Source organism: Manihot esculenta, chromosome 17 (genome assembly GCF_001659605.2).
Source record: "Manihot esculenta cultivar AM560-2 chromosome 17, M.esculenta_v8, whole genome shotgun sequence".
Taxonomy (NCBI): domain Eukaryota; kingdom Viridiplantae; phylum Streptophyta; class Magnoliopsida; order Malpighiales; family Euphorbiaceae; genus Manihot; species Manihot esculenta.
In genome coordinates, this window is record NC_035177.2 from 11,227,183 (window position 1) to 11,299,271 (window position 72,089).

The 72,089-nt window shown below is 35.1% G+C and overlaps 1 protein-coding gene across 3 annotated transcripts; it reads right to left on the minus strand.

Moving 5' to 3' along the window:
• Window positions 1–6,401: 6,401 nt before the first annotated feature.
• Window positions 6,402–51,631, minus strand: LOC110604465. 3 transcript variants are annotated; one of them, XM_021742636.2, is made up of 23 exons: window positions 51,419–51,631; window positions 49,062–50,088; window positions 46,830–46,945; window positions 46,094–46,302; window positions 44,808–44,927; window positions 43,070–43,198; window positions 42,831–42,956; window positions 37,323–37,378; window positions 37,120–37,219; window positions 31,200–31,317; window positions 30,817–31,026; window positions 30,291–30,615; window positions 29,753–29,846; window positions 28,857–28,965; window positions 28,513–28,778; window positions 28,266–28,390; window positions 27,433–27,667; window positions 10,605–10,793; window positions 10,249–10,535; window positions 9,200–9,407; window positions 8,878–9,117; window positions 8,334–8,419; window positions 6,402–6,822 (listed from the first exon to the last, which is right to left on the minus strand). In XM_021742636.2, exons 2-23 carry the CDS (start codon window positions 49,901–49,903, stop codon window positions 6,666–6,668), a joined length of 4,347 nt encoding a protein of 1,448 aa, XP_021598328.1. In that variant the 5' UTR covers window positions 49,904–50,088; window positions 51,419–51,631; the 3' UTR covers window positions 6,402–6,665. The 3 variants fall into 3 exon arrangements, with proteins under 3 accessions (XP_021598328.1, XP_021598329.1, XP_021598330.1); XM_021742637.2 differs by lacking the exon at window positions 51,419–51,631 and adding an exon at window positions 51,211–51,407; XM_021742638.2 differs by lacking the exon at window positions 8,334–8,419 and having other exon boundaries at window positions 6,658–6,822.
• Window positions 51,632–72,089: the final 20,458 nt, after the last annotated feature.

Sequence of the window (72,089 nt, forward strand, 5' to 3'; positions counted from 1 at the left end):
ACTTGCAACCATTTTTTTTATTGTTATATGAATTGAACTTCTTGTTTTTCTTATTCTTTGTAAAGAATAAAATTTAGAAGGATGAAGGTATATCAAAGGAAAAAAGTAAAGAAAAAGAATAATTACAGTTTACATAAAACTTGAAAGGATTTGTATAAAAGGTTTGATATTTGCTTGATTTTCTACTTTTCCTTGAATTTTTTTATGATTACTCTTAGTTAGGATTTGGATTTGAATGCTAAAAATATTTTTTGAATGTGTAGAAGTATTATATATGTGTTGGAATGATGATTAAGAGGTTAAGTGATGTTATGAGGCTTGGAGTTGTAAAATTGTGTTTGGCATATTGAAAAACCTACTTGAGTAGCTTGTGTTTGTTGACCTGTATCTTGATGTGTAATTGTCCAAATGAGATATAATGTGAACCAAATGAAAGATATAACATAATGCTAAAACTTTTATGAAGTGATCAAATTATGATTCTGAATATAAGTTAGTGTAAAATTTGTGTAAAATTAAAAGTGGAACAGAACAAGTGCAAAGCACCTTATAATGACTATGCCATAACTAATTATATGAAATGAGGTAAGACTAGTGACAAATTAACCATAAAAAATAAGGTTAAAACTTTATAGTAGGATTCAAATTCAATTCTATATGCATTTGTATGCACAATCAAATTTTGAAAGGTTTAAAAATTGAAAACCTAAAATGGACTAGTAGCAGCACTCTTAAGCAGCTTGCAAAGAGAAACTTATAATTTGAGATAGGATTATTAAAATTGTATGAATTATACCTTATTGGAAAGATAAGATATAAATGTACAATTTTTTATGAAAAAACCTAAATCTAATTTTGTTCATAAAGTGCTTGAATATTTGATGAAAATTTAAGAAACATGTTGTCAATAGTTGAAATTAGCTTGCTTTAATTCACATGCTTGTTTAAATGGTGGGACCTATGTGCATGCTTTCTTAGTGTGCTTGCCATGTGTTGGTGGGACCTATGTGCATGCTTTCTTGGTGTGCTTGCCATGTATTAGCTTACTAACTAAAATTTTTATGAATTAATAGATAAATAAAACTTACCATTCTATACTTATTAATGATATAAAATGTAAAAGCTGAATTTATTTAATATTTTATTTAGTATACTAAGCCGACGAAATTATACACTATTTGTTAAGAATTTCAAATATGGCTATCACAGTTTTGATACTTGTATTTGGGAAAATGACTTAAGATAGTTTTAAATCACATTTATAATTACTTGAAATAACTTGATATATTAAATTAAGTATACTTGATCATGGTAAACTCAATAAGAGTCAAGATTAACATAAGAGTATAATATTGCTATACACAGTACTGCTACTGTTATATAATTTAGGAAAAATTACTTTTTAGTCCCTGAGATTTAACGTAATTAACACTTCTGTCTCTCTATTTTGGCGACCCAACACTTAAGTCCCTCGCTTTCTCTTCCGTCCAAATTCGTAGTCCTTCCATCCATTTAAACCGTTTGGTCAAAGAGTCAAAAGTGAGATATGATAATTTTTTTCAAAAATACCCTTCTCTCTTTCATGTTTTCTCCAGTTGCAGAAAGGGTAGGAAGAAGAAGAAGAAGAAGAAGAAGAAGTTGTAGAAAGGGTAGGAAGAAGAAAAAGAAGAAAAAGAAGAAAAAGAAGAAGAAGAAGAAGAAGTTGCAGAAAGGGTAAGAAGAAGAAGAAGAAGAAGAAGAAGAAGAAGAAGAAGTTGCAGAAAGGGTAGAAAGAAGAAGAAGAAGAAGAAGAAGAAGAAGAAGAAGAAGAAGAAAAAGAAGAAGAAGAAGAAGAAGAAGAAGAAGAAGAAGAAGAAGAAGAAGAAGAAGAAGAAGAAGAAGAAGAAGAAAGAAGAAGAAGAAGAAGAAGAAGTTGCAGAAAGGGTAGAAAGAAGAAGAAGAAGAAGAAGAAGAAGAAGAGACATTTGAGTTTGGGTTTAGTGAGGGTTAATTTTGTCAATTCACGTGTCCCAAACGGTTATTTTGGACGGAAGGACTACGAATTTGGACAGAAAATAAAGTGAGGGACTTAAGTGTTGGATCGCCAAAATAAAGGGACAGAAGTGTTAATTACGTTAAACCTCAGGGACTAAAAAATAATTTTCCCTATAATTTATATGTGAAGTTATATAACAGTACTTTTTAGAAACAATCACCAAGCCTGTTACCACAACTTTAGCATTTGAATCTATCATTTGACACATTGTGTCTATTTACCTTATCTATCAAATTGACCTGCTATGTATTTATAGGGGTTGAGGAACTAATTAAGACTTATTAATTTTAAGTTAATAAACTCTTTCAGAATATGTTGACACATTCATACTAATGCATACTTGGGCTTATGATTCTTTTATTGTCGATATGAAATGTGCAAACATGATAGATGATAATTAGGTATTAATTTTAAAGAAATCTTTATATGCATGAATGTAAATACTTGCACCCCAACTAAAACCACAAGCTTACATAGTATGCAATGCACAATGCTAAATTCATCTTATATACTTATAATAATTTTGCTAAGTTGTGTATAACTGAATATGTCTATTTTAGATTATATTTTATATATTACTACTCGTTTGCAAATACCCACTAAGCATAAACTCAGCGTATTGACTTTTACCTTGCACTGCTAATAGATAAAGTACTTTGTAGAGTTGACTAGAGATTATCATCAAACATAGAGGCCATCATCATAGCAGGTTGTTTAGAGTCTCTGAGTCTTTGTATAGTTGTATTTTTGCATGTAAATATTAGATAGAGTCGACTATAAAAATTTTATAAGTTAAAGAACTAGAGTCATACATGCATTCAGAATAACTAAACCTATACATATGATATTAAATATGTAGGAGTGAGAAATATTAATATTTTGATATACTTGAACATATAGTGGAACACATAATAACAAATGATAGAAGATAATAACTTTTCATATGTGTTCATCATATATTTCACAAGTTGGGATGTCATTAAATTAGAAAAAACTCTGCTGAATTTTTTATTCAAAATTAATCTCATATACTATGAACATGTTTGATAATTTAAATGTAACATACAATGTCTTGTTAAACAATTGTGTTAAATACATGACACAACTTAAAAGGTTACAAGTATAACTTGTATCGTTCCTTGCTCTTTTTATATCTAGACAGGATAATGGGTGTTATATATGAATTGTGGAATGATGGAAATATTATATAGAAATTCTTCCTATAGCACATTAAGCCCAAGAATGAGGCATTTTATCACACACACATCCCAAATAAGTTCCAAACTCCTGTTAACTACTTCAGTTTGGCCATCAAGGATGATAGGCTATATAACATGCTTAGAGGTAACTTTGTAATTTGAACAGCTCCTGCCAGAAGTACTAGTAAAACAACCTTTTTATTGCACTGGTGATTGACTCATGTAGACTATGTAATTTGAAGACATTATCAAAGACAGCCTTAACTGCATCTTTTGCATTATAAAGATGACTCAATACTATGAAACCAGTATATAATACCACAATTTCCATTGCGACTTGGCAACCCTTCTATAAAGTCTATGGAAATATTTATGAAAGATCCCATAGGAACTAGCAGGGGTTTATACTAGTTTTATTGATAAACCCTATGTTTCCTAATGTACTGCCTGATGAATTTTCATATGCCCTTCTAATACATGATAGTTGCTACCTTTTTTCCAATTGTAGTAACTCCTAAGTGACCTTTGGAATGTGAATCATGGTAAATTTCCATGATTTTATTTTCTAATTCATTAGTATTTCCTATCATTAGCTTCTCATTTCTTTTAAGCTGACCATTCCTTCAACTAAATTTAGGATGTAAATTTATATTCATCTGCAAATTTATTATAATCTTAGCAAGAGTCTCATCCAACTGCCAACTATCTTTGATTATTGCCATAAGTTGGTCATCGACTAACTGAGTTGTAATAGCAGCACGATGAATTCTAGAAATGGCATTTGTAGCGTAGTTCTCAGTACTCATCTTATTCTGTATCTCATAGTTAAAAGGTTGTACTTTAGCCACACCTATTGAGCAGTAGTTGTCAACCTCTTTTCCGGTAAATGCTTTAGGCTTTTATGATGAAGTGCTTGGGCAAGAGACAATGTTCCCACTGCTTGATGGCAAATACATCTCTTTTTCATATATTAACAAACTCATACTTTTAAAAGAAAGAAACTTGCTAACGTTGGGTTCCCCTCATGCATGAGGACAACTCCATTCCATCTCCTAAGGAATCAGTTTCTATAAACAAAAGTATTAGAAAAGTCTAGCAAGCAAGAATTGGTTCACTAATACAATTTGCTTCAATAGTTGGAAGGCTTGTTGGGCTGTATCAATCCAAGAGAAGTTCTCTGTTTTCAATAGATGCATAAGTGACCTAGCAATTGATCCATATCCCTTAACAAACCTCCTATAGCTAGTGAACCCAAGAAACTTCTAAGCTGCTTCACAATTTGGGGAACATGCCTCTCTGATACTGCCAACACCCTTTTTAGGTGAGTACGCACATCTTCCTTCGTAATAACATGGCCAAAATACTCTACTAAATCTTCACCAAACTAGCACTTGCTCATTTTAACATAGAATCAATTCCCAGATCAGGACAATAAGAATTTATCTATGATTTATAACCCAGCAGATAATACAGAGAAAAGAAAGAATAAAGTAGAAAAATGGGAATCCATATCTTTGTAGAGACGAAGGCTATTTATTGTGGAAAACTTGACCGCTATATATGGTTATAAAAATTTTGAAATAAAATCATAACGGTCATATATAATATTATATTTAAATCTCATAAATAAATTATTTAATGACTATAAAATCTTTAATTACCATAAAATATTCAACGACCATAAAATTTCTAATTATCATGAAATCTCAACGACCATAAAACGACCTTCTAATCCTTCACTATCAAAGCTAGGGAAACTCAAGCTTAGCGGTGCTTCCCGAGGGATCGCTTCCACAGTTTTCAAGTCACTCACCATCTCCTGTAATCTGGATTCTAACATGGCATTTTGCCTCTTTTCATATTCCAGAACCAAGCCAGTAAGCTCTAATTCCCATTTTTGTGAGCGAGTGTTTTCTGCCATTGCCAAGGATTGAGAGCTCTAATATCAAATGATGCAAAATAAAGAATAAAAGAAATAATAATGAAATGAAATACAAGCTCAGGGCCAATCTCTCTCAAAGTGTAATTATATTGATCAGGAAGGGAGAATGAATAAAAAAGATTACAACCATGAATAGATACATATATATAGCTATCTTCTACTAACAGAATTCTAGAATCTTGTGTACATTGAAAAGGGCCCTGTAACTACTCTGTCAAGCTGGAATGAAGGTTATGCTATTTCTGGAAATGAGAGACTAGTAGAGAATGAGAGAGGCTGCTACTCTAAATTTTATTAACTCCAACGCCACGCTTTCATCGTATGTGCTGCACTCCGTTTCAATTTTCCTACACACCGTGTTACTTATTCTTCATGCGCATTATATCACTGATTATGTAAAGTGGGAGAGAGGGAAAGAAAGGAAAAAAAATTTCCCATTCCCGATTTGTCGCTTTCATGGTTAGAAGTTTGTTTTGCAATTTGCCGCAGAAAAAATATTCACAATTATTCGTCGCCAATAGTGTATTCGTTGGATCATTACTAAATTGGATAGAAATTCTCATCACAACTTCTTCCTTAATATTTTGATTTTGCAGTTGAATCATTGTTTAGATCAAAAAGTGACTCGGATGAGGAGGTTTGCAAAATGAGAAATGAGAAGTTAACTTTAATATCTATTTTGAATTAATTAATAATTAGTCTTAATTAAATAAGGTAGATTCATCTTTTTATCTAAATTATTAGCATTAGACGGAGGAACCAAATAGTAACAAGTAATAAATCCAGAAACAAAATTGTAAATCCCCTTAGAGAGAAATAGAACTGCAATATCGCAAGCATCTCATATCGCACAAAAAATACTGTCACAATTATCGATTCCAATTCAAATATCACTGTAGCAACTACTCATAGTCTAAGCAATTAACATGGAGAAATATTTCACTTGTTAGAACTTTTTGGAGAAAAAAATAAAAAGAAGATTAAGGTAGTCATAAAGATAGTTATAATGTTATGGAAACTACTTGTATATATGTCCATTTATTATTACCTTGCATACATTCACGTAGGGTCTCCTAAAATGGATCAAAGGCGAAGCCCGTAAATTCTCCTTAAAAGCAACACTTCATATCCAAGGCATTGCCAATAAATTCTCCTTGAAGATCGTTCATATCCGAGGCATTGACAGCAATGGAATACTTAATAAAGTTCATTGCACCACTCAGAGTAACAAAGACGAACGCCAAAATTTTTTTTCTTAAATAATATCAACCCAGTGTAGTTTCTATAGACAATGAAATGAGAAATTTGCTATGACCAACTCTACCATACTTTACAGGAGGAGAAAAGCTGAACAAGCTATAACCAATGCTTTACACAAAGTGAGAACAAATTTACACAGCAAAGCAATCACACCTGGGATGAAGCAGAAGATAAAAGCCACTTCTTTTTAACATTGACTAGTCCAGATAACAGTCGTTGAACATTGAAATCAAGTGGATTCATGGGCCCAAAAAGCATCTGGATCTGGGCAGAACAAAGAGAAGTCTTGCATTTCTAGATTAGCAATGTGCCAATCGACAAAACGAGCTTGAATTGATTTCAATAGCAAAAGGATTGTTGGCAACAGCCACCATTTATCGTCCTCTCTGTTGGTAAACGTGGTTATAAGTCTTTTAAGTTTGTGCAAGGATAAATTAGTCAAACTTCTAAAGGAAATGAACAATAAAGGCTAAATTTCCCTAATCAGCATGCATAAAATTGAACTATATGACACCCACATGCTTGGGCAATAATAAGGGGATTCAATTAAAACTTATTCACCATATTTATGGAAACAGATTGTGAAATACTATGTTGCCACGTTAGTTCACTTCCTGCACCTAATGAACCGGGTGGGAAGGGAAGATCAAATTTGCTAATAAACTGATTTCTACTGTTTCTGGTTTCAATGATGAAAAACAAAGGGAAATTATTTTCTATCTGTAGAATATTGAAAATTGTTGATTTCCTTTTGACTTATAATACTGTAGGATTGCTTAGATAATGAAATTTTCAAATTTTTTACTATTTCATTGTTGAATATAAGAAGAAAAAGTACCTAAAAAATATAAATTGTTGCAGCCACCACCTGCTGTCAATGACCTGTGGTGGCTATCAGTGGTCAAGGGTGACCTATATTCTGGGATTTAACACATTTTCAAGTGGAGTCCTATATTTTAATTTATAACAAAAAGGATCTTGTACCTTTACGCCGTTAGCAAAGTGAGGTTTTTCCTAACACTGTTAACTATCACTGATAAATAATTTACTCCCTGATATTTAAAAGTTACATTTTAATCTCTGTAGTTTTTAATTTAATTCATTAAATTTTGTTTGATTAATAAAATAATTCCTTAATTTAAACTTTATATTTTTAATTGAAATTAATCCCTATATTTTTATAATTTGGTCCCTAAAAATTATAATTACTATAAGTCCTTCTATTTACAAATCAATCTCTCTATTTATTAAATTTTAATATCTTACATATGAAGAACAATAAAATAAAAATAAGATAAAAAAATTTTGATATCTCATTTTTTCGTCCTAATTCATATAAAAAAAAATTATTGAGAAGGGAAAAGTTAGACAAGAAAGAACTCTTTGGACTTAAATTTAGATGCATATTGTGTCAAGATTCTAGATTTAATTTTTATTTTATTAATATATTTCTAAACATAAAATATTAAATTTAATAAACATGTGAGATTAATTTGAAAAAAATATATAAGTACTTATTTGTAAATAATTATAATATTTAGGGACCAAGTTGTAAGAAGATAGGGATGAATTATAACTAGAGGAACTATATCATTTATAAAATAAAACTTTATAACTAAATTTATAAATTTCTAAACTAAATTATATGTTTTATAAAATTTTAAAAATTAAAATGTAATTTATCCTAATTAAAAATTACTTTTAATTAATATTTAAGTGCCATGTTTGCATTTATTAATGGTGTTAAATAGAAAAGTTTCACTTTGCTAACGGAGTGAAACCACGTGACTCTTTTATTGCAAATTAAATTGCAAGACTCTACTTGAAAAAGGCACCAAACCATAAGATAGTTTTTTGTAATTATATGTTTCAAGCTAACTAAATTATAACATCTCACCTTCTAATGTTCCATTTGTTTTCCTTATCAGGTGGCTGGAAAGAAGAAAATCCACTATGAACTATGCCACAGATGAAGGCCACAGCCTGCAAAAAGCAACTCAAGGGTCACTGCTTATTAAGTCAACTAAATAAAGTAACTTATGAAACAAGGACCCTGGCATTTGCAGCCAGATTTTGGGGGCTTCCATAGCTCAACGTGGCTTCCATATTCAATTTTATTAAATGAGTAATGTGCTCTTTATTTTTGACTTGGGCAATCCTTCCTCTTGGACTAACTTTTGGAGTGAGTTAAGCATGATATCAAATCCTCCCGTAATTTTTTTCATGCTCTAAGCGTTTGGTCATGGGCATGAAAGGTGTATCAAATTACCATATTAGTTTGGGAATGATAATGTGCTCCTTACAAAGCCAAGCTATGAGTTAGAACCAATCCATTTTTTCTTAAAAGAAATTTTTGAGAATGTGATAAATGCCTCGCCAAATGTATATTGAGATTAGACAAACTTAATTGGAAAACATACTGCACAATTAATATAACTTACAATGTTGGACAGAGATGTGGCATTCCACAATGCATATATACGAGAAAGTGAAGCTCTTCTAGGTTCTCTGCTGAATAAGGCATTCAAGCCAGCTGGAAATGGCGAAAGCAAAGATAGAGGAAGAATGAGGAGGACAGCAAGGAAAGCACCAAGAGAAATCCAATAGAACTGAAGTAAAGCAAGAAGGGTAACAGAAAGATCTGCCAAAAGGATGATAGTTATGAAAAGCTGAAGCGTGTCCTGAAACAAAAACAATCAGGCATTAGATGATAAAAATTAACAAGATAATCAACCTGCTAAGGAGACCTAAGTATATAAGTACCTGTCTTCCAACAGGTCTTGTATTGTGCAGTAAGAGAGAAAATGGAAAGAGAAAGTCCCTTCTAAACTCCAAAGATTTCAAAGTTGCATCATTTATGAGACCACCATTGATTCCTCCAGTCATCTTTTTACGAGACAAAACTTGACTCATGTACGGACGATCCTGCTGTAGTTGCTTTAAACTTTTGCTCGTACACAAGGCATTCTTCCTAGAAAATGGTCAATATAAGTTCAGAATAAGTTCAAACAACTTAACTCAAGAAGAAAAGCCCATAATTTTGTTGAAGTTTGTTACAAGACCATAATTCTATGAAGAAGCCTAAACTGATATCTCTATAATCAGAGCTATTATTATATTAACACATTTGCAACAATATTTATGAAATACATCTGATATTGTGCCTCGAAAGTTTCCTTATCTGAATCATCTCTAATGAAGACTAAAGTTGGGCTATTCAATAACTGATCAACCAAACTAACTCAACTTTGTTAGGTAAAGTTGTGCTCAAAATGTAGTTGCTTGGTTTTGGTACTTGATCTTGGGACCATCTCTTAATGTATGACAAATTTTGAAGGCTCAATATATACTTACACCCCTTTACTAGTTGAGATTAGCTCATTGAACGCCTTAACTAAAATCGTAACCTATTTAACACTTGAACTCATAAAAATCATAATAATTAAACACAAATTAGCCATATTATCAATGATTTATCTGAAAAAAAGTTAAAATTAATCAAACATGTTATTAGTTATACTCTAAATTTTGTTGATTGTACTTTGAATTTTAATAAATTGAAAAAGTTGGGCGAGAATAATTTTATCATTTTATGAAAATTTGACCGTGAGAAGAGGTAATACCAACAAAAGGAGCACAGGAAAATTGTGGACAAAATGAATGGATAATTCCAGTCACAATTTGAGTTCAAGAATAATCCCACTAAAAAATAAAAAATTCATGACAGGTTGTATCCATATTTCCAAAAGCTCCAAATTAAACATAAATAGATGATCCAGTTAAAAATAATCTAATAGATGCCAGTTATTTACCTTATGCATTCATCATTGCTTCTATCTAACAAATCAGACTGGTTCATACTGTAAAAAGAATGTTCACCAACCATTACCAAGATACCCAACTGATAGTAACCAGATGCAGTAGCTTGGAACCATCCAAGATCTATCTTAACCCCATGGAAGTCAAGTTGGGGATTTGCATGACTACTGATCCAATCAATGACTGGGAGCAATGCAGAACGGATAGAGCCATGCCTCACAGTCCTCAACTGAGCATTTAAACCAGCCACCAAACGATTCCAGACAGAAGCTGGGACATGCTGGAAATGACATATTTCTGCTTATCAGATGAATTTTAGAAAGAGTTATGAAGTTATGTCAAGTCATACCTGTCCAAGAAGATTAGTCAGCAATGTGTCACTATGAAGACTATAAGGGGACATATAGCTCCCATCCCCACCAAAAATTATGCACATGGGGAATCTCTTTTGTATTATAGATACAATATCTAAGCGTTTCTCATCCCCACCAAGGAAAAAATCTATGTATGCAACCATCAAATCTGGTGTTGCTCCAACCTGCATCAATTGCCACTCATGTAAAGACGATGAGAATTCCAGAGAAAGAATAGAAAAGGAAATCAATGAAAAATCCTTCCAAAACAAAGAAAGTCCAATAGCAAATTCCATAGGTGAAATATATGTTGATAAGATAAGACAAGACCATGCAAGAATTTACAGAAGAAATGCTAGCTGCCTAGTTCTAACAGATGCTGGACGCTCTTGAACTTGTGAGTTTGAAGGAAAAAAAAAAAAGTAGTTGCTTTTCAATTTGACAGTTGTACAAACCGCTAATCTAGCAAAAATGACAAGAAGAAAAAATCGTTTCAAAACAATATGATTCACTAGGAAACTACAAAATCAAAAGCCTACATTGAGTTAGTGCAGGAAAAACAAACAGGGATAAATACTTATAAACACCTTCACAATATATACATATATATATAGTCATCTAAATCTAGTTCATGCTAAAACACCCAAACTTTTAAATTCCATCTGACACCACCAAGTAATATTGCAGAAAATTAATAATCCTTGAAAAATTATATACACTTGTAGTAGATAAACAGCTATTTGACACAAATAATAATAACAACTAAGTTTTAATCTCAAAATAGTTGGGGTTGGCTATGGATCTTTTGATGCCATTTAGATTTGTAGACACTATGTCAACATTAACATTCAAGATCTATAAATCCTATACTCCTTCCATCCACGTCATCTTAGGTCTATCCTTACACTTCCATACTAGGGCATTTGGCACTCCATGTTGGACAAGATCAAATCATCTTAAATGACCTCCCTCATTGATGCAAACATGATTCAAAATATGCCAAGAGTTGAAAGTGCAAAAACAGTAAAGAGTTGGATATTCTTCTATGAAGAATTTTTTAAAAATCAGATTAATGGCAAGGAGAATTTATTTTCAGGTATTGTAATAAGACAAGGAACAATTGAGCAATTTTTGTGTATCTTCTCTATTGAAATATCTGTGTTTATACTTTATATACAGATTACAAGGCTTGCTAGAATTTTCTATCAATCAATAGTACCAATTAGAATCAATAGTATCAATTAGCCTATAATTATATAATCTCCTTTAATTATGTACAAATTATGTTCACTCCAACACTTCCCTCAAATTAAAACATAGACATTTATCATGCCCAACTTGTTATAAAGATATTCTATTCGAGGTCCATTTAAAGTTTTATTGAATAGATCATCCAATTGTTCTCCTATCTTCACATAACCGGTGGAAATTAACTTTTCTTGAATTTTCTCACGGATGAAATGGCAATCAATTTCAATATGTTTAGTTCGTTCATGGTATACTGAGTTGGAAGCAATGTGAAAAGCAGTTTAATTATAAGCCCAAAGTTTCGCATGTGAAGCAACATCCAAACCAACTTCTTCCAGCAAATGATTTATCACAAAATCTCACAAGTGGATCGAGCCATGACACTATTCTGACTCGGCACTGGATTTGGATACCACATTTTTCTTTTTACTTTTCTAAGACACTAGATTTCCTCCAATAAAAACACAGTATCTGAAAAACACTCGACTGTAGTGTGCCCACGATCGAGTATACCGAGTCCAGAGATCCTTTTTAAATAACATAGAATTTGTTCTAGAGCAGCCCTATATTTCATTGTAGGTGTAGACATAAACTAGCTTACAATGCTTTCTGCAAAAGTAATATCTGAACGAGTCATCACCATAAAATAGTTTAATTTTCCAACCACCTTCCTGTAACTCTCTGGGTCACCATAGGATGGCCATTATCTTTTCTAAGACATATATTATGAATCATTAGTGTGGTACAGGGTTTAGCTCCCAACTTGTCAGTTTCTACAAGTAAGTCAAGGACATACTTCCTTTGAAATTGAAAAGTTTCGTTTTTACTCCTCAAGGCTTCGACTCCCAAGAAACACTTAAGCTGACCTAAGTCTTTGGTATGAAAACTCGCATGGAAGAAGGATTTGAGAGAATAGATCCCTACACTATCATTCCCTGAAATGACAATATCATCAACATACACAACAAGGAGGATAATACCAGTATTTGAATTTCTATAAAAGACTGAGTGGTTACACTTGCTTTTTTTTTTTGACCCAAATTATTGAACAACTTCACTCAACTTGCCAAACCATGCATGGGGACTTTGCTTTAATCCATACAAAGATTTTTTCAAACTACAAACTTTTTCATACTCCCTTGATCAACAAACTCAGATGGTTGCTCCATATGCATCTTTTGGAGATCACCATGTAAAAATACAATTTTGATATCTAAATAGTGTAAAGGCCAATGATGAGAAGCAGCCAAGGAGATGAACAAGCGAACTGAGGTCATTTTAGCCACATGAGAAAAAGTGTTAGAATAGTCAATGCCATAGGTTTGGGCGTAGCCTTTTGAAACGAGACGGACGTTAAGCCTCGCTACAAAACCATCTGGATTGACTTTGACAGCAAAACCCATTTATAGCCTATAGCCTTCTTGCCAGGGGTAAATCAATAGATGAGTCACTCATTGTCCTCCACTCCACTAGTAGAGTTCTGTACAGCAGCAAAAAAATGAATTTGCTCAGAAAAGGTTACATCTGTTGAGACCAGATATTTGTTAAGCTCTAGAGAATAACACCGATACTCCCTTCTGAAAGCAAAAATATCCCAAAAAAACACACTTCAAAGTCTTAGAATCAAGTTTAGTCACATGCATGGTTTTAAATCGCGGTCGCGGCCACGTTCGAGGCCGTGGTCGTGGATAACGGAAACAGACCTATAACGGCCGTAACGTAACGGTAACGGCCTGGCGCTACGCAAATTTTTTTAAAAAACTTGCAAAGTTCATAAATATATAGTTTAAAATAAGAAAAATCAACATAATCTTTATAGATCGAGTAAACTAATAGCTCAAATTATAATTTTAACTCAAAACTAACACTTTAATCCACAAAAACTTACAAAAAAAGGAAAAAAACAACAATTAAAAACTAAAATAGATAAAATTTAACTAACTTTTTAGAAGAAATAAGCTTGGAAATAGAGTAGTTTATAATGGATCTAAGTTTATATGAGAAATATGCAAGGAAGACTGAAATTTGAAAGAGAAAGGGAAGAGAAAACTTAAAAAATATAGTCTTTGAAGCTGCTGAAGAGTGTAGAAACTAATGAAAATGAGAATAGGGAGAAAAAATAAAAGAAATAAAAGAATTTTAATTATTGGTAACGGCCGTTACCGTTACGTAACGGTCGGTAATGGCCGTTACTGTTACGTAATGGCCGTAACGGCCGTTACGCATGCAAATCAGGAGGGCCATTATATAACGGGATAACGGGTAACGGCCCCCCCATAACGGCCGTTACATAACGGCCGTTACATAACGTAACGGCAGTTATTTAAAACCATGGTCACATGAGGTCTGACATCCAAACATAACAAGTGCTGCTACTTCTTAGGAAATAGGACATTATAGGGGGTATCACCATTTAGTACTAGAGAGGGCATGCGATTAACGAGAAAGCATGCAATAGAGACAGTATCAGTCTAGAATGGCTTAGAAACTTGCATTTCAAATAGCAGAGCTCGAGTAGCTTCAAAGAGATGTCGAATCTTCCTTTCAGCTACCCCATTTTGAGCGGGTGTATCAACACGTGACGATCGGTGAAAAATACCATTTTGAATCATGTAAGCCTGGAATGATTCTGACATATATTCTTTAGCATTATTGCTTAGCAAAATTTGCATAGAAACATTAAATTGATTTGATTTCAGTACAAAAGGTAGAAAAATGAGAAAACACTTCCGAACAATGATTCAGAAATTAAATCCAAGTCAATCTAGAAAAAATCATCCACAAAGTTGATAAAATATTTGAATTCAAGCTTAGACCCAATCGGACATGGTCACCAAACATCCGAATAAACTAATTCAAAATCAAACTTAGCTTGTTTATTGGCTTTAGGACTTGAAGATTTTTGGAAGAATATTGAGTATTCTTGTATTTCACTCTTGATTTGTACAATATGTCTACATGGCTATTTATACACAAAGAATCATATTTAAACAGGAAGCAAATAATCAAATAATAATTACAGAGATAATTAAGGATCCTAATCAAATCAAATCAAATCCCTAGAATCAATTAGGATTAGCAAATAAGTCAACACTCCCCCTCAAGTTGGTGCAAAGATGTCACACATGCCCAACTTGCAAATCAGATTATGATAGATCTTGTTGTTAAGCCCTTTAGTAAACACATCCGCAAGTTGCTCAGTAGAAGTCACATGAACTAGGCTCAAGACACCGTCTGTTAATTTTTCTTTAATGAAGTGCCGATCAATTTCAATGTGCTTCGTTCGGTCATGTTGGACTGGGTTTTGTGCTATACTTATAGCAGCTTTATTGTCACAATACAAGGTTATCTTGTCTCTCTCGGACAATCTCAACTCTTCCAATAACTTCTGCAACCATAAGAGTTCACACACTCCTTGGGCCATTGCTCTGTATTCTGCTTCCGCACTTGACCGAGCAACAACACTTTGTTTTTTGCTCCTCCAAGTGACAAGGTTTCCTCCCACAACTGTGCAGTAGCCAGATGTGGATCTCCTGTCATCGAGAGATCCTGCCCAATCTGCATCTGTAAAACTTTCAATTCGGAGATGACCATGTTTGGAATAAAGAAGCCCTTTCCCTGGCGCAGACTTTAGGTATCTCAAGATGCGAAGTACAGCTTGCATATGAGTCTCGCGAGGGTCATGCATGAATTGGCTGACTAAGCTAACAGCATAGGCTATATCCGGTCGAGTGTGTGAGAGATAAATCAACCTTCCTACCAATCTCTGATATCTTCCAATATCCACGGACTCACCAGTTCCTGCTTTCAGCTTGTGGTTACTTTCAATGGGAGATTCTGCTGGCTTACACCCCATCATACCAGTTTCTTTCAAAAGATCCAGAATGTACTTTCTTTGAGAGATGAAAATTCCTTTTTCTGATCTGGCCACCTCGATACCTAGAAAATATTGCAGTTTTCCCAGATCTTTGATTTCAAATTCCTGAGCTAACAACCTCTTTAGTTGAGCCATTTCCTCTTTGTCATCACCTGTCACCACTATATCATCAACATACACAATAAGAAGGGTGATCTTACCCTTATGATGTTTGATAAACAGAGTGTGATCAGCATTGCTTTGTTGGTAACCGAAGGACATCATGGCTCTGCTAAACCTGTCAAACCAAGCTCTGGGAGATTGTTTTAGCCCATACAAAGCCTTTTTTAACTTGCACACCTTTCCTTGTGTCTTCTCATCAGCGAACCCAGGAGGAATTTCCATGAATACTTCTTCCTCTAAATCTCCATGGAGGAAAGCATTCTTCACATCAAACTGTTGCAAGTCCCAGTCCAAGTTGGCCGCGCAAGATAACAGAACTCTGATTGAATTCATTTTTGCAACTGGGGCAAATGTCTCTTGATAATCCACTCCATAGGTTTGGGTGAAACCTTTAGCAACCAATCTGGCCTTAAATCGTTCAATTGTGCCATCAGCTTTATGTTTCACTGTGAATACCCATTTACAGCCAACGAGTTTCTTCTCAGGTGGAAGAGTGACAAGCTCCCAAGTTTCATTTTTAGCCAATGCTTTCATCTCTTCAATCATTGCTTTCTTCCATTTAGGATCTGCAAGAGCTTTCTTCCAATCCTGTGGAATAGACACAGAGGAAATAGACAAGGCAAAGGCTCTATAGGAAGGTGATAAAGATTCATAAGAAACAAAGTTAGAAATAGGGTGTTTAGTGCAAGATCTGACCCCTTTTCTTTGTGCAATAGGTTTATCTAAGTCATTGAAACATTCAAGAGTTGTGGGTAACTCACCAGAAGAAAGAGTTGTGGGTAACTCACCAGAAGAAGATTCATGACTAGGTAACTCACCAGGAGAAGATTCTTGACTCTGAGTAGACTGCATAATGGCTTCTTCTGCCTTGTCTCTCCTTGAATACCTTCTCAAATCTGGCTTGTCCAAACGACCAGTTCTCTCTCCCTGATTGGACATCTCCCCCTGTCTACTAGAACTCAAACTTTCTGGTTGAACCATATCACTCAAAATCACAGAATTCGGGATCACCTCTTCTTGCTCATTATTCTCCCCCTGAAGAGGTGAGGGGTTGGTACTGAAGTAGGGTTCAGTTTCTCGGAAGGTAACATCCATACTAACGAAGTATTTCCTAGAGGGAGGATGATAACACTTGTATCCTTTCTGTGTTGGAGAATATCCAACAAACACACATTTAAGGGCCTTGGGATCCAGTTTTCCTGCCGTCCTAGTATGGACAAAGCAAACACACCCAAATACTTTTGGTGGAACAACGTATGAATTCTTCCCTTGTAAAACCGCCAAAGGACTCATAAAGTCAAGGTTCTTGAGAGGCATTCTATTGATAAGATAAGCAGATGCAAGAATTGCATCTCCCCAATATGCTTTGGGTAGATTCATGGTGAACATAAGAGATCGAGCTACCTCCAATAGATGCCTATTTTTCCTCTCAGCAACGCCATTTTGAGCACTAGTATAAGGACAACTAGTCTGGTGTATTATTCCATTATTCTCCAAATAAGCAGAAAAGCTACTATCCATGTATTCTCTTCCATTGTCAGTTCTCAAAATTTTCACCTTAGTATTAAATTGAGTACAAACCATCTTATGAAAGGATTGAAAACAAGAAAAGACATCACTTTTAGCTTTAATCAAATAGACCCAAGTCATTCGAGTACAACAATCAATAAAGGTGACAAACCATCGATTACCAGACAATGAGACAGTTTGAGTAGGCCCCCAAACATCAGAATGAATAGTCGCAAAAGGAATTTGACTTTTATTATGACTCAAAGGATAGGATGTTCTAGTGTGTTTAGCATACTCACAAGCATCACAAAATAGAGAATCAAACTGAGTTCTAGCAAACAAATTAGGATAAAGTTTTTCTAAGGCAAAGAATGATGGATGTCCTAACCGTCTGTGCCACTGTATTATTTCCTGATTGACATCTTTATTTTCTCCAAAACAGGCTTGAGATATCGAAGAACCTGGATCACCCTCCAACATATATAAGCCATCATGCAGTCTACCATTGCCAATCCTCTTTCCTGTGCGAAGATCCTGAATAACACAATGATCAGGAAAGAATTCAATTTTACAATTAAGGGCATTGGTGATAGCACTAACAGATAAAAGGTTGACAGGAAAGTGGGGAACATGGAGGACAGATGATATTTTAATATTCGGTGTGCAAATAACAGAACCTGTTCCGGATATGGGAGTAAAAGAGCCATCAGCAATTTTGACACTATCTTTGGTTAGGGAAGGAAAATAATTGAGAAGGCCTTTAGACGAACCTGTCATGTGTCTATTCGCACCAGAATCGATAATCCATGGAATATTATGGAGAGATGAAGTATTACCTGACTTTACAACGTCAGATGTGGCACTAAAGAATGAGGAATCAGAGTTAGGAATCGAGATTCTTGTACCTTCTGCTATCGACACCCTTTTACCTTCTGTCATGGTAAAGGTTTATAAACGGTGACAGAATAGGAGGTATTCAAGGGTGTACACACAAGAGAGCCCAATCGATTCACCAAAAGGACCGGGTAGCAGCACGGGAAGGCCGGAAAGATGATCGGAATCGTCGCCGGAGTGATCGGAGCAGCAAAGCAGTGGCAGATGATGGGTCACGCGCCGGGAAGCGCCGGGTCACGCGCCGGGAAGAGGTGGCGCGTGAGCCTCACGCGCAAGCTTTTCCGGCGTCGGGGCTGGTCGATCGGCCGGCGGCAGTCCGGCGGTTCTTCTGGTGCCGGCGGTGAGAGAGTGAAGGGCTCCTAAATGGGTTAGTACCAAAAAAGTAAATTTAGGGTTTTGAAACCCTGAAGAGGAAAAATTGAATTTGACCCAAAAAATCAGGAAAAAGGCTCTGATACCATGAAGATTTTTGGAAGAATATTGAGTATTCTTGTATTTCACTCTTGATTTGTACAATATGTCTACATGGCTATTTATACACAAAGAATCATATTTAAACAGGAAGCAAATAATCAAATAATAATTACAGAGATAATTAAGGATCCTAATCAAATCAAATCAAATCCCTAGAATCAATTAGGATTAGCAAATAAGTCAACAGGACTTAAAGAGCTTCGATGATATTTTGCAAGACGGCACAACTCACACTCTAGTGAAGATACCTTATGAAATTAAGGGCATAGCTTCTTCAAAACCGATAAAGAAGGATGTCCCAACCGACAATGTGCTTCGAACAGAGACAATACTGGAACAAACAGACCAAAGCACCCATGCATCCAAAATGTTGAAACCACCAGATACATGTCGTTTACCAATAATCTACTTCGTCAAGATCCTGAATGAGATAATGATCAAGAAAAAATGAGACAACAATTTAGGTTTTTAGTAAGTTTACTCACAGAGATTAAATTAAAAGCAAGATTAGTAAACTTAGTACAGATGATAGGGTAATAGAAAAAGTGGGTTTAACGGTCTCAGCAATAGTAGTAGCGACTGGAGATAAGGCAAGTTTTACCTATCTCAACAATAGCAGCTACTGGAGTAGACCCTTTCAACCAATTGTTTTTAATTTTGGTAGGCGTTGAGATAATTTCAGTAATATGGATTTGACTATCAGAAGCCATTTCAACCAAAATGTAGCACAGAACACCAATTCACTTCACACAATGTTTCAAGACATGAAATCAGGCCTTAAAACACAAAATCCAACTTAAAAAAAGCTTAAACACAAATTAGGAATGGAGGATCTAGAACTTGCTTAGTCACAATAAAGGAGAAACCCAACTACAGCAGCGTCCCATGACAGATCCACCGCTGGAGATTGGATGAAAACCATGGGGCAACCTCGTAACAGGAACCGAAGGCTCGCCACGCTCCTCAACGCATCGGCGAATGACAGATTGAGCCGACCTTCAAATGGTGCGTGAGATCCACTCGCCGACAAGACGACCGCCGAGCTTCAAGGAATGGCCAGAAACACGCCTACGCGCTTGGGAAGCCGAAGGTGAGACCAAACGAGCACTGGATTCTGGTGATCCAACCAAACAATTTCTCTTTATCGAGATACTAAAAAAAAACAGAGGACCTTTAAATCTCAATGCTCTGATACCATGTAACAAGACAAGAAACAATTGAGCAATTTCAGTGCATCTCTCTATTGAAATAACTATGTTATATACAGATTACAAGACCTTACTAAGACAACTACTAAGAATCCTCTATCAATCAATAGTATCAATAAGTTTATGATTATCTAATCTCCTCTAATTATGTACAGATTATATTCACTCTAATAAGTATAACCGTATAAGGGAAAAAGAGGTGCTTAGGAACTTCTTCACCAGTGTCTTAAGTATACTCCCCACACAGAAAAGAAAGAATGTAAGAAGTGAAGTTTTCAGTATTAATGAAAGATGTTTAAAAAAGAAATTCTCATTGATGCAAACATGATTCAAAAATCATAATATGCCATGAGTCGAAAGTGCAAAAACAATGAAGGGCTTTAGGGGTGCGCAGAGTTCGTTCCAAACCGAAATAACCGACCGAATCAAATTGAATTAAAAATTGGGTTCGATTTATTAAAAAATTCGATTCGGTTTGGTTTTATTTTTAAAAAAATCGAGTTGACAGGTTTGGTTCGGTTTTAAAAATTGAAAACTCAATGTAACTGAACCGAACCGTATAAGGATGATTTGAACCCTATTATTTACATTTGTGACGCTTGTGGTACAGTGGCAGACAATTGCTTTTCAATTTCAATGACCTTGGGTTTGATCCTAGGGCCTGTTTTTTATTTATTTTTAATTTTTAATTTAATATCAATCTAATCCTATCCATCCATTTTAGTTTTATGAAATATGAGCCATTGAAAAATTACTATAAATTTATAACTGAAGAATTTTGAAAAAATTTAGAGAATTCTTGTATTTCACTCTTAATATTTACAATTGGTTTATATGACTATTTATACACAAAGAATTATATCTAAACAGGAAGCAAATAATCAAATAATAATTACATAGATAATTAAGAATCTTAATCAAATCAAATCAAATCATATCCCTAGAATCAATTAGAATTAGCAAATAAGTCAACACTCCCCCTCAAGTTGGTGCAAAGATGTCGCACATGCCCAACTTGCATATCAGATTATGGTAGATTTTGTTGTTGAGCCCTTTAGTAAATACATCCGCAAGTTGCCCAGTAGAAGTCACATGAACTAGGCTCAAGACACCGTCTGTTAATTTTTCTTTAATGAAGTGCCGATCGATTTCAATGTGCTTCGTCCGGTCATGTTGGACTGGATTTTGTGCTATACTTATAGCAGCTTTATTGTCACAATATAAAGTTATCTTGTCTTTCTCGAGCAACCTCAACTCCTCCAATAACTTCTGTAACCATAAGAATTCACACACACCTTGGGTCATTACTCTGTATTCTGCTTCAGCACTTGACCGAGCAACAACACTTTGTTTTTTGCTCCTCCAGGTGACAAGGTTCCCTCCCACAACTGTGCAGTAGCCAGAGGTGGATCTCCTGTCATCGAGAGATCCTGCCCAATCTGCATCTTTAAAAGCTTCAACTCGGAGGTGACCATGTTTGGAGTAAAGAAGCGCTTTCCCTGGCGCACACTTTAGGTATCTTAAGATGCGAAGTACAGCTTGCATATAAGTCTCGCGAGGGTCATGCATGAATTGGCTGACTAAGCTAACAGCATAGGCTATATTCGGTCGAGTGTGTGAGAGATAAATCAACCTTCCTACCAATCTCTAGCATCTTCCAATATCCACAGACTCACCAGTTCCTGCTTCCAGCTTTTGATTACTTTCAATGGGAGATTTTGCTGGTTTACACCCCATCATACCAGTTTCTAACAGATCCAGAATGTACTTTCATTGGGAGATGAAAATTCCTTTTTCTGATCTAGCCACCTCGATACCTAGGAAATATTGCAGTTTTTCTAGACCTTTGATTTCAAATTCCTGAGCTAACAACCTCTTTAGTTGAGTCATTTCCTCTTTGTCATTGCCTGTCATCACTATATCATCAACATAAACAATAAGAAGGGTGATCTTACCCTTGTGATGTTTGATAAACAGAGTGTGATCAGCATTGCTTTGTTGGTAACCAAAGGACATCATGGCTCTGCTAAACCTGTCAAACCAAGCTCTAGGAGATTGTTTTAGCCCATACAAAGCCTTTTTTAACCTGCACACCTTTCCTTGTGTCTTCTCATCAGCAAACCCATGAGGAATTTCCATGAACATTTTTCCCTTAAATCTCCATGGAGGAAAGCATTCTTCACATCAAACTGTTGCAAGTCCCAGTCCAAGTTGGCTGCGCAGGATAACAAAACTCTGATTGAGTTCATTTTTGCAACTGGGGCAAATGTCTCTTGGTAATCCACTCCATAGGTTTGGGTGAATCCTTTAGCAATATAAGTCTCGTGAGGGTCATGCATGAATTGGCTGACTAAGCTAACAGCATAGGCTATATCCGGTCGAGTGTGTGAGAGATAAATCAACCTTCCTACCAATCTCTAGTATCTTCCAATATCCACAGACTCACCAGTTCCTGCTTCCAGCTTGTGATTACTTTCAATGGGAAATTCTGCTGGTTTACACCCCATCATACCAATTTCTAACAGATCCAGAATGTACTTTCATTGGGAGATGAAAATTCCTTTTTCTGATCTAGCCACCTCGATACCTAGGAAATATTGCAGTTTTTCTAGATCTTTGATTTCAAATTCCTGAGCTAACAACCTCTTTAGTTGAGTCATTTCCTCTTTGTCATTGCCTGTCATCACTATATCATCAACATAAACAATAAGAAGGGTGATCTTACCCTTGTAATGTTTGATAAACAAAGTGTGATCAGCATTGCTTTGTTGGTAACCAAAGGACATCATGGCTCTGCTAAACCTGTCAAACCAAGCTCTAGGAGATTGTTTTAGCCCATACAAAGCCTTTTTTAACCTGCACACCTTTCCTTGTGTCTTCTCATCAGCGAACCCATGAGGAATTTCCATGAACATTTTTCCCTTAAATCTCCATGGAGGAAAGCATTCTTCACATCAAACTGTTGCAAGTCCCAGTCCAAGTTGGCTGTGCAGGATAACAAAACTCTGATTGAGTTCATTTTTGCAACTGGGGCAAATGTCTCTTGGTAATCCACTCCATAGGTTTGGGTGAATCCTTTAGCAATCAATCTGGCCTTAAACTGTTTAATTGTGCCATCAGCTTTGTGTTTCACTGTGAACACCCATTTACAGCCAACGAGTTTCTTTCCAAGTGGGAGAGTGACAAGCTCCCAAGTCTCATTTTTAGCCAATGCTTTCATCTCTTCAATCATTGCTTTCTTCCATTTAGAAACTGCAAGAGCTTTCTTCTAATCCTGTGGAATAGACACAGAGGAAATAGACAAAGCAAAGGCTCTGTAGGAAGGAGATAAAGATTCATAAGAAACAAAGTTAGAAATAGGGTGTTTAGTACAAAATCTGACCCCTTTTCTTTGTGCAATAAGTTTATCTAAGTCATTGAAACATTCAAGAGTTGTGGGTAACTCACCAGAAGAAGCTTCATGACTGCATAACTCACCAGGAGAAGATTTTCGACTCTGAGTAGACTGCATAATGGCTTCTTCTGCCTTGTCTCTCCTCGAATACCTTCTCAAATATAGCTTGTCCAAACGACCAATTCTCTCTCCCTGATTGGACATCTCTCCCTGTCTACTAGAACTCAAACTTTCTAGTTGAACCATATCAATCAGAATCACAGAATTCAGGATCATCTCTTCTTGCTCATTATTCTCCCCCTGAAGAGGTGAGTGGGTGGTACTGAAGTAGGGTTCAGTTTCTCGGAAGGTAACATCCATACTAAGTATTTCCTAGAGGGAGGATGATAACACTTGTATCCCTTCTGTATTGGAGAATACCCAACAAGCCTTGGGATCCAATTTTTCTGTCGTCCTAGTATGGACAAAGCAAACACACCCAAATACTTTTGGTGGAACAACGTATGAATTTTTCCCTTGTAGAACCGCCAAAGGACTCATAAAGTCAAGGGTCTTGAGAGGCATTCTATTGATAAGATAAGCAGATGCAAGAATTGCATCTCCCTAATATGCTTTGGGTAGATTCATGGTGAACATGAGAGATTGAGCTACCTCCAATAGATGCCTATTTTTCCTCTCAGCAACGCCATTTTGAGCACTAGTATAAGGACAACTAGTCTAGTGTACTATCCCATTACTCTCCAAATAAGCAGAAAAGCTACTATCCATGTATTCTCTTCCATTGTCGGTTTTCAAAATTTTCACCTTAGTATCAAATTGAGTACAAACCATCTTATGAAAGGATTGAAAACAAGAAAAGACATCACTTTTAGCTTTAATCAAATAGACCCAAGTCATTCGAGTGCAACAATCAATAAAGGTGACAAACCATCGATTACCAGACAAGGAGACAGTTTGAGTAGGCCCCAAACATCAGAATGAATAGTCGCAAAAGGAATTTGACTTTTATTATGACTCAAAGGATAGGATGTTCTAGTGTGTTTAGCATACTTACAAGCATCACAAAATAGAGAATTAAACTGAGTTCTAGCAAACAAATTAGGATAAAGTTTTTCTAAGGCAAAAAATGATGGATGCCCTAACCGTCTGTGCCGCTGTATTATTTCCTGATTGATATCCTTATTTTCTCCAAAACAGGCTTGAGATATCAAAGAACCTGGATCACCCTCCAACATATATAAGCCATCATGTAGCCTGCCATAGCCAATCCTCTTTCCTGTGTGAAGATCCTGAATAACACAATGATCAGGAAAGAATTCAATTTTACAATTAAGGGCATTGGTAATAGCACTGACAGATAAAAGGTTGACAAGAAAGTGGGGAACATGAAGGACAGATGATAATTTAATGTTGGATGTGCAAATAACAGAACCTATTCTGGATATGGGAGTAAAAGAGCCATCAGCAATTCTAACACTATCTTTGGTTAGAGAAGGAAAATAATTGAGAAAGCCTTTAGAAGAGCCTGTCATGTGTCTATTCGCACCAGAATCGATAATCCATGGAACATTATTAAGAGAGGAAGCATTACCTGACTTTACAAAGTTAGATGTGGCACCAGAGGACGAGGAATCAGAGTTAGGAATCAAGACCCTTTTACCTTCTACCATGGTAAAGATTTGTGAACCGTGAAATAATAGGAGGTACCCAAGGTTGTACACACAAGAGAGCCCAATCAATTCACCAAAAGACCGGGTAGCGGGACAGGAAGGCCGGAAAGATGGTCGGAATAGTCGCTGAAGTGATCAGAGCCGCAAAGCAGCGTCAGGCGATTGGTCACGCACCGGGAAAGGGAGGCGCGTGAGCCTCACGTGCGGGCTTTTTCGGCATCGGAGCTGGCAATCGACCGACGACAGTCTTGGTGCCGGCGGTGAGAAGAGGAAAGGCTCTTAAATACCAAAAAAAGATAGATCTAGGGTTTTGAAACCCTAAAGAGGAAAAAATTAAATTTAAACCCTAAAATCAGGAAAAGGCTCTGATACCATGAAGAATTTTGAGAAAATTTAGAGAATTCTTGTATTTCACTCTTAATCTTTACAATTGATTTATATGACTATTTATACACAAAGAAATATATCTAAACAGGAAGCAAATAATTAAATAATAATTACAGAGATAATTAAGGATCCTAATCAAATCAAATCAAATCATATCCCTAGAATCAATTAGGATTAGCAAATAAGTCAACAATAACTTTAAGCTCAAACCCTAGCTTCCTCCTCATTCTTTTGTCTCGGTCGATTGTTTTCTTCTATCACCTCTCTTGACTGTCGATTGCCTTATCCTTGCCAATATCGTTGTTGCCTCTCTCTTACTCACGCTCATGCTCGCAGTTGCCCTTGCCTTCGCTCTCACTCTCACGCTCGATCAAATGTTCTCTCTCGCCGTCACTCACATGGTTTTAAATAACGTAACGGCCATTATTTATAGGTTTTTGAACCAGCCGTGGCCGTTAAAGCCTGTAAATAACGGCTGGAAAATTTTGTTGTTGTAATGGCCGTTATGGCCATTACGCAAAGGTAATGGCCATTATCGGCCGTGATGTAACGGCCATAACGGCCGCTACTTTCCTTACCAGTAGTCCAACACCAGCCTTTGTATACATTATTGAAGGGGGAAAAAAACTGATTTCTCTACTTCTCTTTGGCCTTTACTCTTTCTTTACTCTACTACTTTGTGTCTTTGCCACAACCAGCAAGCCAAGCAGTCCTCCATCCAGCACTCTCTCCACTTCTCCAGAGTCCAGACTCTGGCTCTAGACTCTAGCGTTCTTCCATTCTTCCATACTTATTTCCAGCCTCCATTTCAACTTTTCAAGCTAAAAACTGTCATATTTCTCTTAAATTTTTTGATAGCAGCTTATATACTTAAATTTCTACTCAAAAACCTACCCTAAACGATCATTCTGATAGTAATAATTGAGGTAAGCTACTATATGTAATGTTTAAAATTTATGTATTTTATGTTTATTTGATATATTTGTACTTATTATTAAGTTGTATAACTTAATTTTCATTATATCTTTCAATATATTTTAATTTCATGAACTTTACAAATTTTTCCAAAAAATTTGCGTTGCAACAGGCTGTTACCGTTATGTTATGACCGTTACAGACATGTTTCTGTTACATGCGACTGCGACTGCGAACGCGGCCGCGATTGCGATTTGAAACTATGGTCACTCATGCTCTCATTGGTTTCATCATTGGTTGTCATCGGAAGCTGTGAAGTTAGTCGATGGTGTATTCTGTCATCTACAGTCTCACTGGTCTGTATTCTACAATATCCACGGGAGATTTGTGGATTTCAATATGACTTGTCACATTTGTGGACCTGGGGTTTTATGGTCTTAAGTTCTTATTTTGTGGTTTGTGTTCTATGATATACAAGGCAAATTTATGGATTTGGGTGTAATTTCTGGATTTGTATTAAACTTTTTGAGTTGTGATTGGAAATTTAATAACGTTATTAGGCTTTGCGATACTGTTTGTAGATTTTGCAATTCTGCATTTGCATTGTTGATAATGAGACGAATTTATATATATATATATATATAAATTTGTTAAACCAATCGTGGATGGGTTTGCTGCTAATTAAATTTTACTGCAAATGATGCTTTTGTTCAGTTGATGAAAAGCAAGAAACCGAATATCTGAACTGAATCAAACCGATTTTTTCAGTTCGATATAATTCAGTTATCCTCTTTAATCGGTTCGGTTCAATTTTATAATTTTAAGAAATTCGGTTTTCAGTTTTTCCGGTTCAGTTCTGTTTTGAACCGAACCGACTGAATGCTCACCCCTAATGTTCTTCTATGAAGAATTTTTAAAATATTGGATTAATGGTAAGGAGAATTCTATTTTCAGGTATTAAGGGGACAAAAATTTCATAGTGTTCTAAGTGTACTCGCTACCCAGAAAAGAAAGACATGTAAGAAGTGAAGTTTTAAGTATTAATGAAATTGCTGCTAAAAGGTAAGAAAGCATAGGAAGTCAAACCTTCATCCCTTTATAAAGAGCTCGTGATCGGCAAGAGCGGAGACAAGAATGGTCATACTCAGATTTGACATATTCCTGAAGTCGGTGAATTTTATTCCTCCGACGCCACTGTTTCCAAGACCAGGCACAAGGATAGGCAAGCACAGAAAGTATGCTGTGGACTGAACCTTCCCACCAATCATATGCAGCAACAGAGTTTATCTCATCAATAAATCTGTTAAAAGCATCTTCATACCTGCAGATCAAGAAGGCTAGCCATTATTAAAAATTGCATGAAACAGTTATCTGCTACGCTCGTTTGTGCTTCTAATCTTACTCTAAACTTCAAATCGAAGTCTTCATAGACTTCATAGTGTACTCGTAGCCATTAGGCTCATAGATGGCTTAATGTTAAAACAATATCAGAACAAGAATGGGAAAAAACTAAAGATAAAAAAAATAATTAAAAAAAGTAAACTGAAGATCAAGGCTTTAAATTGTGATTGCATTACAAGCAGTTACATCCAACAGTGTAATGGTTGTGGTCAATACTACTGCAAAACTTTTCAGAAGGTACCTTGCTAAAATAAGGGACAAATCCATAAATCGGGTAATGTGCATAAAAGAAGCAATGAAATGATAAACCAAAAAAGTGCAATGTAAATATGTCACATATTTAAACCATATTTTAGATAGTATCAGCAAGTCATTGAGTTTAATAGGGTCAAGGATTTTTTAGTAAAATGTGATGTTTCAACTGACGCCACTTGACAGGGAAACATTAGATGTCAGAATAAGACATTAATTTATGATACTATGCCCTGATGTTCTTCATGACATTAAAGTTCACTTACACAATCTCAATAATTGCATTAGGAGGAGAGTAAGGAAGATGCCAGGGTTCCCTAAAAGCATTTGGACCCATAAAGTACATTCTGTAGACGTGGCTCTGAGTTTCTTCAGCTCTAGCTCCTCGCACCTGAGGTTGAAAAGAAGCATGCATAAAAAATTGCAGTTGCTGCTTGTTTGTCCCCATTATAGCCACAGACAACATAAGTTGACAAAAAATAGTAATAATAATAATTGTTATTGATACCATACCTCTGATAGGGAAAGGAGATGTGGAAAATGGTGATGACTTTGGTGCTCAATTGAGTGTGCACCATAAGAAGATCCTGATCCAACCAATTTTATTCTCAGAGTACTCAATAACAGAGCTAGAAGCACCAAGAGGCAGGACAGAAAAAGGGAAAACGGCCAAGGACCTCCAAATGTATATATCAGTTCCTCAAGAGGAGTATAACAATTTGGCATCCTGTATTTGTCAGATATGCATCTATAGGGACAAGGTGGCTGACTAACTCCTCCTGCAATGAGTTCAAATTCAGACAACGTATGTAAAATTGAAGAGAGAGAAAACTAAATCTAAGTAGCAGACACTACACCTCGGACATATATGAAATTCGCACGATTAGGGAGACGCTCGAAAGAGCAAGGAATGCAAAGACTTTCATCAGAGCCTTCAACTTCTTTATAAGTGCCAACAGGGCATTCCTATGGATAAGTGCACAAATACATTTGCACGGGACAATAAACATAGTTAGTAATGTATACAATGAATTAAGGAAGGGGAGGTAATGATTGATAACTCAAAACTTCACAATCTAAAGAATATGTAATTCTTTCACATCATATATCGCGAAAGCAGTTGCAGCATGCTTGTAATATATTGAACAGAGCACACAGATGAAGTTTGTAGAGGGGAAATGTGAGTTAGCCTTATATAAATAAAACAGGCATTGTTAAGTTATATTGAATATGTAAAACATTACAAGAAGAAAAACATACTCCCTCTGATGCACAAAAATAGGCTTATTTCTATTTAATGTGGATTAAGAAAATGTAGCTAATATAACTAAAACAATAAATTTTATTTAGTCTTCTCCTAATATGATCATATTGCTCCATTAAAAATTAAATAACTCGGATTAATAAATTACTATTGGAACTAATAAATTTTACTTTTTTAATGCAATAATTTAGAATCCAATAAATAAACTACCATTTCAAGAAGAAAAGGGGCATATAATTTGAAACGGATAAAAATGCTAAGTAAGCCTATCTTTGTGGAATGGATGGAGTATTTAGGTATTTATGGAGATTATCAGACTCTTCCTTTCCTAACTCGGTGATTGTAGACTCAATTAACCATCAAAACATTATAAAAGAACAAATTAATAGAAGAATTGCATATCTAACCCTGCTTACATGATAGCCCATAACCAACTAATGTTAACAACAAAGGCAGATAATGAGGCAGCGGAAAAAACAGAGCAGGTACCTTACAGAATGTACCATAGAGACCTTTTGGGCATGTTTTTCCAGTAACAGTGCCGCCTTCTCCAAAAAGGCCCCCATTATTGCCAGCGCCTCCACTGTTCAATAAGATCAAGTAAAGTGCTAAAATGGGGCAATTTCTTGATTGTGATATACAACCATTAATTGTAAGGCGCTTATTCAGATGATGCATAGAAGATAGAAAAAGCTGAAAGCATTGTGATCATGCAAGGAAGTTCACATACATTAGTTGCTGGAATGCACCATGAGATCTCATATTAGATAATATGTGGTGCCAGTGTACAGATGCATTATTATTGGGTGAAGAGTAATACAATTCAAGAACCAGTCCTACACAAATTTAAAACAAAATTCATAGAAGATTAGGTGTGGAAAGAGGTCTATCATTCATACAAGTTCCTGACATATTGAAGTCAATTGTGTCAGAAATTAAAACTTAATATTGTTCTTGAAGGTCCTTCTAAAACTATAGCTGTGCTGTATTCAGAAATTCAAATCATTCATATTTCAGAAAGACATACCTACTGTTGATTGAACCACCTATACTTGCAACTGGAAAATATTCATCCCCGCTTTCTATCTTAGACCAATGAAAATGAACTCTCCCGCCCCCACCTCCACCACCACCAAGAGGACCTCCACTTCCTCCAAGGACAGATAAACATGAATTATCTGCAAGCACAAGCTCCTGGAGGAAAAGAAGAATTGTCCCGCCCGAACCTCCGCCAAGCCCACCAACCAAAGAACGATTACTATTTATTGATGCTTTATCAAAGCTTTGACCATCAGCCTTCATAGATCCGTGAAGGTCAAGCCTTAGAAGTGGCCATTGGATGGAACCCATTACTACCAATCATGAAAAGCATTAGCAAGCGTCATCCAGCAATAGTTTCATACATTATGCTATTTGGAGAAAATGCTTGAATCAAAAAGAAAAAGGTGAAAAACATTTTTAAGAGATGTCAGCTAACATAGTTGTTAAAGGAGAACAATATAATGAGGGCTTTTTTTTTTTGCAATGAAACATCACATCGATGGAAATATTACCAATCATTCCCCCTCCAACCACATTTCCATAGGACTGATCAGGACCCTCAGTTCCACTTCCCAACTCACAGGGAAGATCAGCATCACCATATTTATTACCACCATCACTCACAATCCCATTAAAATATCCTGAACCCCCTCGTCCTCCATGACCAGCTCCACTGCCAGCTCCATTAGAATAATTTCCTTTTCCAACACCTTCACTGCAACCTGAGAAGGAGACCTCTTAATGTTTAGAAGCATAAAAATGAAACATCAATTTCCACCAAGTTGTTAGCATAAACACCTTGAAGCAATTCAATAATAGAAAAGAGGGAAACAAAAAAACAAAAAAAAAAGAGGGAGAGAAGAGAGAGACAGTAATGCTAGGAAAAACTCCCTACCTAATCCAGATGAAGTAATCAAGCCACTAGTATCAACAATGATGGTTCTTGCCCTGTGGATGTGAATAATACTCCCCTTGACAATGCCACTCACAAGGAGGTCCTCCACACGACAAATCTGCCAAAAATGTGCGATTATATTTTAACAATACTAGAAGTATACGCAGCAGACTAAAAACTTCAAGCAGTGGGCCTGTGGAAAAGCTACACCCAGAGGGTGGTTTGAAGTAGAAATATACCAGCACAACATTACATAGAAACAAATCAGGATTAAAATTCAAAGCTGACCCATAAACAAAGAGAAAACAAAAACCCTGTATTATAATATGACTAATGTTTGTCACATGGTCAAAAAATATCAAAAAACACTCATAATGGTTTAAGTTGCTCAGACATGGTGGAAAATCTCCTCAAGTTTCTCAAAATAACACTGATTTGAAGAACTATACTTGTCTCTGAACATGCTCTAAACACACTAATTGAGCACAAGTCCAATATACGTCAACATAAAGAGTGAAATTTGATGTGTTCCCCAGAAAATGCAGCAGTTTAGATCAACTTCATGTTTGAGCAAGCAATTCCTGAAAGCATTAAAAATTTGTGGCTCTAGTGATTAAATTCAAAGTAATATTTCCTTTTGGCCCTTTCAACAAATTTACCCTTATATATGGAATAGGTTTTGTTGTTTGTACTCCTAATATTAAGCTATCTTCCGTACTTCATGTTCCTCTTTTTCCTATCAATCTTCTATCTGTCAATGCTATCACCAAAACTTTTAACTATAAAATTGACTTTTTTTTCCTTACCATTGTGTTTTTCAAGACCTTTAATCAACAAAAAGGATTAGCAATGATAGATTGCATGATGACTTATATTTGTTGCAAGGGAATTCTAGTTTTGCCTGTTTCAAGCTTTGAGAAGTAATAAAGATGTCTATCACGAAATAATATGGTGGCATAAGCGATTAGAGCATCTATCCTTTTTTATCCTGAAAAAATTTATCCTAGTTTCTTTTCAAGACTCGATTTGACTCATCGTTTTGTGATGCATGTGAATATGCTAAACATATCAGGAACTCTTAACTTTTGTATACTAATAAAAAATGCAATTCCTTTTATGATTATTCATTCTAATATTTAGGAATCGACTATGATGTTGGGGGATTCACTCAGACTGTCTCTTTGTCTGGTGGTCGATGGTTTCTCACTTTTATTGACTGTTTTTCTGTAACGACTTGGGTTAATGTGATAAAATCAAAGAGTGATGTTTTCAATTATTTCACAAAATGGTTTGTACTCAATTTGATACTAATATGAAATTTTTGAAAACTGACAATGGTACAGCATATATGGATAGTAGGTTATCTACTTATTTGGGGTCTCATACAATTGTCCTTACACCAATGCTCAAAATGGTGTAGCTAAGAGAAAAAATAGCCACCTATTAGAAGTTTCTAGGTCCCCTATCCTAGCGGGAATGCAATCGTAGTGGTTGCTTATCTTATTAAAAGAATGCCTCTCAAAACTTCGAATTTTAAGTCCTTTAGAAGTCTTACAAGGACATAATGCTTAGGTGTTTGGGTACGTTTATTTTCTTCATACTAGGACTGTTGGAAAACTAGATCTAAGAGCTCTTAAATGTGTTTGTTGGGTATTCTCCTACACTATCTAGGAAATATTTTGTCAGTGTGGATGTCACTTTCAGAGAGATCGAACCTTATTTCACTCCATCTCAAACACCTCTTTAGGGGGAGAGTAACGAGATGATGCCTAATTCTGTGACATTAGATAATCTCATTTAGGGGGAGAAAAATGGTACTAATGTTCAAGGGAGAACAATGGTATTGATGGGCAAGAAGAGAGTTTTGTTCCAAGAGAACAGCTAGGGCTTGGACTCAGGTGTTTCAATAAACCAGATTTAAAGAGATTCTATGAGAGAGATGGGATAGAAGAAGTCATTGTGCAATCCACTCACTGTCCAGAATCTTCCTTTTCTTTAACCCTTGATTCCACTCAGGATTTAGATAAACCTGTTCTCCAAAGAAAATATATCAAGACCTGCACTAGACATCCTATCTCTATATTTTGTTTCTTATGATGCCTTCTCACCCTTCTTAGAGCCTTTTCCTTATTTATTTCTTTTGTGTTTAGAAGGAAGCTTACAAAGGTCTTAAGTGGAAAGGAGTAATGATTAAAGAAATGAAGGCTTTGGCAAAAATGAAACTTGGGAGTTGGTCACTTCCCCATCCGGAAAGAAACTAGTTGGCCGCAAATGGGTTTTCATTTTCAAGCACAAAGTTGATTGCTCAATTGAAAGGTTCAAGACTAGATTGGTTGCAAAGGGGGTCCACTCAGACCATGGAATGAACGTCTCATGTCCTTATTGCAAAAATGAATACAATCAAAATCTTACTATCCTTTGCAGCTAACTTTGAGTGGGACTTTTAAAATTTAATTTGAAAATTGCATTCCTCCATAGGGATTTAGAGGAGGCATAGGCGTATATGGAAATTCCTCATAAATTTGCTAATAAAAAAACTCATGGAAAGGCATGTAGGCTTAAAAAGGCCTTATACGGAATAAAGCAATATTTTAGAGTGTGGTTTGATAGATTTAACAAAGCCATGATCTCTTTTGGTTATCGAGTCCAGTGTTATCAAGGCAAGAGATGACGCTAAGGCGACATAGTCTCCTATCGCCTTAGGCGAGAGGCAAAGCACGCTTTTTTGAAAAAGGCGACAGAAGCTAAAATTTTTACATATTTTAGATATATGTATATAAATACATACTAATTTATAATTAACAAACAATAAGTCATTTTTCACAAATAAAAGAGCTACAAATCACAAATCAACAACACCTATTCTAATTTCTAAATAAATAAAAATTCTCACAAATAAATGAACAATAAATCACAAATCAACAACACCCATTCTAATTTCTAAATAAACATTAACCTTCACGATTCATCACAATTCACAAATTAAGCATACCCATTTGCAATAAATAAGTAGAGAAATCAATATTTAATTTCTAAAATTCATTAACCGAATGATAAACAATTAAACATTAAAACCAAGCAAGTAAAAGTTAAAAAGAATGAAAAAGAAAAAAAAAAAACCTGCTGGTGGTGAGGACAATAGGACAACAAGAACTCAAGAAGGGAGAGAAGAGGAGGATATGGGAAATGGAAAAAGAAAAAAAAAAATTGTTCAGCTCAACTTTAGTGTTTAGATCGGCCGAAGACAGTGATGTGGAGAGGAGAATAAGATGAGGGAAAGAAGAGAGGAGAAGAAGGAGAAGGTTGGATCGGGTATGGAGTACATACCTGTTCTTAGTGCTTTTGTCGACTGGCTACTGTTTTGAATGGAGAAGGAATCAGGAGCTGGTCTAAGAGTTTTAATTTAAAACCCTTTAAAATAATTAAAAAAAAGGGTTTAGCACCAGGCGACGGCTCTCGCGCCTGGCACCTCACCAACTGAGGCGAGCGCCTCAATGGGAGGCGCCAGGCAGCGCCTTTAACAATACTGTTATCAACAGATGCTAATCATACTTTGTTCAATATGTTATTAAATAAATATTATAATATCAATTATAATGTTTTTATTGTAATTAATACTTCATATGTTTTATAAATAATTACTGGAATAAGTTTAGTTAACTTTTAGTTAAATTTTAAGATCTAAAAAATAATTCTAAATAATAATATTCAATAGAGAAAATTTTAAAATAAAATTTTATAATAAAAACAGAAAATAACTATTAATTATTAAAATTATATATTAGAACAAATACAAATTTTATGGATTTTTTATTTTGTAAAAGAAATAATAAATTAGAAATATGCAATACAAAATTTTAATTAACAAAATAAATTATGAATATTTTAATTATTTAAATTGATTTTCTTTTTCAATTTTTTCTTTACAATGGTTACTTATATCATTGTGTCCATATATGTTTAAATGGTGGAAATATAGCAGTATTGAGTGCAGTTCGTGTGGTAAAAGCTCAATGAAGGATTAAAGCAGTACTCAGGTTCCAAACTTGTAGCCATCAATAGTAATTTTTTTTAGGTTAAAGGTGAGTGATTCGATTCAAAAAATCCGACTCAACCCGTCCAATTTGCTCATTATCTGGCCTGTTCCCACCAGTTTAAACCGATTCTCTTAAATTAAGGGTTTTTAGCTCAACCAAACAGAGCCAAGATCTGGTTAAACCGGTCTTGTCAGATTTTGACAAGAATGGATGGATTTCCAGATGATAGGAGGTCAACATCATGGAGGAAATCTCGATACTTAAAGGGCAAGAAGCAACGCGTCATCAATATAGCTTAGAACTCAATACAACATAATAAAATGACATTAATTTTGTACTGTGACAATAAAGCTGCCATCAATATAGGTTATAACTCAATACAACATAATAAAATGAAGCACATACTGAACTAACTTCAGAAGAACTACTAGCTGATGTGATCATTAAAGGCCTTAACTATAGACCCATCATAACTTGGGTATATATGATACCTATATACCTATTTGAGGGGGAGTGTTGACAGTGTTGACAGATTTGGTAGTTGTATTTTTGCCCATAATTATGTGGAGACCTTAGCTTTAATTGTAGGGATTTATTGGAGAAATTATTTGTTGCTTTTATTGTAAATCTTTGGATGAGTTTTAACGTAATTAACAGTATTTCTAAAATCGAACACTTAAATCCTTACATAATCAATCCGTCCAAATTGGAGGTCCTTCCATCCATAATTCCGTTAGTCAACCAGACAAAAGAAGAATAAATATTTCAAATATCTAAAATACCATCATAAACACTTAAACCATTTCCAATATAGGTAAAAAATTTTATATTGAGTAAACTACACTTTGGTTCCTAAGTTTTAGCATAATTAACGGATCAATTCTTATATTTTTAAAACTCAATCCTTAAATCTCTTTATATTTAATCTGTCTAAAGTTACAATTCTTTCATCAATTATAGACATTAGTTCAAACCTAGTGGATGGTCAAACTTCTTCTGAAAGTACAATTTCTTCCTAAAATATTCTTTATAAAAATTTACAATCTACTTAAAGATTACTTAGTACAACTTAAAAATAGCTGAAGTTATAAGTATTTTCTAAAAGTTTTGAAATTATAAGTATTGAAGTATTTTAGTGAATGAAAATTGAAGAACAAAAAATGTTAAAAGTTAGTTAAATGAGATATTATAAACAAAAGTTAATGTGGAAATTAAGTGTTCTTTCAAATAAAAAGCGAAGGATCAAAATATTTAAATTATAATAGATAAGTACGGACTGATTATAGAGGAATTTAAGTATGCAATTTAAAAAATACATAGATTGATCCATTAGTTATGTTAAAACACAGGGACTTGAGTGTAGTTTATTCATTTAAAAAGGGTAATAAAGACATTTCTGCACTTTTAACGGCAAAAATGAATGGAGGGACCTCTAATTTGAATGGACTAATTATAAAGAGATTTAAGTATTCGGTTTTAAAAATACAGGGACCGATCCATTAATTATGCTAAAATTTAGGGACTAAAGTGTAATTTACCCTAAATTTTCTAGTTAGACTTGATTACTCTTCTATAATAGGGATGTAATTAGCTTGTAAATTGTAATATATATCAGAAATACAATTTAGAAATTCCAAAAATCTTCAGAACCAATGCTACAAATATATATCATTTTATCTAACAATTTAGGAATATAGTCCCTGAGATTGAGCTTCAGTTTAGGAATACATATATACAATTAGTTAGTTTCCTTAACAACTAAAAGTGCTTACATATATTATTGGCTATAAGCAAGGTTAGCATCCCACATAAGGTTGCCATTGTATTCGTCAAAACAAAAACATATATTAGAATCAGAAATACACTTTAAATGCAACTCTTACTTGTAGTGAAAAGGAAAGCGTATAATTAACATGGCAGTCATCTGGAGGCGTGATCAAATCTATTGGGCATGTCTGACTATGACAAAGTGATTGTGTAACCCTACATCATAAGAAACAAATAAAAGATAAACAGGGAATGTCATAATCATTTACTTAAAGAGCACAAAATATCCTTGAGCCCTGAAAAAAGTAGTCCTACTCACACATCTCTGCTAGCATCATCACCCAATGGAGCCTGTAGTATTGAACCTAGTCCAACCTGTGATGCATAGTAAGTTGTAATTAATGATTTGTTAAAAGAGAGAGAGAGAATGAGAGAGAGAGACTTGGAAGGCAAGAATGTAATGCCATAATTGGCATTGCAGTAAAAGAAGAATAGTAAAAAGGGGAAATTAGGCTTAAAGCAACCTGTTGGATAAATATCATGATCTTACTACAGGTCAACTATATAAACTATGTCTTTGTTATTTGCAAATATGCAAAAACTACATTACTAGGACTACCTCTCTTACACTATATATATACATTCCATTTGAAATCCATAACTTACTAATATACCTTTTATCAAAAGAAAAGTAATAAATTCTTCACATATTTTAACTCCAATAAAGCCAGAGTGCTATTCCAAATATCATATGAAGTCCAGTGTAATGATATACAGAACCTGTAAATGAGTATATTTCCATGTACAGGTAGCATAGTTATAGGCTAATTGTAGGAAACTAATTATAGAGATTGATACTAATTCAGTGTTATCAAAGCGTGAGGCTACACTAAGGCAAGAGGCGAGAGCAAGGCGGCACCTTTTTGAAAAAGGTGACAAAGTAAAACGTTTTTTTTATTATATTTAAATATACATGTATATATACATAAAATGTATCATCAACTATAGTTAGATTAAAATACATAAAATATAGTTGGTAATAAATTATATTTATATAATGTATAGAAGATTAATATTAATTTCTTAATATATGTTAATAAATTAATATATAAATACAAATTATAATTATTATAATTTAATTAGTATAAGTATAAATAATATATAATTAATATATAAATAATTAAATAATAATATTAACTAATAATGAAATATATAAATTTCTAAATTATGTAAATTATATACACTATATGATAGAATAATATAAGAGAATAATTTACATAATAAGTTTGATGTAAAATATAAATATAGAATATAATTGTAATATAGAATGTAGAATAATAATATAATATACATAATAAAAAATAAAATAAAAACAAAATATATAAATATAACTAAAGAAATTAATATTAATTTTCTATAAATAAACATTATTTACAAATAAATAAATATTATTTGTTATATATTACTAATATCAATATTAATATTTTATTTTCATATTACTGATATCAAGATAATTTATTACATTGCTGCTAATACTAAGGAAAAAGCTACAAAGGTGAAGAAAAATAAAAAAATTCCATGTCTTTTCTTCTTCCAAGGAGAAAAAGTGACATTTAAATATTATTAAAAGTTAAGACCACTTTCTCTTCCATGTTTAAATGTGACCAACTTCTTCTCCTCCTCCTCCTCCTCCTCAGCTTGTTCCATTTTTTTTTATATATACCATTTAAAACATAAACATTAAAAAAAAAGTAACTACCTGTTATTGGTGAGGGGCATGCCTCGCCCGCCCGTCGCCTTCCTCCCCTGAGGCGCTACTCGCCTGAGCCAGCGAGGCAAGGAAGGGTCGACTTGACTCGCCTCGCCTGGCGCCATTTTGACGCCTTAGCAACATTAGGTGATTAATTTTGGTTTTCATACAATGATCTTATAACCTGTACAAGTACCTATATATTTTCAGAGAATAGTACACAACTACTATTTCTTACAAATCTGCTCCCTTACATGGTATCAGACCCTTAGGCTCATTTTGAAGTTTCTAGGTTTCTTCTCCAAAGAACCTGTTCTCCTCTTATTATCACCATTTTGGTGATTGGGCTGCCTCACCGGCCCCCTAAGAAGATGCACAACATTGTTTTCGGCAATTCCCTGAAGGTGTCATGTGTCACTTCTGTGTTTCCGCTCCAACTTCGTGTGCCAGCATGTACAAGCATGTGGCATGTCCAACAATCCTTCTGTCAACCTTTTTGGCCACTTCCCAATGTTACTTTTGTCACTTGACTTTGCCAGTATAGAGTTTCTCTCATACCTAGTTTTGCATATTGTTAAAGGTGTGATCTCTCCTCTGGATTAAAGCACCTTCTCTTATGACCATAGTTGATGGATCAACATATAATATTTTGGCCTCTTTGGCTGTTAAGCCTACTTCTTCTACTATTTTATCATTTGTACTAAGTTTACCAACCTTGACATATATTGATGGTCTCTACATGGAATGTATGGATGCCTCCATCAATTGCCTATTCTAGTGTCCTTCTCCATTAAGCACATTGTTGATCTTTGTTTATCTATTTCTTAAAGAAACTATTCCCTCTATTTCTATTCCAATGGAGTGTGAGCATTGTCATTTTGCAAAACAACATTGAAGCTCGCTAGGATAGATCAATGAACGAGCTGAATTTGCTTTTAAATTAGTTAATTCATATGTTTGGAGACCATATCATTTTGGGTCTAAAATTGAGTTCAGATACTTTATCACTTTTGTATCATTTTGAGCTGTTTTCTCATTTTTCTTCCTGCTTTGTTGAAATTACGACTCAGTTTAATGTTTTTGTGCATATTTTGAAGGGTGATAATACTAAAGAATATATATTATTTCAAGTTTATACGATGCAACATAATATTCTTTGTCAATTTTTTTGTGTTGATACACTCTCTCAAAATGGGGTAACTGAGAGGAAGAATAGGCATCTTCTTGGAGTTGCTTGTGCTCTGCAGTTCCACATGAAAGTCCCTAACCAGTTTTGGGCTAATGTTGTTTTTACAGCATACTTTCTCATTAATCACATGCCACTTGCAACTTAGTGGTGATATTCCACACAATGCTCTCTTTTCTAATGAGCCAATGTTTTCATTGGAATTCATGATATAAAGCTTCATGCTACTAAGTTGGATCCCAAACTTTCAAGCATGTCTTTTTGGGATATTCTTATTTTCAAAAGGGGTACCGGTGTTTCTCCGGATCTCAATAAATATCTCCTCTCAACAGATATGGTATTTTAAGAGAAAATATCATTCTTCTCTACAACATGGACTTCTATGGGTCAAGTGAAGCGGATGAGTGGCTCATCTATAAAGTCACATCAAATAGTGGGATCTCCTCTAGTGCCCCTTCTCATACACAATATGATGGTGGTATTCCTCCTTGTGTTCAGCCTTCTGCATTGAGTAAACTACCGATTGTTTAAGTTTATTCCAAAAGACAAGCAACTGATGATATATATCTTGCACCAGTATTTTCTTTGTCATTGCATCCACTACCAAGTAATCTTAATCTCCCTACTTCGTAAATGTAAATACCAGTGTAAATCGCCTTACTATATTATTAATTTTATTTCTTATGATCACTTATCTCCCTCTTCTAACTCCTTAATTGCCTCTTTAGACTCTTATCTCCACACCTAAGAATGTCAAAGGGGCATTGTCTCATTCTGGTTAGCATGATGCAATGCTTGAGGAAATGAAAGCTCTGAATAACAATTATGCATCGGAACTACTAGATTTACCCCAAGGCAATAAAGTTGTAGGATGCAAATAGATTTTTGCCATCAAAATCGATCCAGATGGTTCTGTGGCCTGACTCAAGGCCCGACTTGTAATTAAAAGATATGCGCAAACTTACAAAGTAGATTATTCAGACACCTTTTTTCCTATGGCCAAATTGACTTCTGCTTATTCATATCCATATCTACTTCTCATCATTGGCTTTTACATCAGCTGGATATCAAGAATACATTTCTTCATGATAATCCTCAAGAAAAAGTGAATATGAAGCAACCACTTATATTTGTTGCTCATGAGGAGTACGGAAAAGTCTATAATTTGAAAAAATCTTTGTATGATTTGAAACAGAACCTTGTGCTTAGTTTGGCAAATTAAGTGAAGTAGTTCAAGATTTGGATTCAAAAGAGCTAGTGTGACACTAAGTCTTCTATAGACAATTAGAAGATGGCATTATTCTTCTTGTAGTGTATGATAATGACATTGTCATTATAAGGAATGATTATGCAGGGATTTTTTCTCTCAAGTCCTTGCATACTAGTTTTCATACCGACTTAGACAGCTAAAATATTTCTTAGGATTGGAAGCCTTAAGAAGTAAGAAAGGAAGTCTTTTTGCTCTTTAAATGAAGATGATTTCATGAACCACCTCCAAGACCTCATAGGTTGGCACAAAATGGGTATCATCTTCACGAGGTTGGCGTGGTGCACAAGTTTGCTCTTTCAATTAAATCAAGATGGGCATCTAAGGGGTATCTAGACAGAGAGATCTTTGTGTCGTGGGGGTGAGCTAGGTGAGAATGGTATCCCTTGCCATATTTTGGAGTGGGATGAGTTGAAGCAGGATTTCTTAGTTGTTGAGGCTCTAGTGTACCAGGGTGAACCGGGGACAGTGGTGATTTGGAGCTAGGTGTGATATGTTTTGAGATGATAATCTAGAGCTAGGTGTTGCAAGATGAGTTTCTAGGACTATGATGAAAGTGATAAACAAATAAGAGATGAGAAGAGAAATTAGGATTGAGGGTAGTTTTGGTATTAAAATTCATTCACCTTCCTTTACCAGGTTTGATTTATTGACTCAGCAAATTATGTGGACAAAATAGCTTTTAATTTGACGAAATTTAAACCCAGGGACAAAACCATTAACTTTTAAAAATAGCAGGGCATATTGTTAAATATGACATAACTCGAGAACAAAAAAAAAGTAACTTACTCTATTTGTTTTTATTCTAATTATTAGTAATTTAAGATTTTCTTTTCTATGAATTAGTAAGACAAGAAGTGTTATTTCATACAACCCTGAAAATGACTAGAGTAGTGTGGCAAGTGGCAACAAATGGGAGAGATGAGAATTCACACTCACAGAAAATGGAATGGAGAGGATGGGTTGAGGCGGCCCCTCTGTTTACTTTTGGCAATTGTTGCTGTGGGCCTGCACTCATTTAACGACTTTGGTGGTTCTTAAACCTGGAATTTCTGGTCATATGCAGCTGGTTTTTGGGCTACTAATGGATTCATTTTCTTCTTCAATTGAATTTGTGGAAACTGAACAATGAATTTACAGCAATTTTAGCACTGAATGAGTGAAATTTACAGGACTTGGAGTGAGGGAAACCAAATTGTGTGCCTATCCTAGGACATTATTGTCGCTTTTCTAATGACGTGGAGAAAAAGGAGAGTGGATATAGAGGAGGATTCTTTTAATCTGTTATGTCCAATGCTTTAGCATAGTTTTTCTTGTGAAATATATCTTCATATTATGCTTACAGCAAATCCAGTGCCTGAAATTACTGCAAAAATCTATTATAACAAGCTTGCATGCATACACGCTTGCATGCATATTGCACAAGGAAATTGTAAATCTAGAACAACCCCATCAATATTCTACTAGCAGCGGTGCTTTAACACAAAAAAATAAAAATAAAAAAGGAAAATAATTTTATTTAAAAAATGGTACTAAACAAGAATAGCAACTAAATTTTTTAAAATGAAAAAAAAAAAAAAAAAAAAAAAAAATATTGCAACACCTCTGTACACTAATGGCTTACAGTTATATTGTAAAAGAGAGACAGGGAGAGTCGCTGGCCTTTGATTGCATCACCATGACCTGTCAACCTCAGTAGCCCCTGCCCATACACCCCCAGGTTTGCATTTGAGCTAATGACAGAATTAGCCTGCAAAGGTTAAATATCAACATAGCAGCTTCAATATCTTCAATAAAGGCATACTTGATATATGCCTAAACAAGAGTTGTAGTCAATTCATAAAGATGTTAAAGCCACCATACCCGTAGAACAATCAGATTCCTGACTTCAAGGATGGAAGCAATAACAAAGGTGTTTCCACCTCCATCGATTTCAATTTTGGAGTTCCACATGAGTAACATTTTGACAGCAACTCTAAATGCACCAAATACCTTCATTTTGGGAATTGGAAATTGCAGACCATCAATGGAAAATATACACAACTACAAAGTCTTGAAGAATAGAAGTCGACTCATTCTTTATTAAGAGCTAATGCAAACTTTCTGATATGCCACATATGACAGCAAGAAACCAGTAGCAAATTTGCTGCTCACAAACTCATACTTGGTTCCTACTCTGAATAGTTACGCAAGTATCATGTAGATTTTATGTATGATGGATAGCCTAAATCCATTACAAACAGATTTTATTTATCTAGTAGTTTTTTTTTCAAATTTCCCATTATCTTATCTTATCATATTTTCAATTATCTATCCTATATCTAATGGTTGCTTATATTAGACTTCTACTTTGATTAAAAGTTCTAAAACCTCCACTGTTTTATTTTATTCAATAAAATAAGCAGATTTATTCTAAGAATTGTGAGATTGAGACCCTCTCCTTTGAGTCATGAGGTGTTAAGAGCTCCCTATAAGCTCCTTTTCTTTTAATTGTCCCATGATGCGATCCGTAATCCGGGACCACAACAACTTGGAATCAGAGTCTATCACGATGAATCCCATGATTTAACAAATTTAGAAGAGAAGTTGGACTCTTTTATACAACAATTTGATGCACGTTTGAATTTCTTAACTCAACAATGCTAAACTAGTTCAATCTTCAACAGGGGGTTGAATCAAAACTAAGATAGATCGGGTTACAGCCAACAAAATTTTGATCAATAAGCAAATAAGAGGATAGAGGTAGCTATGATGCCCTAAAATGACAAACTCGACTTTCCATTGTGCGAGAGCACAAATGCTAAATTATCATCCTACATTGTGGGATCTACAAGAGTGGGGGTAGTAGCTCATGTTTTAAAAGAACTTGATTTAGTTTCAAATGAAGTTGTCTTTGATCCAGACATCCGGGTTTGGAAAGTGGTAGGCAGTTAACAATATTATCCTGAATCTGAAGCTGCATGGAATCATACGTTTGAGCTTGAGGACAAGCTCTATTTCAGGAGGAGAGTGATGTTATGGATAATGGATAGCCTAAATCCATTATAAAACAAATTTATTTTACCTAATTGTTTCTTTTTAGATTTCCCATTATCTTACCTAATTATATTTTCTATTATTAATGGTTGTTTGTATTAGACTTCTACTTTGATTAGAAGTTTTAGAACCTCCACTATAAAAGGAGTTTACTTTATTCAATAAAACAAGTAAATTTATTCTAAGAATTATGAGATTGAGATTCTCTCCTTTTTAAGTTTTGAGGTGTTAAGAGCTCCCTCTAACGAGCTCCTTTCCTATCAATCATCCCATGACGCGATCCATGACCCGGACCATAACAGTAGCAATGTGATTGGACATTTATTTTATATCTATTTTTTGAAATTTATAGTATTCCTTTTATGCAATATGCTGTCTCTATGGGCATGTAGTGTATTATATTTATTTCATTTCCATTTTATTCATGTCAGAAGTATGTATATTAATGTATAAAATATCCATTTCCCTATCAAAAATTGGTTAAAAGTATTGAAGAAAGATCACTAAATTACTTGTATATAACGGACAATTAGAAGAAACATCACAGTATCTCCAGCAAACATGCCTTTATTATGGAATCACTCATCAGAAGTTCTTCTGCCACAAGCTCAAATTCTGATACTGGGTACGCAGACAATCCAAAGACAATACTACCTCCACGATATACACCAAGTTGGCCCCTGACCTTCACATTCAAAGAGTAAAAAGATTGTTTAATACCATGCTTCAGGATGGGGAAGTCATTAAGCACAACAAAAAAACATAAAAACAAAGATCATATAGCAGAGAAGAAAAGTAACAAGGGAAGATGCATGAGGATATTTCATCCAGAAACTACTCAAATACAAAGTAGAATCATCAATAATATAAAAAATAGTAGAAACAACTGCATCAATGGTAAAGTATGGAAACATAAATGTCCAAGAATCTTATGCCCCCACTAACAGAAAATCCTAATTTAATCTCATTAAATTGATGTCCAGGAAGTGAAGCATCAAGTGGGGAGGGACTTGAGAAACTCTTTGATGGTGAAGATATCTTTATTTATCCAACTGAATAATAAAATGGACTTAAGAATGCTTTACTTCATTAAACCATGCTACCAATCACAAAGATTGTTCTCTTAACAACAATGGATCCCAAAAGGAAGCTTATTACGTTACAAAAATAACAACCATTGAATCTTATTGTGCTAGCTCGGTTGAAAAGCTTCAAAATCTATAATGGAAAACAAAACACATTCTAGAGAATGTAGTAAAAGAGTGAGAAATGAGAAGAGTAGATGCTCCTAAATAACAAAGGTTGTGCTCTTAATAATCTTGGATCCAAAAAGGAAGCTTATTGTGCTAGGTCAGTCAACAAGCTTCACAATCTACAACAGAAATAGAACTCATGCTAGTGAATGTAGTGAAAGAAGAGTGGTAAAAGAACATCAGTATGGTCAAGGCAAAATTAAACTCCAGAAACTGAACCCGTTTTTAAGTCTAAATCAAGCATAAGGTGAGTAAAAAGTGGGATTGCATGTATATCAATATGGAAATGTCCATGCGGGCAAGTCGGACCAGCAACTACTACTCTGGAATATCATCTGTCAAAGGAGCATATGCCACTACTGACTAACAAGAAGTACAGTGAACTGAGAAACACTAGCATGTCCAAGAGTTACATTTTGCACAGAGTTTCATTTGAAAGATTACATGCATTATTCCTAGGTACAAGCTTCCAGAGACAACATATTCAAATACTAGAAAGTCTTTATATTAACACTCTTTTAACAGGTATGTAGATGAAAAATAATTGATCAATTCATGCAAAAAGCATTGGACTTGATTAAGGAGAAGATCAGGAAACCTGCACTCTCGTCCAAAGCAGCGGAACCAAAACTTTTGCATTGTTCTCCACAAAAACATTTGACCACAGAGGTGTAGTAGGAAAATCAAGTAAAGGGGTTTCTGTTTCTGTTGTCACATTGTCATTGCCAACTCTTAAACTCAGCAAATCTGCATTAAAGAATGTTCCAGCTGCACCAGAATTTGTAGGACAACCAAGACTCAGGCCACCTGTCCCCAAGAAAGCATATAGTTAACCTCAAAAGACAATCATAAAAGTAGCAGCCCGCAAGAAATCTCTACATAATCTAATCTACTGATTGCAATAGGGTTTCATAATAGGCTTTGCTCTCACATCAGAAAGATTGGTCAGCTAAAAGGAAATACTACAAGTCAAAAGTCAAACTGCACCATGAACAAGATATGTGACAAAGAACATTTCATGTAAGTTGCAGTCAATAGAACAACCCTAGTCTGCTTTTATTAAATCACTAAAGGACATCCTTTAGCCCCAATTATTGTTTCTAGGACTTCAGCCAAAAAATAAAAATAAAAGTAAAAAAAAAAAAAAGAAATTAACCTTTCTTTTTTGTTATTAATTGAATTATTTTCTTTAAATAAACTTTTGAATATGCACTATGTAAGATTAAAAGCACATCAAATACTTTTTACATAAGAGAATCATTTAGCAGCTGACTAAAACTAAATGGTCAATTGTGGTTTCTACTACCAGTTGCAGAAATAAGCTCAGTACAAACCATGAACAGTAACCTTCACATCTTCCTGTATGCTGTAACAGTCAAGAGAAATTCTTCCTCCACCACCTCCACCCCTTCCCTTCCCACCTGCTGTGCTTATAATACCATATCCCTTCCTATGCAATTCAATATCATACAAAAGTCAAATAAAATCAGTGAACACATGATTCGAAGGTAACATACAAATATCTGTATTAGAAATAATGGGCAGAAAAGGAATAAATTGTCTGATTCAAGCATCTCATTATAACTCCTTTTTCTCATCTTGTCATGTAACAAATAGTGATAAAAAAATTTCTAAATGCTCAGAGAAACTAACTGAAAACAGAAAAACAAAAAATTTAACTTACTATTTGTTGACAATAAGACACAAAAACTAACTTAAACATGAAAAGATATATGTAAAAATATATCTGAGCTGCTTATAAGCTTAGGTCCTATGGATTGTACTAAAATAATTGTAGTTATCCTTTTACACTGAAATTTTGTCAAGATAGGTAGAAATAAAGAGCATCCAAAGTAGAGAACAAGACATTCATGTATTCCACCCAAAACTAGCAAACAAGACAAAAATACATGACTAAAACACTTAACAACACTCCAACCAAACTCGGGAGGTGATTGGCACAAATAGAAGCTAATAAAATTACCTAGTCCCATAACAGATTGAAGAAAAACATTTGGATTTTGAAAATGCATGCGTTCATTTCCATCCAAAACAACCGGGGAAAAAGTCCCAAATAACTGACATCTCTTCTACCACCAAAAAAGTCTGATGAATCCAAAGTCCAAACATAAGCAGGTCTCCTTGTAAGAATCAAAAAAGAAGTTGCAAATATCCCAAGCCACCTCATGATATAAGAACAAACATGAATGAGACATGCTATACCTACAACATTTGATGCATCTATTGGAGACAGAGCCTTAGTGATCTGCCTTTTTCACATCACTGCATTAAGAAATGCATTTGAAACCCACTTGCCCTACTTATATACGCCCTTCATTCATCATTAGAAAAATAAAGAAATGGCCAATAAGTGAGACACAAAAAAATAACAAGGATCACTTAAAAAGAAAGTAGCCAAAAGATTATAGTAGAAGATGCCACTGCAGGCTTATGCCAAAGATGTTTTTGGGACCAAGATTGCAGAGGCCATTGGATGGCTATGCAAAGTTAATGAGAAAAATAGAAAAGAGAAAGAAGAAAAATATCCAGATAAATAAGCCTTAAAATTTAGAAATCAACCCCAGAAAATCAAAACTACATTAATTAAAGAACAGTCATTCATTTAAGAGTAAATCAGTAATCATAAACTTTCAAGATTCCATGTTCATCTATGACCAAGTACTGACTACAATGAAAACTTAACCAACACAGATCTGAGAAAAAAGAAAGGGACTTCAAGAGACCTAAAAATTCATTGGAACCCTACATCATGAAACATCTTCATTACACTGCTCAATCTCTTGATGACTATGGAGCATGATATGTACCATGTTTGAAGTTGCACGTGTGCTAATATGGAGCTTGCATGTCAATTAGTTTAAAACATACACACACACTTCCACCAGAAAAAGTTTATGGGATTAGAATCTTTTTTCCAGGATTACTTTGGCAGCAACTAATTCACCTAATTGCGAGTAGCTGCCCAAGAACTGAGTTGACAGCACTATTGTTATGGAAATAGTGGAGTGGATTTCATGAAATACAGAGAACAATTCTTTCATTGTTCTTGCAAACTATGGTTGCACGCGTGCACACACACACACACACACACGCTATTTCATGATCATGCATGTATAGTATAGATGTATTTGAGGTAAATGGGTTAACCTATATTTGAGGGAAGGATCACAATTTGACATCCTAGTAAACTTTTGTACTCAAGTTATATTAAAACTATTGGTGAACAACTATGGTTGAGAATCGACGAGATTCATATAATTTGACAAAGAGCAACATCACCAATTGATTTTGAAAGCAACAGGGCGCCAGAGTATGCTTCAATCTGGTGATCCTGACTTCTGTTTTGATTTTTTTTTTTCTTTCACAGCTTCAGTTTTGATATTATTGGAGTAAGTTCTGCAAAAGGCTGCATTTTGATAGTCCTAATAGTGACTCCCGCTTAGTTGTTCAATTAGCAGTCACTAACAACCAACAGATAAAAAAATTACCCAAAGAGAAAGCAGATAAGCACAAGTAATTTATCCATTCAGTTAGTGTGTACTCACAACTTTACAGCATGTATAAAGATACTTCCACCAGAACCACCTCCCCTGTTCAATCCCCCATCCCCACCTTCTGCAGTGACAGATCCATTCAAGTATAGTAGCTCCCTCACTTGAAGCTTGACACGTCCTCCACCATTCCCTCCAAATTTATTGTCAAGAGAAGAGCCACCACCCTTACTCCCATAGCTCCACGGCTCAGCTAAAGTTGACCAAGCATAAACATCACCACCCCAATTATTTGTCTTATTCTTTGTCAGGCAGGAAGCACCACGACCACCGTGACCTCCACCAGCTCCATCATACCCAACTGGTGTACCACTAGTTTGAGGAGGTGGCAATCCCCCTAAGGCAGTTGTATTTATGGTAGAATCACGTTCCATGGTCAAGTTAGCAGCAGCAAAAACAACTGATCCAGCAACAATAGCTGCATACCGACCAATGTTAACACTGCCAGTCATATTAAAAGTAATCATACAGCCTTCTATGGGACAGACAATTGAAACATGGGGGAGTATCTCCAGGTTTCCTGTACCATATATATAGTGATCAGAATTTAATTGCAAGTTTGAATTTAGCAAGCATGTGGTATTAAATGATCCAACTCCTTCTAGGTCCTCACAAGATACAGAATTGTTGAATGGGGAAGAAAATTCCTTTGCTTTGGCATTGTAGGACATGCCACTTCTAGAATCATCACTTAAAATTGAACCAGAGTTATGCAGCCAATTTCCTGACCAACCCCCACCTCTATACTGCCCCGAATTAAGACAGAGAGTAGATATACAAAGATGTCCCAGAAGAACGCACCAGCAAAGATATCCTTGAACCAGAAAAGGACACATTACCACCCGCAATAACCCAAGTTCAGGAGGCTATCACCTGCACATAAATTGTGGGTCCCAAAGCCGCAAGCAGTTCAGTAAGGTCATATACTTGTCCGTTAAGGTCATTAATAACCCAGCTGTCTGGAGATTCAGTTTTTCTTATAGCAAAGCACTCCTAAGGCTTAGTGCCAGTGAATCTTAACCTGCCAACAAGGCCATCAATCTATGGTTAAAGAATATGTGAAAATGAAATATAAAGAAACATTGATCTCCCAAAGAATGTAATTTTCCATTTAGCAAATCGGAGGATGAAATTGAAATAGGTTTCAATACTGATTATAATATTGGAACAAAGCCCAATAACTAACCCTAAATAACAATAGAAAATTTTACAACAAGAAGCAATAATTCAAGCAATTTGAAGATAATCTTACCAAAAACACCACAAATAAGTATCTTTTTTGGTCCCAGAAAAAAGTATACTATCATGTGCTACATGCCATATAATTCTGTTTCTTTCTCTTTTTCTCTAATACCCACCACAAGGAACAATCTCTCTCACCACATTATAAGAAAATTTCCCACCCCCTCAAAGCTCCTGCATCCTAATCATATTTGTATATCATTATTGATTATACTATGTATTAAGAAGACTACAGATCTTGTCCATCACAGCTACTGCAGCATCAAAATAATATTTCTTTGCTGTTCAGCCTTATTACTTCTAATTCCGTCTATCTAGTAACTATTCTGCATCCTTAATCATTACTACAGAGTTGAGAATTGACACCATTCATCTTGAATATTCAACATACCATCACCATGGACTTCTTTAACATAATTAGATGATAGGTAGTAAAAAGCACATTAAGGAATTATAGATAAGTATCAACGCAAAGATGGTATACACGAGTGCCATTTTGCACCCGTTTCCCCATAATTCATAAATCATATTACAACCACTTAGCTCTACATCATGATGTTTCTCCATATGCAACAACCTCATTAATTGACACAATTTTCCTATCATAATCAACTTTCTTGAAGTCTTTTCCAAGCTTCTCTACCACTAAACATAATACAACAAGCACCAATCCATTTTTCATTTTTTGGTTGTATGATCAATACTATTAACACTCTATATCTCACAGCATTGCAAAATAACTGATCGATCATGCAAAATCTATCACTGTTCGAATATCAAAAAACAAAATTCTACACATGAATGTCTAACCTAACAAGCTAATACATACTATACAAATACACGTATGCATAATTACAAATAAAATATGCACGCATATACTGATTTTGTCAGTAATTCTTACTGAAATCAAAAGAGCATGTCGTACACTACAGTTCTACACAGAAAACACAATCGATCTTGTCATTTCAACTATGAAATTCAAATTTCCACAAGGAAAAATCAAACAACGCAGCCAAAATCAAACCGAAACAGCTAAATCTCGCAATCAATATTTAAAGCTCAAAGCGAACTCCAAGTCAGAGAGATACAGAGATAGAGAGAGAGAATACCGTTTAGAGAGAGAGGGAGCAGTGGAAATTATAGTGAATCTCCGGATGAAGATTAAACGGTTCCTACTTTCTACTTTGTCTCTTTGCTTCCTTCGCTTTCCTTCGTTTATTATTTTATTTCAATATTAAATTACAGCGAGCTCAGAGAGAGAGAGAGAGAGAGAGAGAGAGAGAGTGGAGGAGTCGCTTACAAGTCCAAGCTACGTTTTTTTTTCTGCATTGCTGGACTCTGACAGAGACTTACGCGTGTTTTTTTATATTAGTGTGTCCCTGATCGGATTCTCCCCTAATGTTTCCGAAAACTACGAATTTGCCATTCTGTTGAACCCGTTCTGTTAGCAAATAATCTTATGTGTATTCTTCTGACATGGTAATTAAATTAATACATTAATACTAATATACTCTGATGATAAGAGTATTTTTTAACTTAATTAATTTTGTGTTTTTATAATTTATTCTAATTAATTAAAATATTAATATAATTTTAAAAAAATATTTTTATATTTTTATATTTTTATTTTATTAACTAAAAACTGACAACCATCAATTTTTACATTTTTTTCCATTAATTAACAGAAAAGAAAATTTAAATAACCTTATTTTATTTTTGTTGGAGTTAGAACACAATTCTGTTTCCAAAACTCAACTGATGAGTTTAGTCCCTTGAACTGCTGTTCTCTTCACCGAGATCTCCAAAGCCCAAACTACTGACAATTCACTCAATGAACAATACCCACTAATTTCCTCAATTGGTATTTTTCAATTGATATTTTATTTTTTTATGAAAGATATTTTTTTTTCTATTTATAGTCTTGATAAAAAATTAGAATGATATATTTTGAAAAAATGAGGTACAAGATGCCACTGACACAGTGTAGAAGAGCTTGTAAGTGAAGCGACCCTAACATGCTTAGTGAGATTTGCAATGAAGTGGTGGCGTGATTGCAGTAATCGCCAGTAATCGCATAGTCATTTCTTGGGTATGTTTGGTGAGTTTTCATGGTTTGCTGGCCTGGTCATATGGGAGGGATTATGAGAAATTAAGGATAATAATTTCAGGTTGTGATATTGCTGCAATCTCTAAAATCTAACTCTAAAAAATATCACATTTCGCATTCATGAGTTTATTTTTAAAAAATGTACAAATTAATTATAAATTAAATTTGATATCATTAATATTGGTGAAAATTTGATTAGATTTTCAAAAAGTGAAATTTTTTTAATGAATATACTTTTTACCTCCAATTGTTTAATGGATACATTTTCCATAAAAATATATAATTTTAATAAAACAGATTATATTCAATTAAAAAATTTCTCATTCAATATATATATATCAACCAATTGACTTTAAATTGGACATTTAGCACTATCAATAACAACAGAAAGAAAAATATAAATCCAGTAGTTCTAATAAAGTCGTCCTCATTTCATGCCCTCCATTTTTTACAGAATTTATTTCTCAACGTGCTAGAACATTCCATTCATTCTTTTTCTCTTCAAATCATTCTACTGCTATTATCCTTTGAAATCCACCTTGTCGAGTATGCTTCAACTTTATACGCAGTTCTCGCAATGTTTGTCTTACTAATACAACAAAAAAAACATGTAAATATTTTATCTTATGTAATTGGAATAACCGAAGACAGCATTCAGGATCAGATACAGACATTATAAGTTCCTAATAATACCGTTTGGACTAACCAATGCCCTTACAGCATTTATGGATCTCATGAACAGAGTTTTTAACCAGTATATGAATCACTTTGATATATCACTACATGTATCTCATATTTTTCTAAAAATTAATTTACATATTAAAAGAATTATAAATTTAAATGAAATTTATTGTTTTTCACAAATCTACATATGCATTTTAATGTTTAAATCAAGCTCTCCCATTATTGAATATATTTATTTGTAAATTCACAGCAATTCATAAGTTTACATGAGAGATCCAATTCATCAAATCCAAATTGAAAAAAAAAAAAATCAACAAAAGAAGCCAAATGTGTGCAAGAGAGTAAAAATTCTACTGGTAACTCATCTGAAAAACAAGAATTGTTGGAAATCCAGATTTAACAAAAAAAATCAATAAAATAAACCGCTAACATCACCTAATAATTCATCTTGAAAGCCACAAGTTGTTCACTCCCACCAATCTCACCAATTTTAGATTGACCTTTAATATTTTATTATATTCTCTATAACATACTTTCTGGATTTATAAAATAGATCCTTGCGTGCTTGAGGTTTTTGGAATAGGAGGGAGAGAAATTAAGAGCGAAATTGTATTATTAGAATTAAAATATATTCTCTCTTTTTACTATATTTAATTTATTGACTAAGTTTTTTTTTATCTAGAAAAATCCTAGTGTGAACGAATTTAAAATTCAAAAATTTAAGTATTTAATTTTAAAAATAAAAATATCGATCCATATATTACGCTAAAAATGAAAAATTAAAGTGTAATTTTTTTTTATTTTAAGTTTTCAGATTACCTACATGTTTTATACAATAAAATTATAAGATATATTTGTTATTTAATATGATTTCATGAATTCAATTTAAAATTAAAAAAATAATTATAATTAGTTATGATTAAGGATTAATTATTAAATTTTTTTACTCAGATTTTTAAAAACTATTTTATTTATTTATGAAAGATAATTAGATGAATAATAGTAAAATATAAAAATTAATTAATTTTAAATATAAATAACTAAATATTTAATAAAATTAAAATTAATAAAGAAATTCTCATTGTTGACCGTTAAATTTTATATATAACGATGAGTTCTTAAAAGTTGCTAGTTTATCTATCATGTGTTTTTATATATGTTATATTACTTTCGATATAAAATTATTTTATAAAAATTTTTCTATCTTTATATTTTTATTATAAAGATTCTAACATATTTTTTGTAACAATTATTGATAAACATTTGTTCAAATATAAGTTATGAGCTGTTATCATAGAATAAAGGTCACGTGCAAGGTTTAGATAAGTGGAAAATGCGGCCAGCTACAAGAGAAGGAGATCCGGACACTTTAACACCCGAACTATCGTCAAGATTCGCCCTTCCCAGATAGATCAAGTCTTGACACAGAGTTACCATTGTTAGGTACATTTTCATTTCGCTAAAGATCGTGGAATTACTCACCTAATTAGCTGGCGAAGAGCAACCAGTTATATCATCATCGGATTTTCAGGAAACTCTATATTTATCTCTATCATTTCATAGTATAAAAGAGGAACTAACCTAAAAGCAAAGGTACGTTATTCTCTAATACTAAAATTTTAAGCAATTCGTTGCATTCTCTCTACTTGTCACGATACTAACTTGAGCATCAGAGTGGCTCTTGTGGACACCCACCACCATCTCACTTTTTTTGTAATACCCGGCGAGAGTCCGGCGTCAGAAGTCCTGTAGTCCGGTGGAATTTCTGATGTCGGAATCCTCTGGAAGGGTACGGATTATGTTTTCCTATGTTTTGAAAGCGTTTTCATGTTTTAAAGTGTTTAAAGAAGTAAGGTTTTGCAAGAAAAGCACCAAGGCAGAAAAGCCAAGGTTCGGCCGCCGAAGGTGACTTTCGGCCGCCGAACGTGCATGGCATTCGGGTTCTCATTCGGCCGCCGTAGTTGGTCTGGCCAGCCAACTATAAAAGGCCCTAGGTCGGTCAAATGGATAAGATTTTCTTTCCATTTGCACGAGCTGAGGTGAGACTTGATCTTCCTTGAGTGATTTATGTGTTTTCTCAAATCTTTTATGGTTTTGATGGATTTTTATGTGGTTTTAAAGTTTTTGAGCAAAAGAGCAAGTTTGGAAGCTTGGAGAGTTTGAGAGAGGATTTCTCCATATCTCCACGTAGGGATCGTTCAATCTCTTGTTTGGAAGAGGTAAGTGAAGATCCTGAACTTTCTTTCTTGATTTTGAAGGTTTTATGGGAGTTGTATGGGTAGTTATGCTTGTTTAGGTTAAGGGAGGTTTTTGAGGATTTTGAGGTATCAGCATGGTTAAGTGTTGTTTGATATGTTTGTTGGAGGTGTTAGGAGAGGTTTAGACCTCTTTATGCATGTTATATGGTATATGCTAGTTGGGAGTAGTTGCTATGCATGTTGGATAGGTTTTGGGTGAAGTTTGCATGAAACAGAGCAGGTTTCTGCCCAATGGGCAAAACCAGGTTCGGCCGCCGAACTCCTTGTGGAGGTAGTTTCGGCTGCCAAAGCTTGCCCCCGAACATTTGGACTTTCGTCTCTGGAGGCAAAGTTCGGCCGCCAAAAGTGCCGCCGAAGGTTGAGTTTCGTCTCTGGACGAGACTTTCGGCTTCCGAAGGTGCCGCCGAACATGCATGAGTTTCGTCTCTGGAGGGGAGTTTCGGCCGCCGAACCTGCTGCCGAAAGTGCCCTGTCCAGCTTTCTTTTGCATATTTTATGTGATTGTTCTATGATGCTTTAGAGTGGTTTTGGGGAGTTTCTTAGAGATGGTCTTGAGTTAGTTTGGTCCCTCATTTCAGTCCACATGTGTAGGAACGGACCAGAGGAACCAAGGAGTTCAGCAGTGAGCACTGCTTCAGAACCTGCAGAGTCAGTACAGAGTCAACCAGAGGTGAATGGAACTGAACTAAATCTTTTAATATGAGAACTCAAACATTTTTAACATGTTTCATGCATCATTTATGCCATGTTTATAGTATTGCATTAGTGAGCACGAAGATGTTGCATTAATCAGTGCATGTACAAATCGGGCGTAACTTAGATTCATTAGCCCCCTAAATGAAGACCTGAGGAGCCCTGAAAGGGCCGGGCACACGGTACCATAGGGTGCTGAATGAAGACCTGAGGAGCTCCTTCGCGGGCCGGGCAATGTGGGGGAATTTTGAATTAGTCCGTCTGAGATTATGTGATTTACTTGTGTTGTGATACATTCAATGTGATCATGTTTTCTAACATGTTTTATATGTACTACTCACTGGGCTAGTATAGCTCACCCCTCTCCCTTAACCCCAGTCTTGCAGGTTCAGAGTCCAGAGAGGTCAGCAGGGTACAGATAAAGAGAAGAGTTATGTAATAGCTAGTGTGGACATGTAATTGTAAAAGATAGTGAATGTTGTATAGATGATGCTTGACCATATGAGTTGTAATCCATTTTGTATATACATGGTCGGTTATGAAAATGATTTTATTGTATATGAAAAACCAGGCTTAACAGTATATGAGTGGACCCGCCTAGAGCAAAGATGAGAGCTCTAGCAGGGGTTTTACAGTACAGAGATAGAGTATGCACAGGTTGAGCCTTGGTACAGAGAAAGTTTTAAGTTTTACAGAAAATGTTTGATCATGTATGGGATTTCACAGGTACACAGAGTTCACAGCAGGCTTGCTATGGGTCCCGGCGGCCTTAAGCCGATCTGGATCCTAGCGCCGGTAGCAGTTCGATTTCCGGGCTGTTACATTTTTCCTCACTTGAGCAAAGGTACGTTAATTAATTTTAGCCGGAAAATCTATTAAACTCGTTTTTGGATCACGACCGGTTCTCTATCATTTTTTTCTCACTCAAAATGGCAGGAAACCCTACAGCTGCTAACAATATCGCTACAAATGAGGGAGTTATCATTTTCTCTATTCTAGATAATCGAGAGAACACGCCTCCAGTGATCAACGAAGCAGACCTTAATAATTTAAACAACGAGCAAATGCTCCAGCATATCCAAAAGTTGCAAGCTACTCTCGGGCAGTATAAGGCTCAGGAAGAGGCATCTAAGATGGATTCTGGAAGAAAGGATGAAGCCTCCATAGACACTCCAAGGGCCCAGACGGAAGATGCCAAATTTTGGTATAAAGGTAAGTCTGAATCTAAAGATGAATTGGATAAGACTTTGAAAGGAGTGAATTGGAAGCTAGTACGGGTTGTACAAAGATACTAAAGAGAATAGAAAGAGGATTTTAGTTTAGATGGGATCTCACCTCTTTCGAAAGAAATACTAACGGAAACTTTTTTCGCTAAGTTCAAGTTGTCCAATTTAGATAAGTATTGTAATACCCGGCTAGAGTCCGGCATCGGAAATTCCTGTCGTCCGGTGGAATCCAGGATGTCGGAATTCTCTAGAAGGGTCCGATTTATGGTTTTCTAAAGTAAGATAGTATGTTTTCATATTTTAAAGTTGAAATGCAAAGAGTTTTTGAAAGAAATGAACCAAGGCAGAAAAGCCAGGTTCGGCCGCCGAAGGTGACATTCGGCCGCCGAACATGCATGGCTTTTGGTTTCACGTTAGGCCGCCGAAGGTGGTCTGGCCAGCCACCTATAAAAGGCCCTCAGTCGGTTGAACGGATAAGTATTGCCGTTTTCTTTCCCTTTCTGAGGTGAAACCCTGACCTTCTTTCGTTTTCTTCATGTTTTCATTACATCATGCAAAGATTTGATTGATTTTTATGGGTTTTTGAAGGTTTTGAGCTAAAAACACAAAGTTGTGAAGTTTGGAGAGTTTGAAGGAGAGCTGCTCCAAAACTCCATGTTAGGATCGTTCATCTTCTTGGTTTCAAGAGGTAAGTGAAGATCCTGAGCTTGTTTTCATGTTTTATGGAAGATTTTTGAGGTTTTGGGGGAGAGTTGCATGAATAGGGTAAAAAGAGAGTTTTTTATGATTTTGTGAGAAAAGCTTGTGTATGTGTTATATGTTTTGTGTTGTTGGGGTTTTTAGGTAGTTGTTGACCCCTTTGAGCATATACTTGGGTGTATGCAAGTTGAGGAATTGAGGTGGTTGAGATTGGGAGCGTTTTGTGCTTTTGGCGAGAGGCAGAGCAAGTTTCTGCCTTGCTGATGAACTCAGGTTCGGCAGCCGAAGGTACATTCGGCCGCCAAACCCATGAGGAGGTGGCTTCGGCTGCCCAAGCTTGCCCCCGAGCTTTTGGACTTTCGGCTCTGGAGGGGAGTTTCGGCCGCCGAAGGTGCTGCCGAAGGTTAGAGACTTTCGTCTCTGGAGTGCCTTTCAGCCCCGAAACTGGCCCCCGAAAGGGTTCGGCTGCCGAAGGTTGAGATTCGGCCGCCGAAGGTGCATGAGTTTCGGCTCTGGAGAGGACTTTCGGCCGCCGAACCTGTCGCCGAAAGTGTTCTGTCCAGCCTTCCTTTGCATGCTTTGCATGGATGTTTGCGTGAGTTTAGGGGTTTCTTGGGGAGGTTAATAGAGTTGTTCTTGAGTTAGTTTGGTCCCTCATTTGAGTTTATCTATGCCTACACAGACCAGAGGAACCAGAGAGAGTAGCAGTGAGTACTGCTCCAGTGTTCAGAGCCTGTAAAGTCAGTTCAGATAGCAAGAGGTGAGTGGAACTAAACTTAATTCTTTTACTTGCGAACTGGAATGTTTTTAGCATATTTCATGCATCATGGTTATGCAGTAGGTTGATTGCATTAGAATCCATGAATATGTTGCATTGCATAGTTATTTGTTGATGTGGGTGAATGGTGCCTTTGACTACGCCCTGGTATGAGATACTGGGACTATTTGGTGACAGGTTTACCCTTGCTGTGGATTGTCTGTGTTATGATGCATTCCATAAGGTCATGTTTTAATGATATGTTTTACTGTTCTACTCACTGGGCTATAGAGCTCATCCCACTCTCTTAACCCCAGTCTTGCAGGTTCAGTGTACAGTGTACAGGGGAAATCAGCAGAGTACAGAAAGAGTAAAGAGATTTGTAATAGCTTAGAGTGGACATGTAATAGTAAAGAGATGTACTAGTTGTGTATACAGTTAAAGTTGTACTTGACTTAGTTATTTTGTATTGTAAATCTTTTGTTATGTACATGATCTGTATATGTATATGTTTTACAGAGTATGTGAAAAACCAGGCTTACCAGGTATGAGTTAACCCATCTAGAGCAAGCTCTAATCAGGGGTACAGAGTACAGAGTACAGAGTACAGAGTACAGAGTACAGAGTACAGAGTACAGAGTACAGAGTACAGAGTACAGAGTACAGAGATAGTGCATGCACAGGTTAAGCCTTGGTTCAAAAAAGAGTTTTATTTGTATAGAAAATGTATGATCATGTATGAGATTTACAGGTACACAGAGAGTATAGCAGGCTTGCTACGGGTTCTGGCGGCCTTAAGCCGACCCGAATCCTAGCGCCGGTGACGGTCCATTTTGGGGTCGTTACAAGTATGATGGAACAGCAGACCCCCAAAGTAATAGAATCAGATAAAAAAATTGAGCCAACATATGTAACTCTAGCTATATTGCCATTAGGTAAGTAAACAAACACGAACTTTTGAAGCCTAGATAAACAACTAAACATATGTTTATTTGATGATATATGGTCAGTTGCACCAGTATCTAATATTCAAGTTATGTCATCATGCATTCTATTATTCCAAGTATTAGCAGAACCATAATTACCAACAAAGGTGTGTGAACCACAGTTCAGGCCCTTAGCAGGTCTTGAACTCATATCAACAGTTGTAGTTGTTAAGGCTACTTTTCCTTTCGCTAGCCTTAAGAACTCCTGTTGAAGAATACTCAAAGTTGCACCAATCTCATCAATTTTAGTTATACCATGTGCTATATCAAGAGGACTGTCCTCCTCATACTCAAGACCCTTAGCTATAGCCACAAGTTTTTTGCTAGTGTTTTTATCTCTATCCTGCCTTGCAAGTTGTCCTCCAGTTTTGGTTTTGTTCTTAAACCAATTTGGATATCCTATTAGTTTGAAACATGTATCACTAACATGACCATCCATGTTGCAATAATTACAGTGCCCTTTTTTGGATCATATTTCTTTTATTTACCTTTATGTAATTGTCTTTGCAACTAATTAAACAGAACCAAGATTTTAGTCGATTCAAGGTTTGTTTTACTCATAATCTCCTTTTGAGATTCATGTTTAAGGGCCATAGAGTATGTCTTGTTTATTGAAGACAACAGATCCAGAACTAATACTTGATCTCTTACAAAATTAAAGTTTTCATTTAAACCCATCAAGAATTGCATAAGCCTATTTCTATTGTTCATATTATCAATAGCTTTGGATGCTCCACAAGAACATGGAGGCAGAACCTCTATTGACCCTAACTCATCCTACAATCTTTCATATGAGTGAAGTAGACCAAGACACGAGCATTTTCTTATGTGATAAGAGAAATTTGTCTTTGTAGTTCACAGATTTGAGATCCATTACTTTTCCCAAACCTCTCCGAAATCTCATTCCACATATCTCTTGAGGAGACAGTGTAGATAAAACCATCCACAAGATATTTCAATATTGAGTTTAAGATTCAAGATGTGACTATATAACCACATCTCTTCCATTGTTCATTGAACTCAGCATCTTTACCTGGCACTAGAACAATGCCTTCAATAAAACCTAGCTTTTGCTTGGCTCCTAGGGCTATTCGCATAGCTCTATTCCAAAATCAAAAGTTTCTACTTTCAACCAGACATGTAGAAACCATAATCATACCTGGATGGTCTGACCGACTGCAAGGTGAGCGGATCTCCATTCATCGCATCTGCTGCATGCACCTTATCCTTTTCCAATCCAGACGGCTTGCTCTTTTTCGCTGGTACCGTATCGGCCATTTCGTTGCTTTTAGAGAGATTCGCCAAACTAGACTACGAAAAAGACCACAGTGCCCTTTGCTATAACCCTGCGTTGTTCACTATAACCCAAATCCTAGACGTTTACCTGCTCTGATACCATGTTCAGAGAGAAAAAGACTAAAAATGCTTCTGATATATTGAGAGAGAATCTATATACAAAGCTAACTTGATATTTATATCAACTAACTTTACGTGCAGAGCATGAGCTAAAAATTATAATTACAAAATGATCCTTGTAAAATATAAACTAATCCTATTAATCCAAAAACACAACTAAATAACATTAATCAATAAATAATTATAAACAATTACAATATATTTCTATATTCTCTGCATGCAGTGGCATTCTTTATTTTATTTTTTATTAAAAAAATCAATTTATGCCACCTATTAATTTAAAATTTAATATTACAAAATATATTTATAATATATTTCTCAACTATAATGTAAAAATTTTATAATTTTATTTCTCGTAAAATTTTGATTTCTAATATAAAATACTAATTTTTAAAATTAAAGTTTAATGATTGAAAAGAAACAGACCTCAAAATCGAGTCCTTATCTTGAACAGTGAAATCAAAAATTGATCTATAAAATTAAATTACATATTTGTCCAATGTACACTCACAAACTTTCTTTTAGTTGAGGTGGCTTTTTCTTTTTCAATAGCCTCTTTTTTGACGTTTAAATAGATTTCATTGCCATGGCCATTACTAAAACGACTTCGCAGCATATATGATATTTAAAGATGCATTATAGACATTTCCTAATGAACAGCCACGGAATTAGGGGGCTAGGGGAGCCCCGGCCCTCCAAAGATTTTCATAATTTTTCAATTATATACTGTAAATTTTTTTAATTAATTAGTCTTTTAAATCTTCTATTGGCCGCTGTAAAACTTAATAACAATTTTCTATAACCATAATAAATTTTAAATTTTCATTAATTGACCATTAAATTTTAATGATTTTCTAAATAATTTCAATATATATACTATTGAAACATCAAAGTTAACTTCTTGTTATCAAATGAATAAAAAATTTATTTAAATATTATTTTGAAATTTTTATATTTACAAATTAAAATTTAATTAGTATTAAATTCAGATCAGTTAACTTCTTGTTATCAAATGAATACAAAAATTTATTTAAATATTATTTTGAAATTTTTATTTTTACAAATTAAAATTTAATTAGTATTAAATTTAAATTCAGAGGTGCATTTAGAAATTTTATTTAGGAGACTCAATTTCAATAAATGATCGAAAATAAAACATTTAAAATAAAATACATAAAATAAATATATATTTAAAAAAGTTTATAAAAAATTAATAAAATATTATAATTAAATTATAATTTATCTATTTTTTATTAATTAAAATATATTAATAATAATTTTATTTTAAATATTTATAAATATATTTTTTGATATAAAACAGTAATTAATCTATCAATAGTTTATTTCTCATTTTATTATAAAATCGACCTTTAATAATATTTAATGTGGAAAAACTCTTTCTAATATGATTGTACCATGTATATCTATAAAAAATAATAATAATTTAATATAATATTTACTATAAAAAATTATATTTTTTTAAATTAAATTATTTAACTTATCAATTATAGAAATAGTATTTTCATTTTATTTTTTTAAAATTTAAATAATTTAACCTATTATCTATAAAAATAATACTTAATTTATATTTAAGAATTAAGGATTCGTTTCCATAATGGCTGGCAGTTACTTTGTTGTCACAACAAAATGCAAAGCCATTCTTAAGGCTTGTCACAAGTCAAGATAGGATCATAATTCAAAGATAGATTTTTTTTTTTTATGAATTTCCATATCTACTAGCAAATAAAAGCAACTAGTCTCAATTAGTATTAATCAGTTGTACATCGATATCCACCGACTAACACAAGATCCAAAACCATTTGTGCTAGGCACAAAGCCTAGGGGAGAGATGAACTAGGTGGCAGCTGCATCGGGACAGAAGAAAAGTAAATTCCCTCTAGTTTCTTCTTTGCAAAGTACACAGAGGGCAGGAAAAGGAGGACCCACAGTTCCTAATGACAAGACTAGAGTTGCTAGCCAAAGAATTATTAACTGCCCTACATAAAAAGTTCTTTAAGCTTTCATAGTTGAAAACAGATTCTTTAAGCTTTCATTTCATTCTCACTAAGAGGGATTTTCAAAATCTCTTTGCACTCTTCAGGACTAAAGTTGGCATGCAAAACTGGCTGTTCTCATTGCTTTGTTTCCCATGAATGAGATTAAAATTATAGATGATAGAACCATCCAGAGGTCAGCTTCAAATGATTTTGGTTCAGCTTCAATGTCTATTTTTTGAGGTTTCGATTTTTCGATTTCAATTCGATTGGAAATTTATCTAATAATATTAATAGCTTATTTTCATCTTTTTCTTCTCCATCATTAATTTTAACTGAGTCATGCTAGGGTCAATTAATTGTTATGTATCATCACTATCTCTATCAATAACAAGGTGTTCCTTTTATCCTATTGAAATGCTTCATCAACATCAGATGATTTTTTTAGTATTATAATTCACAATTCTTTAGCTCATGCTATCTTATTTTATTTGATGCTGTAAGAGGAGCAAAGCCAGAATCTCAGTGGATTTTGTTCCATAGAACACATATGATCAAAATTGACACACATTCTACTTTGAAAAAATAGGAAAGAAGATAGAGTTTGATAGATAAAAATAGATGGAGAATAGATAAAAAATGAAGAGAATTGCAGAATTTGCTAGAAAGTCACTTAAACTTTTATTGATAGAAATCATATCTATATACATTGGAAACTTTATGAAAAAATATAATATTGATGGTAAACGCAGAAAAGGAAGAACATACTTATAAAATAAAAATAACTTTTAGATATCCAATAAGAAATATTCAAACCTTCTAGAAGAAGTAATGGAGAAAACTTTTAATTTTAACACTGCTCTTTAAGATTTTTCACAACACTCATTTACAACTTTAACACTTCAAATTTCCCTTTAGTTAAACTTTTGGTCAAAATATTTGCAACTTGATCTTTAGACTTGCAATGCTTGAGCTTCAACTCTCTGTTAGCTTCCGCTTCCCTTAGAGCATAATATTTGACTTTAATGTACTTTGTTCTACCATGAAACACTGGATTTTTAGCCATAAAAATTACAGATTTATTGTCCACTCAAATTTTTGTAGTTTTATCTTGAATCATCTCCAAGTCTTGCATCACCTTTTAAAGGAAAATAGCTTGATTTGTAGTGCTTATAGCAGAAATATAATCTTCTATCGAAGATTATACAACTATATCTTGCTTCTTTGAACTCCATGAGAAAAAACCAGAACCAAGTGAGAATATATACCCAAAAGTGCTTTTTGGAATCATCAATACTACCGACCCAATGACTATTTGAATATCCTTCTAGCTTCATAGGAATTTCAACTTCAAACCATATGTCATGATCAATGGTTCCCTTATATAACAGAGAACCCTTTTTGCAACTCCATACGTGTTTCTCCTGAATTTTGTATGAATCTTAAAAGTAGCCTAGTTGAAAACATTAAATGAGATCTTGAGGTAGTCAAATACAAAAAACTTCCAATTAAACTTCTATATGCTGAATAATAAACTCTTGCACGTTTATATTCTTTGGACAATTTCTCATTAGCCATCAAGGAAGTTGACATAGCCTTGTACCCTTCCATTTTGAATTTCTTGAGAAGATCTTTAGCATACTTTTCTTGAGATATGAAAATGCCTTTAGAGTTTTGGTGAATTTCCATACATTTCATCTCACCTAAGATAGTCATCTCAAAGGGCCTTTCCATTTCAGTTTTAAACTTCTTCATTTTGATTACCATCATCACCTGTTATCAATAGATCATCAACATAAAGGGAAATAATTAATTTTTTTCCATTATCACTAGAGGTGAGTAGTATTCAGTTCAAACAAAAAACCACCAAACCAAAAGTATTTTTAGAAATTCGATTCGATTTTTTTAAAAATTCAGTTTGGTTCAGTTTTAATTTTTACAATTTTCGATTATATCGGTTCGATTCAGATTTGAAGATAAAATATTCGGTAAAACTGAACTGAACTGAACCGAACCGTATTAATAGAATATCAAGGAATATGTTAACACATCTTCTATTTAGTCTAGTGGTAACTACGTTTAAGAGAAAACATTAGGTTTTGGGTTTGATTCTTCTACATTTCATTTCACCTTTTTTTTCAACTTTTTTTTTATTTTTAATCTTAACCATCCATCTAGAATAAATCCCTGCCATTAATTTTCTAACCATGTATTCATTCTTTCTAATTACAAACCCTAGCCATGCCTTTACTCATTCATCTGCCTATCTTCTTTCCTCCTCTTCTCTTCATCGCGCCTAACACATCAGCAAGGCAAACATGTTGCTGTTGCCCAACACCACCATCATGTCATCACATAGCACCACCATCGCGCGACAGTATTGTCGTACCATCTCACAACACCCTCACATCCTCGCACAACAACATCGTTGCGACATCGCACAATCGCATCGTCACACCAATGAACAATAGCATCCTCGCGCCTAAGTTTAATAATAAGTATTTAATAATAAGTATAAGTAATTAATTTAATTTAATATTAATATCACGTAGCAGCTTTGTCTCGTAGCACCATATCTCAACTATTCCTTCCCGTAGCGTTTTTGTTATTTGAAATTGAAACATTGTTTTTTTTTTCAATTTGTAATATAAATCTTGATTTTTGAAATCTGATATTGAATTTTTTAATTATTATTATTATATGTTTAATTAGTGTGATGAATATAGGAGGAGGAGGAGGAGGAGGAGGAGGAGGAGGGGGAAGGGGAAAGGAAAGGAGAAAATCGATTATTGAATCGATTTATTTTGGTTTGATTCGATTTGGTTGTATATATAGTTTGGTTCGATTTCAATTACTGATTAAAATTCGATTTTCAATTTTTTTAGTTCGGTTCAATTTTAAATCGAATGAATCGTTTGCTCAGCCTAATTATCACCACTTCTAGTGTAGAGAGTAGCTTCATTAGGACTCCTGAATCCATAATCAATAAGATAAGAAACTACTTTGTTGTACCAAGCTTTAAGAGCTTGCTTTAACCCATACAAAGCTTTGTGAAGCTTGTACATCATTTCTTCTTTACCTTTGCTAGAAAAGCCAGGAGGCTGTTCAACATATATTTCCTTTTGCAAATAACCATTTAGAAATGCAAATTTTACATCAAGGTGATAGATTTTCCACTTGCATTGAGCTGTTAATACTATCAGCAATAGAACTATATCATGCCTTGCTACTGGAGCAAAAGTGTCATCATAATCTACACCGAGTTATTGTATATAGCCCTTCACAACTAATCTAGTTTTAAGCTTGTTTAAAGAGCTATCAGGATTCAACTTAGCTCGATAAACCCATTTGAGGCTAATTACATTTCTCCCATTAAGTCTTGAAACTAGATCCCAAGTTCCATCCTTCTTTATCATCTTTAATTCTTCATTCATAGCATTGACCCATCCTTCCTCCTTTTCTCCTTCTTCATAGCATGTTGGCTCTTTAATTGCAAAGTTACATTGCTCATAAATTTCAGCAAGAGACTCCGTCTTTGGATTTAATGGCTCATTATCATTTGAACTTGAATTGCTTTTCCTTGAACTAGGAGAATCATCACTAGCTTTCTCATCATCATTAGCTTTTATATCATCACTAGCTACCATATAGATAGACTTGACTACATTTGAGCTAAAATATTTTTCAACTTGTTATTTCTCCCAATTCCAAAAAGAATTTTCATCATAACCAGATCTCAACTGATAACAACCTTCTTCTCTTTAATATTGTAGATTCGATATCCTTTGAATTGAGTAGAGTAATCTAAAAAGATGCCAATTCCAGACTTGGGTTTCAACTTGCTTCTTTTGATAGATGGAACATGAACATAGAAACACGAGCCAAAGATTTTCATATAAGTAATTGAAGGCTTGACACCATTCCAAGCTTCAATTGGAGTTGATCCTTTAAGAGTAGCATTAGTAGTCGATTTTGCAAATAAACTATTGTATTAGCAGCTTCAGTCCAAAATGAATTAGGAAGCTTCTTTTTGACTATAATGCATCTCACCATCTCCACAACACTTCTATTTTTTCTTTCAGTGACACCGTTATGCTTAGGAGTGTAAGTAACTGAAAGTTGATGATTCCTTCATCATCACAGAACTTGTTGAACTCCATTGAATTATACTCCATTCCATTGTCTGATCGCAAAGCTTTAAAACTTGAACTTTGTTTCAGCCATCTTCTTAAACCTCTTGAATACATTGAATACCTGTGATTTGTGACTTACAAAATAGATTCAAGTCATTCTGGTTAAATCATTAATAAATAATACAAAATATTTATTTTTGCTTAAGGATTCATCTTTCATAGGACCACACACATTAGTGTGAACAAGTTCTAATCTCTCCTTAGCTCTTTATGAAGATGCACTACGAAAATACAGTCGATGTTGCTTTCCGATTTGACAATAAGAGCACACACCATCATGTTATTTTATACTAAGCAATCCCCTTACTATGCCTTCTTTATAGAAGAAGGAAAACATTACTAAGGTCAAATGTTTTAACTATATAGAACAGGATTTAAATACCTTTGTAGAATTTTGATGACTTCTTCTATGGGCAAGATGGATATTTGTTAGGAAATAACTCCAAAGTGGAGATGAAGGGTTTAAGCACCTACAAGCTTACTATGCATAATAGACGAACCTTGCTCCTAAATAATATTCAATTTATTACATAAATTCACTTATATTTTTCATGAAAAGGTGTAAACTTATTTTAAGTATAAGTTTAAGTGGTTCTAGATATTTCTTGATAGGTCGTATTTGGCTTAGATGTTATAAGTAACTCCCAGAGTATATGTTTTTCCTATTTTACATCATATGCTACATATATGAATGATGTAAATACGTAGCATGCTATACTTAGTCATGTAGATTAAAAGATATGTAGTGATTAGTCAAAGAGGGCCTATTATATAATATTCATCTACTCCGGCGTCGGAATTTCAACCTTCCAATGAAATCTCCATTGGAATTCGGGATTTCTCAGATACCGGAGCCTCTAGAAGGGAAAAATATGTTTTTTCAAAATGATTTTCATGATTTTATAATTGGTTTTGAGCTAAAAATGTTAAAAGAGAAGAAAAGTTTTCTTTGAGGGAAGAACCTAGGTTCGGCCGCCGAACCTAGGTTCGGACGCCGAACCTCAAGTTCGGCCGCCGAACATGGGGCTGTTTCGGGAGCGCTTTAGGCCTCCGAAGGTGTTCTGGTCAGCCACCTATAAAAGGGCCCCCAGTCTGAAAATGGGCTAGTTCTCTCTCCATTCTCGGGCTAAGGTGAGTTCTTGCCCTTCGTTGGTTGATTTTATGTTTTTCCTTCAAATCCCTCAAGTTTTCACGAGTTTTCTTTTGGTTTTGAAAGTTTAAAGCTCAAATCGAAGTTTTGGAGCTTGGAGACCTCCGGAGACCCTTTTCTCCTCATCTCCGAGTTTGGATCGCATCTTCTCTCGATCTTCAAGAGGTAAGTGTAGATCCTTGTCTTCTTGTATGTTTTAATGAAGTTTTTAAGAGTTTTAATGCATAGATGGGTAGATCTATGTTTTAGGGTTTATGTTGGTTTTGTGATGAATGCATGCCCTATGTTGTTTGTGTTGATGTTTGTTGGGGGTTTAGGTTAGTTTTTACCCCTTATGCTTGTGGGAGTGAGTATGCATGTTTTTAGTTGTTGGGTGTAAGGATTTGAGAGTTTTGGGGTTGGAAATGCTTGTGACAGATTCGAACATGCCGTTCGGAGGGAACCAGGTTCGGCCGTCGAAACCATGTTCGGCCGCCGAACCTGCATGGGAGGCAGCCTTTTAGCCGCCTAACATGCCCTCGAAGGTTGGGCTTTCGGATCTGTGAAGGGGTTTCGACCGCCGAACCTGCTTCTGAAAGTGCATGACTTTCGGATCTGGAAGGGACCTTCGGCGCCGAACCTGCTGCCGAAAGTCCCCTGTCCAGCCCTTCCTTGGGTGTTTTATATGCTTGTTTCGAGAGGTTTTAAGGGGTTTTTGGGGAGATATTTAGAGTCATGTTAGAGTATGTTTGGTCCCTCATTTGAGTCCACCTGTGTAGGATCGGACCTGAGGAACCGAGGTGATCAGCAGTGAGTTAGCTGCTTCAGAGTTAGTCAGGCGTCAGCCAGAGGTGAGTAGAACTAACTAATCAAATGTTTTAAGTATGTTCATGCACCATGATATGTAATAGGTTGTTTGCATTAAATTTCACGAATATGCTGCATTGCATAATTTGTTGTTGGTGTGGATGGACAACAGGACGACCCATTAGCCTTCTAGATGTCATGTTATGTAATGAAAGACCAGGGCTGCCATTCTATGCCCCTGGCACAGAGTACAGGAAAGACCAGGTGTGGCCTGCACTATGCCCCTGGCACACAGCTTATGTTATGTAATAGAAGTCTTGAGGAGCTCCACCGAGGGCCGGGCACAGAGTAGAGGGATTTTTGGGTCAGTCCATCCATGATGTGGATTGTTTGTGTTGTGATGCATTTCATGAAAGCATATATTTAATGAACCGTTTTTACTTTTCTGCTCACTGGGCTCTAGTAGCTCGCCCCTTAGTCCATCCATGATGTGGATTGTTTGTGTTGTGATGCATTTCATGAAAGCATATATTTAATGAACCGTTTTTACTTTTCTGCTCACTAGGCTCTAGTAGCTCACCCCTTTCCCCTAACCCCCAAGTTTGCAGCGTCAGAGATAGCACGGGAAGTCGGCAAGGGTGATGTTTATGTTATGTAATAGGCTAGTAGTGGACATGTAATATCAATGGATTATAATTGTGCTTGGCCCTAGTCTATGTTGTAATCCCTTTTGTACATGATCTTTATGTAAATGTTTTTATGATGAGATGTGTTGAACCAAGCTTGATGTATGAGATGTTGACCCTACTAGAGCTTTTGATGAGGGCTCTAGTAAGGGGTTTTTCTGTTTACAGTTATGATGTATGTGCAGGTTGTAATACCCGGCTAGACCCCGGCATCAGAATTCCTATTTTCTGGTGGAATCTCGGATGTTGGAACTCTCTAGAAGGGTAGAAATATGTTTTCCTAAAATATTTTCATGTATTTTAAGGTTTTAAGTACAAAAGAAATTGAGTTTTGAAAGAAAAGCACCAAAGGAGGGAAACCCAGGTTCGACCGCTGAACCCTATGTTCGGCCGTCGAACATGGTAGAGTTTTGGAGTCACCTTTGGCTTCCGAAGGTGGTCTGGCCAGCCACCTATAAAAGGCCCCATGTCCGAAAATGGACGAATTTTTTTCTCCATTTTCGGACAGAGGTGAGTCCATGACCTTCCATGGTTAGATTTGAGGTTTTTCCTTCGATCTCTTCAAGTTTTAACGAGTTTTAACTTGGTTTTGAAGATTTTTGAGCTTAAGATCAAGTTTTGAAGCTTGGAGACCCCGGAGCTCATTTCCTCCACAACTCCAAGTTTGGATCATCTCTCCTCTCGATCTTTAAGAGGTAAGAGTAGATCCTACCCTTCTTTTATATTTTATGAAAGTTTTGAGGGGTTTTAGAGGGTTTTATGCATGATTAGGTTAGTTGTTAAAAGGTTAGGGTTTATGGGAGTTTAAGGATGAAATGTATGTTAAATGTGTTTCTATGTGATGTTTGTTAGGGTATAGGATAGTTTGAGACCCCTAAATGCTTATGAATGTGTTTATGCATGTTTGGGAGTGTTGTGCATGGTTTGGTTTGAGTTTGGGAGGCAAAATGTGCATGTGAGACTGAGTTCTGCCATTCTGGAAGAACTCAAGTTCGGCAGCCGAAGCCATGTTCGGCCGCCGAACCTGCCTGTGGTGGCATGTTTTGGCTGCTGAACCCTGCCCCCGAAAGTTGGACTTTTGGCTCTGGAGGGGAGTTTCGGCCGCCGAAGGTACAGCCGAAGGTGCATGAGTTTCGGCTCTGAAACCACTTTCGACCGCCGAAGGTGCCGCCGAAAGTGGCTGAGTTTCGGCTCTGGAGGGACTTTCGGCCGCCGAACCTGCCGCCGAAAGTGCCCTGTTCAGCCTTCCTTTGCATGTTTTCTATGATTATTTTATGGTGTTTTAGGGGGTTTTTGGGGAGTTGTTCAGAGTTATGTTAGTGTATGTTTGGTCCCTCATTTGAGTCCACCTGTGTAGGTTCGGACCCGAGGAACCGAGAACCCCAACAGTGAGATAGCTGCTTTTCAGTCAGTTCAGAGTCAGCCTGAGGTGAGTAGAATGGATCTTTATGTTTCAAAGCAAATAAATTTTAAGCATGTTCATGCATCACGAATGCCATGATATATACTAGGTTGTTTGCATTAGAATTCACGAATATGTTGCATTGCATACTTTGATGTTGATGTGGATGGATGTTGGATGACCCATTAGCCCTCGGTATGATATGATGACCATGATACGGTATGGAAGACCAGTGAGGCCCATTCTACGCCCCTAGCACAATGTAAGAGAAAGACCAGTGAGGCCCATTCTACGCCCCTGGCACATTGGAATGTTATGTTATGTTATGTTAAGAGAAAGACCAGTGAGACCCATTCTACGCCCCTGACACCATTGGAATGTGTAGAGGGCATCATCGTCAGATTATCAGAAAATGCTATATTTATCCCACTCCTTACAGTATAAAAGGGGAAGAATCACAAAAACAAATGTATATTATTATTCCACACAAATACTCTTAAGTTTTTCATTCACCATCTTTTCCAGTTTACTGATTTGAGCATTGGAGTGGCTACTATGGGCACCTACCACCTCACTTTCTTTATTTTGCAAGACTAGCCAATCATGACACAGTTCCATTCTGACCAAGTCATCAGTTTATTTTCAGCAACATTAAAAAATAATGTAAATAAATTTTTATAAAATCATATAATATTTCTATTTATTTTAAAAATAAAATTTATTTAAATTAAAAAAAAGCATTC

Excerpts from the sequence above, each read along its gene's own strand:
- LOC110604465 (XM_021742636.2), bottom strand. The coding sequence starts at position 49,903 with ATGTGTCCTTTTCTGGTTCAAGGATATCTTTGCTGGTGCGTTCTTCTG. Across the intron at positions 44,928-46,093 it reads TGCTTTGGACGAGAGTGCAG|GTCAGGGGCCAACTTGGTGT; the intron begins GTTTCCTGATCT and ends TTGAATGTGAAG. Across the intron at positions 29,847-30,290 it reads GGTGGTTCAATCAACAGTAG|TGGAGGCGCTGGCAATAATG; the intron begins GTATGTCTTTCT and ends CTTATTGAACAG.